General features: G+C 43.2%; 2 protein-coding genes, 2 non-coding genes and 1 pseudogene across 7 annotated transcripts in view; 3 read left to right on the top strand and 2 right to left on the bottom strand.

The window, feature by feature from the left end:
• LOC110521417 (DNA-directed RNA polymerase, mitochondrial) overlaps window positions 1-28906 on the top strand; it is a 40535-nt gene extending 11629 nt beyond the window's left edge. For 2 of the 3 annotated variants that reach the window (XM_021598949.3, XM_090231294.1), the window contains exons 5-21: window positions 1-41; window positions 9232-9381; window positions 10267-10434; window positions 11181-11351; window positions 11605-11844; window positions 13271-14065; window positions 14220-14342; window positions 14885-15007; window positions 16024-16203; window positions 17604-17690; window positions 18873-18986; window positions 20524-20576; window positions 22739-22837; window positions 23122-23194; window positions 24391-24482; window positions 27144-27217; window positions 28393-28906. The exon at window positions 1-41 is cut by the window's left edge and continues 146 nt beyond it. In XM_021598949.3, the coding sequence (XP_021454624.3) occupies window positions 1-41; window positions 9232-9381; window positions 10267-10434; window positions 11181-11351; window positions 11605-11844; window positions 13271-14065; window positions 14220-14342; window positions 14885-15007; window positions 16024-16203; window positions 17604-17690; window positions 18873-18986; window positions 20524-20576; window positions 22739-22837; window positions 23122-23194; window positions 24391-24482; window positions 27144-27217; window positions 28393-28442 (2633 nt within the window). In that variant the 3' untranslated portion in view covers window positions 28443-28906. Of the gene's footprint in view, window positions 42-9231; window positions 9382-10266; window positions 10435-11180; window positions 11352-11604; window positions 11845-13270; window positions 14066-14219; window positions 14343-14884; window positions 15008-16023; window positions 16204-17603; window positions 17691-18872; window positions 18987-20523; window positions 20577-21308; window positions 21395-22738; window positions 22838-23121; window positions 23195-24390; window positions 24483-27143; window positions 27218-28392 lie in introns of all 3 variants that reach the window. The other variant, XR_002473136.3, reaches the window with a different exon arrangement.
• trnat-ugu (transfer RNA threonine (anticodon UGU)) lies at window positions 18205-18277 on the top strand. The gene has a single exon. It is a non-coding gene; the product is annotated as a tRNA-Thr (tRNA).
• LOC118945900 (U7 small nuclear RNA) lies at window positions 25546-25598 on the bottom strand. The gene has a single exon (XR_005041055.1). It is a non-coding gene; the product is annotated as a U7 small nuclear RNA (small nuclear RNA).
• Window positions 28907-40508: 11602 nt separating the features above from the next.
• LOC110520945 (homeobox protein DBX2-like) lies at window positions 40509-48300 on the top strand. Of its 2 annotated transcripts, XM_036969335.2 has the most exons (5): window positions 40509-40713; window positions 40812-41161; window positions 44282-44371; window positions 46929-47113; window positions 47714-48300. In XM_036969335.2, the coding sequence occupies exons 2-5, from the start codon at window positions 40873-40875 to the stop codon at window positions 47996-47998; spliced, it is 849 nt and encodes a 282-aa protein (XP_036825230.2). In that variant the 5' UTR covers window positions 40509-40713; window positions 40812-40872; the 3' UTR covers window positions 47999-48300. The 2 variants fall into 2 exon arrangements, with proteins under 2 accessions (XP_036825230.2, XP_036825229.2); XM_036969334.2 differs by having other exon boundaries at window positions 40510-41161.
• A 2144-nt stretch (window positions 48301-50444) lies between these two features.
• Window positions 50445-52432, bottom strand: LOC110520944 (secreted frizzled-related protein 2 pseudogene; annotated as a pseudogene).
• Window positions 52433-72089: the final 19657 nt, after the last annotated feature.

Genomic DNA, 72089 nt, shown 5'->3' with positions numbered 1-72089 from the left:
ACACTTGCTCCTCACCGCTGGTCAAAGACTTCTACACAGAGGTAGGACACATGTCAACATATGAGTAGAGTAGACACGTCAACCAATCTGCAGAGGATGCAGAATTCAGAGACTTGGCTTTTATTGCTTGACCGGACCTGTCCTTTTTGTTCGTTTTTTTGCTTATGAAGCATTTTGAGAGATCTATTATGAAAAGTGCTATATACATCTAATAAATTATTTACTATGAATAGAGTAAAATATAATAATTATTGAATCTATAGTGACTGAACTAGAGTGAAATAGAATAGAACACGCTTTCCATTGTTGGAGACAGAAATGTGTCTCTCTGTCCCTCTCGCTGTCATGCAGCCATGCAGTCTGACACATAAACGTGCTTTTTCTAGGGGTGTATACGTCTTGCAACAGAAAACGTTTATCGTTTATGAACCAAACTGAGCAAATTGAACGAAACATGCAGGGACCTACCTGAATTTGAGCAATATAAACTTGTTTTTTGTCGCAAAACGTTTTCGTTTGGAGTAAACGGTTTCGCAGCAATCAGCGTAATAAATTCGCCCCAGGCCTTGGAGGGCTCTCTGAAAGCAGTGGTTGGACTGTGTCATGTGTTTGTCCTATAACAATATCTATGTAATCATGGTGCAGTATCCAGCAGCATACCACCCTGCATCCCACTCTTTCCTCTGGTCTAAAAAAAATAATTTCCCAATGCCCCATGACAGGGACTGGGGACATGACCCTGCGTAAGGTGACGTCTTTCGGATGGGACGTTAAACGGGTGTCCTGAATCTCTGTGGTCACTAAAGATCCCATGGCACTTATCGTAAGAGTAGAGGTGTTAACCCTGGTGTCCTGGCTAAAATCCCAATCTGGTCCTCATACCATCATGGCCACCTAATCATCCCCAGCTTCCAATTGGCTTATTCAACTCCTCTCCACTGTAACTATTCGCCAGGTTGTTGCTGTAAATGAGAATGTGTTCCCAGTCAACTTACCTAATAATAAGAGTTAAATAAATAAAATACATTTACAGAGCGACTTACAGGAGCAATTAAAACCAAATCAAATTTTATTTGTCACATGCGCCGAATACAACATGTGTAGACCTTACTGTGAAATGCTTCCTTACAAGCCCTTAACCAACAATGCAGTTTGAGAAAGTGTTAAAATATTTACCAAATAAAAGAAAGTAAAAAATAATAAAAAAGTAGCACAATAAAATAGCAATAACAAGGCTATATACAGGGGGTCAATGTTCTGGGTTACAGGTTAGTTGAGGTAATTTGTACGTGTAGGTAGGGGTAAAGTGACTTTGCATAGATAATAAACGGCAAGTAGCAGAAGTGTTAAAAACAAATGGGGGGGGGGGGGGGGGGTGACCATTTTGATTAATTGTTCAGCAGTCTTATGGCTAGTGGGTAGAAGCTCTTAAGGAGCCTTTTGGTCCTAGACTTGGCGCTCCAGTACCGCTTGGCGTGCGGTAGCAGAGAGAACAGTCTGACTTGGGTGACTGGAGTCTTTAACAATTTTTTGGGGCTTTCCTCTCACTGCCTACTATATAGGTCCTGGATGTTGTTGCCTACCCTTACCACCTGGGGGGTGGCCCATCAGGATCCAGTTGCAGAGGGAGGTGTTTAGTCCCAGAGTCCGTAGCTTAGTGTTGAGCTTTGTGGGCACTAGTCAGTGAACAGCATTGTCACATAGGCATTCCTTTTGTCCAGGTAGGAAAGGGCAGTGTGGAGTGCGATCGAGAGTTATCTGTGGATCTGTTGGGGCGGTATGTGAATTGGAGTGGGTCTAGGGTATCCGGGATGATGCTGTTGTGAGCCATGACCAGCCTTTCAAAGCACTTCATGGTTACTGATGTGATAACTACGGGCTGGTAATAATTTAGGCAGGTTACCTTCGCTTCCTTGTGCACAGGGACTATGGTGGTCTGCTTGAAACATGTAGGTTTTACAGACTCGGTCAGGGAGAGGTTGAAAATGTCAGTGAAGATACTTGCCAGTGTGTCATTGCATGCTTTGAGTACACGTCCTGGTAATCCATCTGGCCCTGCAGCTTTGTGAATGTTGATCTGTTTTAAGGTCTTGCTCACATTGGCTACCGAGAGCGTTATCACACCGTTGTCCTGAACAGCTGGTGCTCTCATGCGTGCTTCAGTGTTGCTTGCCTCGAATCAAGCATTTAAAAGGCATTTAGCTCGTCTGGTAGGCTTGTGTCACTGGGCAGCTCGCTGCTGGGTTTCCCTTTGTAGTCCGTAATAGTAGATTGAACCGGTGTAGGATTCAATCTTAATCCTGTATTGACGCTTTGCCTGTTGGATGGTTCATCTGAGGGCATAGTGGGATTTCTGTTAGGGTTATTAAGTGGTGCTGCTATGCTTTCTTACATGATTCACTTACAGCATGTTTGCCATACAGGATGTATTTTTAGCTGTGCTTGCACCATGGGTGGGGGGGAGAGAGGGAGAGTTGTTTCTTAACTCCGTGCCAAGTTTTCATAACACCGTCTCACGGGAAGTCGAAACTGCATATTAGAATACATTAGAAACTACACACACACACACACACACACACACACACACACACTTATTTATTTATATATTTATATATATATATATATATTAATACCCTACCTGGACAAAAGGTATACTAGGTACTATTTGCAAATTGGATGTGCAGAAATGCAGTTTGATCTAGTGTTTGGAGATGCTGTGTTCTCCTGTGAGGGGGATATTTCATTTCTATCATTATGAGCTAACTCGTTAATCTTGGTGCCCTACTGCACTTGATCTATGGTTTAGCTGACAGTTCTGCCTTTGCCAGGGGTCCTAGCTGGAAGAGAGAGCGAGAAGGAAAGGGAGGGAGGCTTGGTAGTTGTCCCATTCCGGTCCATGCTGGCTCTGCTCCGTCTCTGGACAATCTCTGCCCCTGGTCAGAAACAAGCGTCTGACACACGCAAACAACAATACACATGAGCATACTTATTATTCAGTCCTCTCTCATGGCCCAGCATGAACTGCCACAGATGCACTGAAACAGAATGTTATAACATAAGAGTGTCCGCTAAATGACTAAAATGTATGCGTCCAAATACATCAGTGTATATACTGTAGTTCCTCAGCAGCAAAGCTTGCTCTTTAAATAAGTAGTATTGTGCCATGCTTTAGTGCCTTCGAGCCAGTGACGAAGTTACTTATCTCCCGCGTAACCTTTAGCTTTGTTTTCGCTGCCGTTCAAGCGGACTCTCCTTTGCGGACATATTTAGTGTCTCTTCCTGTGTCTCCCGGGTTAATAAAGAGACACCGTACATCAACCCTTCAATGAGGTGTTACCTGATAATACCCAGATGTCCTTGCACAGCTCACGGACGCCCTCTTTCAATAATAAATCACAACATGTAAAAGTACACAGGCCCTCTCAGTATGTACCCTTCTCACTGGACCACTTAGCCAGCTGTGTGTTTTATATAATGAGATATATGTGCCGACACTTTCTAGGAGCTTTTTAATTGGGTGCCAGCCAGACCTTTGTTGAGGGTTAAGCCCAAAGCAGCAGCATGTAATTATGCAGTATAAGCATATTTATTTTTTAATTGGCCGCGGGAGGGTGATGGGATGGATGTTAATTTGCATGAGGGTCCGGGTTTGGTTTGTGTTAGTTTGGGCCCTCGTGTCCTCTTTATTTCTCTCTGTCAGGTGACTGCAGGCACAGGGGGAATTGTGGCGTGGGCCTGCCTTAGTCCATTTAGTGCCTTCACTCGAAGCACCAAACACACAGAGACCGACAGACACAACTACACTGACCTTAAATGTATTACCATCCAATGATAGATGTAAACATATGAATATTCATACTCCTTTGTAAATTATATCATTTGATTTTTAGTTGATCTCGGAAATTAAATGCCAAGCAGTCAAGGTACCAGTCCACAGTAATTGGAGCACACAGATGTGACTACACCTTATTACGTCGAGCACAATGAGCCATCTGTTTACTTTATAGTCTTGTGGCGCTGAATGTCTAGTGATTAAGCCTGGGTAATGTTCTGTGTGTTGGCAGCAGACTAAGCGTTTAGTGCAGGGTTCCCCAACTGGCCAAATTTGGCCTGCGGGTGATTTTATTTGGCACCCCAAGTTTTCTGAGCAACTGTTGGGGGGTGTAAATACACCAGCACATCAGCTCCAAGTGATTTTTAATTTTGGAAATCTGTTCGAAAGTTTTCCCACGCATAATAGAGAGGTATACACTCAGTGGCCAGTTTATTAGGCACACCGGGTCAGACCTGCCCTTTGCCTCCAGAACAACCTGAATTATTCGGGGCATGGACGTGTTCCACAATTGTTATCAAGGGACCTAACATGTGCCGGGAAAACATTCCCCTCACCATCCTGTACCGTTGACATCAGACAGGATGGGTCCATGCACTCTGCTTACTGCTTACACCAAATCCTGCTCTGCCATCAGCATGATGCAACAGGAATTGAGATTCGTCGGACAAGGCAATGTTTTTCCACTCCTCAATTGTCCAGTGTTGATCACGTGCTCACTGGAACCGCTTCTTTTAGTTAAAAAACAAATTTTTGTCATTTAGCAGACTCTCTTATCCAGAGTGACTTACATACATTGAGAGCATACATTTTCAGATATTTGTTCGTACTGGTCCCCCATGGGAATTGAACTCACAACCCTGGCGTTGCAAGTGCCATGTTCTACCAACTGAGTCACAGTACTGACTTACCGACTTAGCTGATAGGAGTGGAACCCGGTGTGGTCGTCTGTTGCAATAGCCCATCCGTGACAAGGACTGACGAGTTGTGTGTTCCGAGATGCCGTTCTGCACACCAATGTTGTACTGCGTCGTTATTTGCCTGTTTGTGGCCCGCCTGCTAGCTTGCACAATTCTTGCCATCCTCCTTCGACCTCTCTCATCAACAAGCTGTTTTCGCCTACAGGACTGCCGCTGACTTCCGGCGCCGACAGAGATGGCCGCCTCGCTTCGCGTTCCTAGGAAACTATGCAGTTTTTTGTTTTTTTACGTGTTATTTCTTACATTAGTACCCCAGGTCATCTTAGGTTTCATTACATACAGTCGAGAAGAACTACTGAATATAAGATCAGCGTCAACTCACCATCAGTACGACCAAGAATGTTTTTCGCGACGCAGATCCTGTGTTCTGCCTTACAAACAGGACAACGGAGTGGATCCCATGCAGCGACCGAAAAAAACGACTCCGAAAAAGAGGGAAACGAGGCGGTCTTCTGGTCAGACTCCGGAGACGGGCACACCGTGCACCATTCCCTAGCATTCTTCTTGCCAATGTCCAGTCTCTTGACAACAAGGTTGATGAAATCCGAGCAAGGGTAGCATTCCAGAGGGACATCAGAAACTGTAACGTTCTTTGCTTCACGGAAACGTGGCTTACTGGAGAGACGCTATCCGAAGCGGTGCAGCCAACAGGTTTCTCCACGCATCGCGCAGACAGAAACAAACATCTTTCTGGTAAGAAGAGGGGCGGGGGCGTATGCCTTATGACTAACGTGACATGGTGTGATGAAAGAAACATACAGGAACTCAAATCCTTCTGTTCACCTGATTTAGAATTCCTCACAATCAAATGTAGACCGCATTATCTACCAAGAGAATTCTCTTCGATTATAATCACAGCCGTATATATCCCCCCCCAAGCAGTCACATCGTTGGCTCTGAATGAACTTTATTTGACTCTTTGCAAACTGGAAACCATTTATCCGGAGGCTGCATTCATTGTAGCTGGGGATTTTAACAAGGCTAATCTGAAAACAAGACTCCCTAAATTTTATCAGCATATCGATTGCGCAACCAGGGGTGGAAAGACCTTGGATCATTGTTACTCTAACTTCCGCAACGCATATAAGGCCCTGCCCCACCCCCCTTTCGGAAAAGCTGACCACGACTCCATTTTGTTGATCCCTGCCTACAGACAGAAACTAAAACAAGAGGCTCCCCCGCTGAGGTCTGTCCAACGCTGGTCCGACCAAGCTGACTCCACACTCCAAGACTGCTTCCATCACGTGGACTGGGACATGTTTCGTATTGCGTCAGAAAACAACATTGACGAATACGCTGATTCGGTGTGTGAGTTCATTAGAACGTGCGTTGAAGATGTCGTTCCCATAGCAACGATTAAAACATTCCCTAACCAGAAACCGTGGATTGATGGCAGCATTCGCGTGAAACTGAAAGCGCGAACCACTGCTTTTAATCAGGGCAAGGTGTCTGGTAACATGACCGAATACAAACAGTGCAGCTATTCCCTCCGCAAGGCTATCAAACAAGCTAAGCGTCAGTACAGAGACGAAGTAGAATCTCAATTCAACCGCTCAGACACGAGGCATGTGGCAGGGTCTACAGTCAATCACGGACTACAGGAAGAAATCCAGCCCAGTCACGGACCAGGATGTCCTGCTCCCAGGCAGACTAAATAACTTTTTTGCCCGCTTTGAGGACAATACAGTGCCACTGACACGGCCTGCAACACAAACTTGCGGTCTCTCCTTCACTGCAGCCGAGGTGAGTAAGACATTTAAACGTGTTAACCCTCGCAAGGCTGCAGGCCCAGACGGCATCCCCAGCCGCACCCTCAGAGCATGCGCAGACCAGCTGGCCGGTGTGTTTACGGACATATTCAATCAATCCCTATACCAGTCTGCTGTTCCCACATGCTTCAAGAGGGCCACCATTGTTCCTGTTCCAAAGAAAGCTCAGGTAACTGAGCTAAACGACTACCGCCCCGTAGCACTCACTTCCGTCATCATGAAGTGCTTTGAGAGACTAGTCAAGGACCATATCACCTCCACCCTACCTGACACCCTAGACCCACTCCAATTTGCTTACCGCCCAAATAGGTCCACAGACGATGCAATCTCAACCACACTGCACACTGCCCTAACCCATCTGGACAAGAGGAATACCTATGTGAGAATGCTGTTCATTGACTACAGCTCGGCATTCAACACCATAGTACCCTCCAAGCTCGTCATCAAGCTCGAGACCCTGGGTCTCGACCCCGCCCTGTGCAACTGGGTACTGGACTTCCTGACGGGCCGCCCCCAGGTGGTGAGGGTAGGCAACAACATCTCCTCCCCGCTGATCCTCAACACTGGGGCCCCACAAGGGTGCGTTCTGAGCCCTCTCCTGTACTCCCTGTTCACCCACAACTGCGTGGCCACGCACGCCTCCAACTCAATCATCAAGTTTGCGGACGACACAACAGTGGTAGGCTTGATTACCAACAACGACGAGACGGCCTACAGGGAGGAGGTGAGGGCCCTCGGAGTGTGGTGTCAGGAAAATAACCTCACACTCAACGTCAACAAAACTAAGGAGATGATTGTGGACTTCAGGAAACAGCAGAGGGAACACCCCCCTATCCACATCGATGGAACAGTAGTGGAGAGGGTAGCAAGTTTTAAGTTCCTCGGCATACACATCACAGACAAACTGAATTGGTCCACTCACACAGACAGCATTGTGAAGAAGGCGCAGCAGCGCCTCTTCAACCTTAGGAGGCTGAAGAAATTTGGCTTGTCACCAAAAGCACTCACAAACTTCTACAGATGCACAATCGAGAGCATCCTGGCGGGCTGTATCACCGCCTGGTACGGCAACTGCTCCGCCCTCAACCGTAAGGCTCTCCAGAGGGTAGTGAGGTCTGCACAACGCATCACCGGGGGCAAACTACCTGCCCTCCAGGACACCTACACCACCCGATGTCACAGGAAGGCCATAAAGATCATCAAGGACATCAACCACCCGAGCCACTGCCTGTTCACCCCGCTATCATCCAGAAGGCGAGGTCAGTACAGGTGCATCAAAGCTGGGACCGAGAGACTGAAAAACAGCTTCTATCTCAAGGCCATCAGACTGTTAAACAGCCACCACTAACATTGAGTGGCTGTCGCCAACACACTGACACTGACTCAACTCCAGCCACTTTAATAATGGGAAATGATGTAAATATATCACTAGCCACTTTAAACAATGCTACCTTATATAATGTTACTTACCCTACATTATTAATCTCATATGCATACGTATATACTGTACTCTATATCATCGACTGTATCCTTATGTAATACATGTATCACTAGCCACTAACTATGCCACTTTGTTTACATACTCATCTCATATGTATATACTGTACTCGATACCATCTGCTGTATCTTGCCTATGCTGCTCTGTACCATCACTCATTCATATATCCTTATGTACATATTCTTTATCCCCTCACACTGTGTACAAGACAGTAGTTTTGGAATTGTTAGTTAGATTACTTGTTGGTTATTACTGCATTGTCGGAACTAGAAGCACAAGCATTTCGCTACACTCGCATTAACATCTGCTAACCATGTGTATGTGACAAATACAATTTGATTTGATTTGACAGGATTTGTAGTTTTTTTTTTGTTTCACAATTCTCCGTGAACCCTAGACACTGCGTGTGTGAAAAGCCCAGGACGATCATACCACGCTCAAAGTCGCTTAGGTCACTTGTTTTTCCCATTCTAACGTTAAATCAAACTGTTACCGGTTGCCTGTCTGCCTTCTTTTTATAGCAAGCCATGGGAACGTGACTCACGGTCTATAGGAGCAAACCATTTTTGTGAACAGGGTTGTGTACCTAATAAATTGACCACTGAGTGTATGCGATCGTATACAAATGTAAAAAAAGTTTGAGATTATGGTTTAGTCAAATATTATATATGTTTGGGCTTTTTGCGGTCAATTTGCAGTCTACAAATGATTTGTAATTGTGTTCCGGCCCCTTGACCATCCGCTCAAGAAAAAATCTCCCCTCGGCTGAATCTAGTTGATAATCCCTGGTCTAGTAAATAAGGCTGCGTAATGCTCTGTGTGTTGGCAGCTGACTGCACTGTCAAAACGCACTCAGCGACGCACCCTGACCTGACCGAGCCCTCCCCTTCACCACACACTCATATTATTCAGAATACACACACGCACCCTCTTTTTGGCTAGGACTGGACAAACACGCTCGAATGTGCACACACGCATTCCAAAATAGCTATGTGAGTAATCTAAATGTATCTAATATTGATTCTGATAATAGACATTAGGTCTAATGTATGCTCCCTTCCAGTGTCTCTCTCCTGTGATGTAATGGTCTCTCCCTGTAAAACCCTGTCTGTGTATGGCCTCTCTGAACCATCTGACCTGTGTGTGTTTCAGAGGGCAGATGCTAAGTACCCCAAGTTGGCCTTCAGCCTGGAGGAGCTGCGGGAGAGGTTCAGCCGTCAGCTGAGCATGGAACAGGCCAGCACCATCACCATTCACTCTGTGGAGGCCATGAAGCCTGTTACCCCACACATGGCCAAGATGGTAAACCAACTGCCCCACCCACCTAGACGTATAGTCTGGCCAAACACTGAAATATACTACTATAGTTGTATGGGATAATGACACACTGAAATATACTATACTTTATTTTGTTTTTAATGGCCCTGAAATGAGCAATTATTGGAGTTGTATAGGATCTCAAATCACTTTACATTGAAGGGGTGGAATTTGATTTAATCCATTGCCAATGACAAACTCATATTTTCATTATGTTGATTTTTATTTTATTTTGTCATGTTCAGTCAGTGTCAAGTTTGTCTCCAGACATCAGTCAAAACTTTAAATGTAATGCTTTGAGGCCTTTCCTGTTATCTCAGTGATCTGGGGCCAGGCATTTACAGTTTAAACTCTCCCTGCATCTACAGACAGTGTTTCAGACTGGGAGCAGGAGGACGAGGGTCCCTGGTGGTTCTGCAACATTTACAGCGGAATGATAATGTACAGCAGAATGATCATATATTTTGATGGGGCTCTCCTGAGGGGGCGAAGTCATCTAGAGGCCAGGGCAGCCTATCTGCTCTGTGTCAGCTGGGCTCTATCCTCCTGGCATGGACAGGCAATATGAAAGTCCCCTAGATGGAGGGTGGACCCAGTTCCACAACCTGGCTGGAGACCTGTTCTGTTCGATCACAATATCTGAATCGGAACACATGCTGAATACCACAGATGGTTATTGGCTAGCTAGTCGAGTCCAAATGAAAGTTATAAGATGTTTGTTGTTTAAATTGACGTCAACTTTGAACTCATATCCAAAGTGGGTCTAAGGCAGAACTTGCTTATGGAACATACTTCATGTTTTCGTCCACCAGAACCACACAGTACCATGCAGTATTATCGTGCTGATGGTGGTGCATGTGAATGTTTCAGAGGGCTCTGCTGGCGGAGCAGCGGATGGTGTGGCACAAAGCCCTGGTTGGGGCCCTGAGGGAGAGCAATATGATCCTGGCCAGCATCACCCCGAAGGCCGTCAGACTCAGCCTCTACCCCTACCTCTGTCTGATGGACCAAAAGGACTATGTAGACATCATGATCCAGGTATAAAGCTTTTATTATTATATAACCCACTTAATCCTCTCAACTGTCTCTGACCTTGGGTCATATACACTGAGTGTACAAAACATGACATAGACTGATCAGGTTAAAGCTATGATCCCTTATTGATGTCACTTGTTAAATCCACTTCAATAAGTGTAGATGAAGGGGAAGAGACAGGTTAAAGGATGATTTTTAAGCCTTGAGACATGGATTGTGTGTGTGTGCCATTCAGAGGGTGAATGGACAAGACAAAATATTTAAGTGCCTTTGAACGGGGTATGGTAGTAGGTGCCAGGTGCACCGGTTTGTGTCAAGAACTGCAACGCTGCTGTTTTTTTTAACGCTCAACCGTTTCCCGTGTGCATCAAGAATGGAAAGAACGCTTTCGACACCTTGTGTGCAACTCAATATTAGGGAGGTGTTTCTAATGTTTTGTACACTCAATGCATATACTGTATCTCTGTTGGTTCCATTCTTATTTTTCTGAGTGGTATCATTGTCTGAGCTGGTTGACAAATGATATGAACGTTGTAACGTTTAATTTGGCGTTCCACAATGTTCTGTGTTTGAACCCTTCAGGGAAAGCCCACTGCATCCCAGCAGTATGTTGGACCTTGACTTGTTTAGACCTCTGATGTATCTAGACTTCTAAGGTCAGGTTTATTTAGCATCTTTGTAGCTTGATAGCAAATGTAATGCCATGAAATACAGATGATCCTAATAATGTTGATATTTGTCATTGTCAGAGTCTGTCTAACTTGCCACCCAGTGGGGAGTCTCTCCACATCCTGGCCAAGGAGCTGGGAAACAGGGTCCACAACAAGTTCTGCATCCGCATGAAGAGCCACAACCAGATGGTGGACAAGCTCAGCCATATCTACAATGAATATGCTGAGCTACTAGCCAAAGACTCTAAGGTATGACACTCCACAGAAATAGAATGAGTAGAACAGGCGTCCCCATACACGTCAATGATGGCATAATGGGTGGACTGGTGGCGATTGCGAGAGTACCCACCCAGGATCAAAGCAGGATTCTATTTCTATGTGTCACTCTTCCATCCACATCTGGTCTTTATCTGTTTGTTGTTGTCTGCCTGCAATTACAAGACGTATTAAATCATTGACCTACTGTTTGACTTAAAGAAAACTTCCTTACTGTGTGGTGCAGGATTTTGACGTATTGCCTAGGGAACGATGGTGGAAGCTGGAGGCGGAGCATAACTCTGGTCCCTCCCTGCTGGGGGACAATACCCAATGGCCCCACACGGTGGTGGTGGAGCTGGGCACCTACCTGGTGGACCTCATGGTCAAGCACATGAAGGTGAACAGCGACATCCTCAACCCTGCCAATGACAGGAAGTTCATCCCTGTCCTCTACCACATGTACACCTTCCGCAGTAACAAACAGGTAAATCGTATACTACATTTTGAAGTGATTTATGCCAGTAATTTTTTTCACCAGATTTTCAAGGCTTCGGGTCATTTTCGTGACATCTCATTTTGGTGTCATGACTTAGTCTTCACATCGACATTTTATGAGCGAAATCAGTTAGTGCAGCAGTGAGAAGGTGCCATAACATAACAGGCTACCTTGGTTTTTGGAAAGGGCTATCTGTTATAGCTGCTATGTCTGTTTCTTCAGCTCTCCTCTCACAGCCCAGCTCCCTCATATTATGCTCTCTGCCTGCACGGTCCGGGCTCATAAGCATATGAATAATAAAACCGCTTTCCCTGCAAGAGTGGACGGCGGTGCAGTTGACTAAAAGCCAATTTATGCTTTGTCCGTAAATGTGGTCGGAGGCTCCGTATGGAGGGTGTGATGCAGTTGCTCCATACCACATCGATGTGTGCCTCCAACATCTGTTTATAATGCGGAGGGCTCCGTATTGCTCAGCATTGACTTGATTGGTTGACGGTAGGTGGGGGCGGGAGGTCCTGTATAAACACGAACTCACTTCCTTGACCATTTTCTTTACAACAGCTCTACTCAACAGCTCTGCGCTGCTCCGCAAAGCGTAATAATGATGAATTCCTTGACTTCTGTACAGGCCGTGTCACTGTATATGCTGCACAGCCAATGCAGAGCTGTTGACTGGCTGATTGACTGCCCTGGGATAACTGACAAGGAAATTAAGACACTTTCTATTTTGTCCTCTGAGCCTCGTTCCTGGTGTAAAAGAAGTGCCTGCCGGCATCTCAATCCGCTGTGGATTTCAAAGCTGGTCTCTGGCCACTCCTCCCTCTGCTGTGCTGGCTCAGGAGGGTAGAGGGTATGGCAGCAGGGGTGCAGCCTAATGATTTTTACAGCATGCAGAGTTGTTAGGCTGCACAATGCTTCTCTCATTTATTTTTCATGGAATATCTGCCTGGTTGATGGACTGGATTTGTTATATCTCTTGAAGGACTGAATCTGTTGTCTTTCTCTGTCTCTGTGTGTGATAGACTGCACTGTTGGTTTATACAGTATGTTTTCTACAATGCTGTGTCTCTCTGTGGGTTTGGTTGGTGAAACCTTTCAGGAAGTAGCTAATTAGTCTCCGGCTGTCACACGTGATTAAAACTTCTATGAACCAAATGCCTTAGCTGGTAACCACAGTATTTACATCATCACAATTACACTTAGTCAGGAAATAAATCAGCCGCATGCGCTCTCCACCAGAAGCCATGGTTAATGTGGTGGCGTTGTCACAGCAAATAAGGCTGCCTGTTTTACTGAAGCTCAATTAAAACGTTCAGCTCTGCTTTTGAGCAGACATTTGATTGGACTGGTATTGTACCTGTGTTTTTGTATTTCATGTATGTAATTGGATCTCTCGTGTTGTGATTGGCTGCAGGTCGGCTTCATCAAGCCGCACCCCATCCTGACACAGATGCAGCAGGATGCCATGGAGACCACGCTGACCTTTGACTCCTACGTGATGCCCATGCTGTGCCCGCCCGTGCCCTGGACCTCGGCCAAGTTCGGCGCCTACCTCCTCACCCCCACCAAGATGATGCGCACGGTGGTTGGCGCCAACCAGCATGAGATCCTGCTGGAGAAGTGCCAGGACGCTGACCTGCATGCCGTGCTCGACTCCCTCAACCAGCTGGGCAACGCGGCCTGGAGGATCAACCAGCCCCTGCTAGACATCATCATCTCCATCTTCAACGATAAGGGCAATGAGAAGCTGGACATCCCGCCGCCCAACTCCGAGGCCCCCAAGATCCTCCGCTACAGCCAGCAGGACTTGGCCACCTACTCCTCAGCCGAGAAGGCCCACCTGAAGAGGGAGCTGGTCAAGGCTAAGAAGAAGTGCAGTGAGATGCACAGCCTCAGGATGGACGCCCTCTATAAACTCTCCATCGCCAACCACATGAGGGACGAGGTCTTCTGGTTCCCCCACAACATGGACTTCCGCGGGCGCACCTACCCGTGCCCTCCCTACTTCAACCACCTGGGCAGCGATGTGACCAGGGCCGTCCTGGTGTTTGCGGAGGGGAAGCCCCTGGGGCCGGGTGGTCTGAAATGGCTGAAGATCCACCTGGTCAACCTGACGGGCTTGAAGAAACGCAGCTCGCTGGCCGGCAGGTTGGAGTACGCCAACACAATCATGGACGACATCCTGGACTCTGCAGACAACCCCCTCAACGTCAGTCTGCTAACAATGTGTCCTGTTTGTTATCATACTGTTACAGCTCATAGATTGTGGATGTAATATTCTACCCACTGGGAGATAATCTAACCATTTATCTGTGGTACCTGATACTGTATTGTCTGTGGTTGTATGTGCATTTCCACGGCAGGGTAAGAAGTGGTGGCAGAATGCAGATGAACCCTGGCAAGCCTTGGCCTGCTGTATGGAGATAGCCAACGCTGTCAGATCACCTGACCCCACACACTTCATCTCCCACTTTCCTGTGCATCAGGTAATGACACTGACCTCTAACCCCCGCCCCTTGACCGTCCATTTAGATCGGAAAGGATTAGATAGGTATATGCAATACGGTCATAGCTCCATATTACCCTCTGAAATAATAGGTGTAAGTTTTGCTATATTGCATACTCCTAGGGTCTAGGGGTCCATTTTGTTTAGTTCCCCTCAAGAGGTTGTACATTGGAGAACCTTTAAACACGCGGTGTCTCACTTACACGCTATACTGTTATTTTATAGGCCTCATGAAAAGTTAACAAGGCAACAGCTCCCCTGACACCATTTTGGGGAAATGGTTGTTATGTCAGTTGACTTTGTGCTCAGTCACTGCCCTGTCTGATCCATCCTAAACGGTGTGTTCAGACATCAGTTAACCTCTCTGTTGGTTGGGCTCTAGCTATGTAGAGTTGAGCAGCTCATTGACCTCATCTGTCTGTGCTTCTTCAGGACTCATCTATGACCTCGATTTAAGCTTTTATTTGCAACCCCAATAAGTGTCTTATATTTCTCTCTTCACTCCCTCCTTCCTCCCCTCAGGATGGTTCGTGTAATGGTCTCCAGCACTACGCAGCCCTGGGTCGGGATGTGATTGGTGCCACCTCTGTGAACCTAATTCCCTGTGAGGTGCCCCAGGATGTCTACAGCGGGGTGGCACAGCAGGTCAGTCAGCCTGGGCGCCAGTGGGCAGTGGCTGGGTGATTGTATTGCCCTGCCCCTTCCACCTATAATGTAGAATTAACACACAAGGTCGAAACAGTTGCTGAAATCCGTAGTTTATCAATTAATACATAATGTTGTACTTGAAGAGTGTCTCATTATCGAGCTTGCTCATTTATTTATCTGGGTGGTTGGATACCTAGGGAACAACGGTGTACTTTTTCCTTTGCACTGAGCACAGTCTACAATAACCGCACCTGCTCTCCTCAGACTAGTCAGAGCAGGCTTTACTTTACCTCTCACCCCAGGCCTCCCTGAGCCCCAGTCACTGCAGCGCAGAAGGCACATCCCAAGGATTTTGCGCTGACCAAGCTACATATTTTAGATGGTAGATCATTTGATTTAAGCACCGGTGAGAGCGGAGAACGTTTATGCTGTGATTAAAAAAAAGCCCAAAACATGAAGTCGCATTTAGCTGGAGCGTAGTACACTGATGAGTTCTCAATGAGCTGGGCTGCTTTCAGAATGCTGCTGTGGCAGCGCTTCCTGCTCCCTTCTCCTACCTCCATTGTCCAGCCACCCCTGAGGAGCGCTTATTAGAAAGCAGCTGATGAAATCAGCTCCGCTCTGAGTCTTGGAGGACAAACACCTCCAGTACATACAGGTCACCAATCATCAAGGCAACAATGTTTACAGGAAGGATACACCTGGTGTGTCTTTAAGGTGATTGCAGTTCATTGATTTAGACTGTTCACTTGTAGAACTACTACAGCAGGTTCTGTACAGGCTATACAGCAAACTGCTGCTAAAGCCACTGGCCTGTTGAGTCAGATCTGTGATAACTGTCATTCACTGGCAGTCTAAATCAATGTACTGTCTGCAGCACAATGTGGTTCTCTTATGCTCCCATGTTATACTATGGGACTGTCAGAGTTAATGTATGATACTTTTGAGTCCGTGCGTTTCCCTTTGGACAAGATGACAGTCAGACTGTGTTTGGTGCTCTGTGTGTTTTATAGGTGGAGGAGTTCCGTGCGCGGGACTCAGAGAAGGGTCTGAAGATCGCCCAGGTGCTGGAGGGCTTCATCAGCAGGAAGGTGGTGAAGCAGACGGTGATGACGGTGGTGTACGGGGTGACGCGCTACGGAGGACGCCTCCAGATAGAGAAGAGGCTCAAGGAGGTCGATGACTTCCCCAAGGTACGGCCTACCATTCATCTATGTAATTGTTGGGTTTTGATGTCACTCGCTGTGGCCTTTCTGGATGAATAGTATCACATAATCATCTCCTATAACATACGACTGTGTTACGAGAAATGTGCCATACTGACGGCTGTGAGACGTCTTAAACTGTATCTGTCTATATTAGCCATTGATTTTATTATTCTTTAGATACTTCACATGCACACAGACCTATTATAATTCGGTAGTAACCTAATCTGATTTCATCTTGTGTGTTTCCCGTCTAACAGCCAGGGAAATTGTCTCATTAGTTGAACAGGGAATCTGGGAACAATGTAGCGGGAAATTTTTATTACTGTGAAAACCGCCTTATCCCATTGAAATGCATTTGTTTGGCCGCCATATTGGAAATGGCCTAGGAACAGTGGGTTAACTGCCTTGTTCAGGGGCAGAACGACAGATTTTTACCTTGTCAGCTCAGGAATTCATTCTTGCAACCTTTCGGTTACTAGTCCAACGCTCTAACCACTAGGCCACCTGCCACCCCAATGCGACGTTCACAAAGCACTGTAATGTGACGTTCATACTTCTGATATCCATTTAGTTGAGCGCATCAATATCATCATGAATTTATACCTTTTCTTTTCAGTCGAATTTTACACAAATCGTTGATACCTATAAAAATGGTGATTGTCATAATCTACTGCAGCCATGCTCAATAGGCGGACCGCAGGCTGGATCCAGACCCAGAATGGGGTCAATGCGATTCGGGATTCGACTCGCGATATCATATGAACACACATGTAAAATTGCAGGCAATATGTAACTTTTTGAGGGACAACCAGTTCTTAACTGACGTACCTAGTTAAATAAATAAAATAAATACATTCTCATTGAATGCCAGTCTAAGAAGCGACAGATCTGTTCTATGAAGCTATTTCTATGCTTCCTATTAAGTTTCATTTTTGAGTCTTTTACTTTCAGTTTTGTACACCATCGTCAAACAGCTAAAAATACGATATATTGGGATATGTAAAATATATTTCACAGCGGTTTAGATGGTACAATGATTCTCTACACTATACTTAAGCGAACTATTAGAATTGTAGCAACCAGGAAATGGCGAAGCGATTTCTGCGTAGTGCATCTATAAAACTGCAAATGTTTTCTCTTTGCCAACAAGAGGGGTGTGAACAGTTCGGGTTTGCGAGGTGGAGGTTTGTTACAATGCAACCCTCCCTATTCAAATCAACCCAGGAATTATTTTATGGAACAGCGCATAATTTACCTTGTGGAGTTCCTCTGGATTCTGTGCTTGGTCTTTTACTCATTTTGATTATGTGCCTATAAATAAATATACATGTGTTGGATTTGGATATATGCATTGTCCTGCCATTGAGATTGTGTTGTGATTGCAGGAGTACGTATGGGACGCCTCTCACTATCTGGTCCAACAGGTGTTCAGCAGTCTGAAGGAGATGTTCACCGGCACCAGAGAGATCCAGGTACCCTGTGTTGACACACATTACTAATATATCCATCTACCTGCTGCATATACCAGCTCCACAGTTGACGCAGCACTTATTATTAACGACTATAGTTTGCTTTACTATTAGCACAGTAGCCATGCTCGTTCATCATATGCATGGGCTCATGCATTAAAACCATTTGAGAAAGAATGATCAGGGTAGCTTTACGGTGAGGGCACACAGCCCCAGCTCAAATGAAATATTCCCCCTTCATCTTGCTCCAGCTCCTGGTTCGTCTCTAAATTGGTCAGGTCCTGCTGGGTCTACACAGCAGTCTCAAGAAGAGCGCAGTGGTGGCTAGTTACAGTACATGATCAATCCCTCTCTCTTCCCCTCCTCCCTGTACCTGGCTGGGAGTTCCTGGAAGAAGGAGGGGGAGAGGAGAGGTAGGATGATTAGGGGAAAGAGGGCCAGAAAGCAGGGGAAAGAGGGCGAGAAAGCAGGCAGACAGTCTGATTAATGGGCCAGCTTTGGGCCTGCCTGCTAGCTGGGTCGTGTGGCTCAGTTGGTAGAGCATGGCACTTGTAATGCCAGGGTTGTGGATTCGATTGCCATGGGGACCAGTATAGAAATGTACACACTCACTACTTTAAGTCTCTCTGGATAAGAGCGTCTGATAAATTACTTAAAATGTGAAATGTAAATATTAGTCTCCTACACTGAGGCTGTGGATGAGGACTTCTAGAACCCTAATGCTCTCTCTTGAATGGAAGTGATATATGTCAGACTCAGCAACAGCCAGGCCAGCACTGTTGCTCTGTTATATCTATGCTAGTGTTATATTGTCTGCAAGCAACAACGTTCCACCTGTTTCTTTGAAAACTCTCCATTTGTTTGCACGGATAGATATAATCACGAAAGAAACTGCATCTAAATTTAAACTGATTATACTTCCAAGCTGCTGAGTGAATGTAATGTGTCTTTATTCTCACATTTTCCTCAATTTCACAAACATCTTAATTTGAGCACAAATGTACTCACCAGTGAACAGTGGGTGATGGAAGTGAATTGAATTGCTTAGTTCTGTGTATCTACAGTAGCTGGCAGCAGAGGAGTAGAATGCTGTGACCTGTGAGTGGTATTTTCAAGTGTCCTACTTTCACTCAGTAGCTACCTCTCCTTCCATTGGCTGACCCTTGGCGGTGCCCTCTGTTTCAGGACTGGCTGACGGAGAGCGCCAGGCTCATCGCTAAATCGGGCAACACGGTGGAGTGGGTGACGCCCCTGGGCCTGCCCATCATTCAACCCTACCACCGGACCAGGACGCAGATGGTAAGACTAAATGTCGCTTACTCTAGATGTTGCTTAGTTAGAGCTCAGAGAAGCATGAAAGTAACTCTCCAGTGTTTCCAAATATCTATGAAATATAACCTAAATTTAATGACAATATTAAAAAATATATATATTTAAGTATGTTCTAAAGCAGCTTTTCTGTGTTGGAATGGTGTGGGCGTACTCCAACAACAGCATGGTATGGGCGTATACTGGTCATAAAAAATATTCATGCGAGTAGGCCGCTGATTGGCCAGCTCATCCTCCTTGAGGAAATAGTAAAGCATTTTTGAAACAGTCTGTTTTAAATACAAGTTTGAGGTGTTTTTTTTTTTTAAGTGTTTTTTTGTTTTCTCCAATATATGCTTTGACCACATACGAGTATAGGATGAGACAACATTATTTGGCTATGAGTTAACAGAATATTAACTTTCAAAAGTCTTTCACTGAACAGTTGAACGTCTTACACCCAAGCAGCGAGCCTTCCTTTTTTGTCCCGCTACACTTGTCCACAGTAAAGTTACCCTGTACCGCTGCGCTGTTATACGAGCGCGTACATGTCAAACGTAGTCCTTTTCAAAGGGAAATATGAGAATATTTATACAATATATGCTCTATAGCTTAATCAATCTGGCTGTGGTCACCATTAATGCCAGTCACATGTCCACTGGAGAGATCATGAAAATAACAAGCAAACTTAGGTCCCTTTTCCCCCCTAATTGACCCACCTGGCAGACAGCTTATTATTTGGCTATTAGTGTGTCTTTAACTGGTAGAGGGGCCTGAAAGCAGTAACCAATTACAGGGCTCTCTTCACCTCATTTGACTTCTGCTGACCTCTGCTGACAGACAGGGGGAGGAAACCTCTGAAAGCTCCATCTCTCAAGTTATCCTCAGCACTTCAGGTCTCAGCTGTGTCCTGGCCTGTCTCTGTCCCGGCTCAGTGCACTGCCACCTTGAGCAGGGCACCTCTACTGCTCTGTGTGTGAGTGTGTTTCTGTATAAGCACTTTGTGACATCTGCTGATGTAAAAATGGCTTTAGAAATTTATTTGAAAGTGATGGGCTCCATTTTTCACCTCAGCCTGGTCAAATGCCTCTCTTCTGTGACAGCGCCTACAGTTGCTAGCGGTGTGTTTCTGCTCTGTCAATAGATGTTTTTGAGATATTGAGCACTAGTTAGAATCACTCCTAGGGAACAAACTCTTTGTTAACATGTCTTAGTAGGCTTGTATTTAGCATGCTAGCTCAAGTCAGGTTTTTACCAGTAATGAATGTCCTATTGTCATGTCTGTTACCTCTGAGCACTTGTAGGTCAATCAGAGGCATTCAATAAAAATGGACTCCACAATAATTTGATCTTCCATCAATTTGTTAGAAATAAGGACTGACGTAGGTGGTGGAAAGTCTACCCTGTTTGTGGACAGAATGTCTCATCCTAATCCAGTGTCCCCTCCACAATTTCATTGAGTGAAATGACATCATCAAACCTACTTGACTCACTCATGTCCTCCCTTTTCCCCTCATGTCTGCTGCAGCTGAAGGGTACCATCCAGGACCTAAGTCTCCAGATCACCCATGACTCTAAACAGTAAGTTCTTCTCCATCCCACTGTTTTCCACCAGCTGCCTTATCTGCTTGGTCTGTTTCACAAGCGTTCCCGGAAATCTCACAATGTTGCACCTCTGGGTTTAGAAACTCTGTGGCATGATGCTCCTTCATCGTCTCTGTGAGTGAATTTCTGGGTTCTACAGTGCGACCTTTTTACTCATGTGCCTAAAAATAGATGTGTGCGAACTGAAAAAGTAGCGTGAGCACATGTGCGAGTTGTGATACAGCATATAGCAAAAAAACATCCTGCCGTAGCTATTTTCAAACTATTTCTGCTGTATTGTTTTATAGCTGGTAGCTAATCACACACATCACATAAATAAGAATGATTTCTTATTTCTAAGGAAAGAACTACGTAGAGTCCCATATATCCCACATCGAACTAGTAACTGAAAGGTTGCAAGTTCGAATCCCCGAGCTGACAAGGTACAAATCTGTCGTTCTGCCCCTGAACAGGCAGTTAACCCACTGTTCCTAGGCCGTCATTGAAAATAAGAATTTGTTCTTAACTGACTTGCCTAATTAAATAAAGGTCAAATTAATAAATAAAAAATAATCGCACAGCAACAGTGCCTGGGTTACTGAGTGAAACACTGGAAGATACATTTTTAGAAGCGCACAGGAATAGAAGTTGATATAATTTACACTAAAGTCTACTAAAGTGTGAATTTATACTTGTGTTTCTTGGCTATTTACATCATTTGTTCTCTAGGTTGTTCAATGTTAGTTTGAGCTTGCTCAACTGCTACAAGCAAAGATGGACCTCTCAGACAGACATGCGAATCCCACGTTACCAAGGTAAAGGCCCGCCCCTTAAAGGGGAGATGAAGGTGACTCAAATGTACTTTCGTTGTACTCCTAAATGTGGTCCTTGTTAAAAATGTCAGCGTAGAGCCTTGAATTTGCACATCCCATGTCATGTAGCCTAAGCGTTAACGATGAGTCAAAATCCACTTAGCCTTACTATTTTTTTCTGGGATATTCATTGATTTTCTTTCGCATTACATATAGCAGCTCCCTTTCGAGCGTTAACCTGTTTAATAGTTTTATTCATATCTGCCACAGAAAGCGAGATCACACAGTGATCCGGAACAACAGGGGCTTTTTATTTTTCATTTTTTAAATATATTTTTTACCTTTATTTAACTAGGCAAGTCAGTTAAGAACAAATTCTTATTTTCAATGATGGCCTAGGAACAGTGGGTTAACTGCCTATTCAGGGACAGAACGACAGATTTGTACCTTGTCAGCGCGGGGATTTAAACTTGCAACCTTTCGGTTACTAGTCCAACACTCTAACCACTAGGCTACCCTGCCGCTTTCATGCAAGACTCAGTGTTATTTTCTTCGACACGAGTATAAAAGGCATTTAGCTCGTTTGGGAGTTCTGCGTCACTGTGCATTTCACGGCTGGGTTTCCCTTTGTAATCCGTTATCGTCTGCAAGTGTCGGAGCCGGTGTAATAGGATTCCACCTCGTTGGATGTCGTAGCTGGCTTTCTTGTATGTGTCTGTGTCCCGTTCCTTATAAGCGGCCCGTGACTGATGTGGTAACCTCCTCAATGGACATTTACATTTCTGCAGACTTTCAGTTGGAAGACAGTAGCCAAAACATCTGCAAAGACGGCAATATGTTTTCCTTTCTCGCCAACACCCAATTAGCTGTGGGCTTACACAGGACATGAAAAGGAAGTGGAAGTATAGAGTGCAGTTGTGTTGGCGAGCTGCCTTTATCAGTTGAACATCTGATTTTGTTTTCTTTGTTATTAATTCATACTGACCTACCTGTGCACTGATCCGTGGACTATGACACTGGCTTTTCAGGTGCTTGCGTCATCAGGGACTTAATTATTTATTTTTACATTTTTAATTTTACCTTTATTTAACTAGGCAAGTCAGTTAAGAACAAATTCTTATTTAGTGGATGAAGTTAGGAGGGAAGGCATTCTTCTGTTTCAAATCTCAGTATGTCTCACGGGCTGTGTAACCTCATATTACGGTGTCCAGTTTCCACCACGATTTCCTTCCACGGCGTCTAGCCCTATGTTTCATGTTTGTGTGTGGGTGCACGAGAGAGACCCACTGTATGTGTGTGACTGTGCGCTTTCTCTGTGAACAACTGTTTTTTGTTTATTGTCCACAGGAAGCCAGACACAGTGAAACAGAAGAATGCCTTCCCTCCTAACTTCATCCACTCTCTGGACTCCACACACATGATGCTGACTGCTCTCTACTGCTACAGGTACACTAAGTACTGACCTCTGACCCCCACCACACAGGACGGACCTCTGATCACATTCCCTACCACACTCTACCACCATTCAGCTGATGCACTGTCTGCTCTCAAGACCCATCTGAATAACAATTTCTGTTTGATCCCATAAACTGTTTTCATAGTATGTCACGTTGATTCAAATCTCAGTATGTCTCACAGGCTGTGTAACCTCATATTACAGTTTCCACCACGATTTCCTTCCACGGCGTCTAGCCCTATCTCTCATGTTTCTACTCTGTGTGCTCCTCTAGCGCCGGCCTGACGTTCGTCTCCGTCCACGACTGCTTCTGGACCCACGCCCTTACAGTCGACACGATGAACAAGGTACTTTAGTGCAGTACAATTCTCACCTTCATTACTGTAACTTTTACGGTCTTAGCACACAGCTCCCCTGTATCCTACCTTTTTATAGGCCTTCCCTGATGTCAATGACTTTATACCACTGTCTGCCTGGCCCTTAATACATGCCGTTACAGCTGTTGGCAGGCGGTGCCATATGTCCCGGTGTTGCGTCCTGTCCTTTACGGAGTGTATATATGGCTGTTTCCCTGCCCCTCAGGACATCGAGGTGTCAACAAGTCTAAATGGTTTCCACTAGATAACACAGCTACAAAATGTACTATATCGTCAAAAAAATCTGAAATCAAAGAGTTTATTTAAGCTTAGGGTTAGGCATAAGGTTAGCAATGTGGTTAAGGTTAGGTCTAAAATCAGATTTTAACAAAAATTGTATGAATAGGCAGGGTGTATGACTTTGTGGCTGTGTTAACTAGTGATGACCAGACTATATTGAGATGCTCCTGTTCTATAAAGATCCAAACTATCCGAATTACCATAATGGCATTTCTGTATGAATTATGTGAAGAGAAGAGCTTCCAACTGTTATTTCTTCATCCAATCTCCTGTGATTAGTATTGAAGAGGTTATTTCATAGTATTGTTTCTTGTCATGTTTAAATCTCAAAGTGCTCTTCCCTAATTTCATAGCCAATTGAACAAAAAGCAAGGGGAAGCGCTCAAAATAACTAGGTCAGCACCTCAACATATGACATGGGATTTTATTACCCCTTTAAGATGCACTCCAGAATCTGAAACAACAAAAGTTGTCACGAATTGGATTCGTAACATATCATATGAATTGAAGACAACAACAAAAAAAGGAAGAAATTCAGGACGTAACATATCACGCTAAATGGATGACGTACTGTAGTACACAATTTGATAACGTAGTACACACAAAACGGGGCCCACTTTTGGCTCATGACCACCACTTTCGGAACTACTGTCTGAAATATTACAAAAGTTTGAGTGCATCTTTAGGTCATTCTTCAGGAATGCATTAAATTGGTCCTGACCTGACAGCAGTAATGATTGGCACCAATCACTCTAGCTTGTCTTCTATCCCCTCCCTCCTTTTCCACCTCTGCTTCTCTCCCCCTGTCAGTGTTGAATAGAGCGGTTGGTTGAGTGTTGGGAGTATAGTAGAGTAGCTGAGCATGTTGTGCTCTCTTGGGTTGCCAGGTTTGCCGGGAGCAGTTTGTGGCACTGCACAGCCAGCCCATCCTTCAAGAGCTGTCCAACTTCCTACTGCAGAAATACTGCTCTGGGCTATCGTAAGTTTCTACAACACACACACAAACTGGACCACTGGCCCACCTCACTGGCAGAGCAGTTTGGTTTAATTTACACATAATTATTATGAAGATAAAAACCAGACAGGAAAAAGTTGTTGTTTTTTTAAACACATTTTATATAAATAAACATCACACTATTTTATCTCAGAATGTATGTCACTGTGCATATTTACTGAATACGTTGCTCACCAAAAAGTACATACAATGGCACCGCCAATCCCACTGCCTCAGCCATGTATGCATAAAACAGCGTTTCCCAAACTAAGAAGTCACGTCGTCTGATTTTAAAATAGGGTTGTGAGAGAAACTTATATATAAATATTTTATATATATTATATATATATATAATATATATATATATATTTAAAATCAAGCTTGGTTCTTAGAACCGGGGTTACGTCAGTAACCTACGGTAGCAGTTAAATCTGTTTGTAATGAACACAGCGGTTTCTTCCTTCAAATGTGCCCACATAAAAAAATACGAAATAGAGCAGCCTTCGTAAAGTGTGGGTCGCGACGTGTCAGAGTAAATGTATAATTCTTTAGTTAATTACTGGAATTGATTTGGCCAAGTGCATCTGTGCTTGAGAATGGTTGCTTGTCAAGGGCCATGAATTCCATTATCTTGACATTAATGGATTTCACCTTTTGAGCTGTCTCGCTGAATTTTTCTTACTCTTTCAAATGATTGCTCGACTTGAACTTGTTTAGTTGTTGGAAGTGTGCCCTTTGTATTTTTCTTCTCTTGTTCTGTGTAGCGCTGTATTTTTTACGTTATATAAGTATGCACGTCAGCTTTGACATCGGTTTTGCACATCAGCGTTAAACTAGACATCGTTGGCATTTAGCTAATATCGTCTGATTCTGATATGCTTACCTATTCATTTCTTTATTTTATCGTGCATCGCTATTATATACTGTAGTAATGAATGTAGTGGTGTTGCTGATCGTAGTATACTGTAGTATTTAGTGTAATATTTTTGCGGACATTACTGTAGTATTTACTATAGTGTTTTTGTTTTATTATCTTTGACATAGAAGTGGAGGCTTTCTGGTTCAGGAAACCTACTGGAGAAATACTAAAAGAGCACATTTTCCATAACCTGTAGGTAGGTAGGACTGGGGTCTAAACAGAGTTTTCTACAACCTGTAGGGAACACTGTACATGTACAGTATATGGTCTATACTTGACATGTAGGTTTTGACTTATGGGTGGCAAAAATTGGGATATCGGGAGGGGAATGGGCAGGGTATATGCACATTTAAACACTGTAGTATTTACTATAGTTAAACAAGTGTGTTTTTGCGGACATTACTGTAGTATTTACTACATTTGTTTTTCTGGTAATATTGTAGTATTTACTATAGTATTCTACTACAAAATTATATAGTAAGTGCTACACATGCTCGAGGGATTCTACAGTGCTTAGTATTTTATAATATGCTACAAAATACTATAGTAAGCACTTAACAATTGAGGGATACTACAGTGTATGGTATTGGACAGTATACTTCAGTTAACTACAGAATTCTATACTATACTTCTATACTATACTGGCTATACTATACCACTAGTGGGTGGCACTATCCTTTGAACACTTTAATAAGCTACAAAAAATGATGACCCCATAATAAGACTCTCAAGCACTTATGTGTTTTCTGTTTCCCTCTACAATGCCCACAAGCCAGAGTGGACTAGACCAGACACTAAATCCGACTGGGGGGGGGAAAGAACAATCACTGTATGTCCTTTTCTACACAGAAGACCATACAAAATGATTAACCTCCCAATTCCTTTGTTGCATTTGTCACTTCAAACCATACTTCCTTCAGATTTAAATACTGTCAAAAGTAGTCATACTGATTTGTAATAGATTGTAATAACTCCAATTTAAAAAAAGCAAACATTGACCGTTGATATCTTTTATTACTTTGATCACTTTTTTTACATGGTGGGGTCGCAACATTTTTTTTGTCAAACGACAAAACGAGTGTGGTAACCCCTGGCATAAACGGTAAAAACAGACATGTACAGTAACTATGGTAGATAAATGGTTCTAAAACACGTGGAGTTTCCTGCTGCGATCAGTTTCTCTCTCTCTGCTTGTACTTTTTAAGCCTGGAGTTGCCATAGCTGGACTTTAATGGTAAAGCATACACACACATCCTTAAAGTAGTAGTTTGAGCACTGTAGAAACTAAACTTACTAAACATTAGATGGGCTTTTAACTATGCCATCAAATACAGAAATGGCTTTAAAAGTGCACCGATTCCCAGACTATACCTTTAAAAGTGACTGTTTAGAAGCTTGACAGACCACTAGTGGTTACAGTAAAAATATTTTTTACGGTTAGGTTGCTTGTAAAAAGTTGTTTTTACAGTAATCACTTGGTGTTTGGTTAAGTGTACATAGTATCCACACTGCTCCTTCGGTGGGGTAATTGGGCATCCAGGCCAGCCCCTCATCATAGCCCCTAGGAGGAGAGGCTAGATGAGAAAGGCAGGAGCTTAAAGAGATGAGCCTGAGGAGACTGCACAACTGCCCTGCTCTCTTCAATAATAGGGACTCCTGATCAACCACTCACCACAACAACAACAACAACTTAATAAGCACTTAATCTGTCATCCTTTCTCCTCCAGGAGCGAGGTCAAAAACACTAAGTTTTTGGAGTACCGGAGGATGCTGCTACTACTGGCCAAAGTGCCTCAAACAGGTCAGTGTTTCTCTCTTTGTCTGCACCCTACAGGACCTGTGTATTCTGTTCATCAGATCCATGGGATAATCCCCACAGCACAGGGGTTGATTGATGAAAGTGTCAGCACCACACCCGTCTGCCCATCATCAGCTTTTGTGGTTGTTTAACCTCTGTCCATCTGAGGCTGGTTGGTACCAGCAGCTCCACCCGCAATGCAAAGTCTCCTTACACGACTCAGGCAGGTCTAGTGGTGTCTGAACCACACAGAGGCCATCACTACGGTAACCGCTGGCTGTCTCCTCTAACAGAATACAGTGGAGTACTAGCTGAATACTAGCTAGACGTTGTTATACAACAGGGGTACTCATGTACTATTTGAGAAGGTCTGGTCACGCAAAGGTCCGGATGGATATAGTCATTTATCGGCGTAGTAACAAAGCCCCACCTCACAACCCATGCGACCCCAAACTGTTCACACCCCTCTTGTTGGCGGAGAGGCCTTTTTTTTGTAAATATACATACTAGTCAAAAGTTTGGACACATCTACTCATTCAAGGCTTTTTCTTTATTTTTACTATTTTCTACATTGTAGAATAATATTGAAGACATCAAAACTATGAAATAACACGTATGGAATCATGAAGCAACCAATTTTTTTTTTTAAACAAATCAAATCAAAAAGCAGCCAACAAGTGCTCAGCATATGTGGGAACTCCTTCAAAACTGTTGGTCAAAGCATTCCAGCTGTCACCAAGGCAAAGGGTGGCTACTTTGAAGAATCTCAAATATAAAATATATTTTTTGCTTACTACATGATTCCCTATGTGTTATTTAATAATTTTGACTGCTTCCCTATTCTTCTACAATGTAAAAAATAAAGAAAAACCCTGGAATGAGCAGATGTCCAAACGTTTGACTGGTACTGTATTTATTATTATTTGTCACTTTGGGGTATTGTGTGTAGACTGGTGAGGGGTCTGAATACTTTTCGAATTCACTGTATATAATGGTAGTGAGAACATTGACTCCTTCCTATACAGTGTCCTATAGAAGTCAACAGCCATATGTCAGGGAAACTCAGAATTGGACCACTATTTGACCGATCAAAACGTAGACAATCATTACCCATTAATGTATCCTCCACTACGTCCTACCCCTTTTCCCTGACGTGAGGTTGTGTTCTTGTCTCCCAGGCGACTTTGATCTCCAGCAGGTGAAAGAATCCACTTACTTCTTCAGCTAAGAGGAACAGACTGACAATCAGAGCAACAGGATGCAAAAGCCAATGGATGAGATGAGTAGGATTGACAGACTGTGAGGCTGAACACTGAGAGGGCTTTGTGGGGACTGGGAGGGCTTGTCTCCCTCAGGCATCAGATGATTGATCCACTGCCCGATGGGTGAAGCCAAGGCTTTCTGCAACAGCTCCATCACACGTAATGACCCACCCAGACAGACCGCCATAGACCAGTGTGGGAGGAGAGGCCTCCTCTGTAGAGGAGACAAGGAAATGAGAGCAGCTTCCCCACTCTGGACTAGAGAGGATCTCAACAGTGCTCATTTAGGCTTTGATATTTCCCCTTTTACTGTTGTGTGTGAGAGAATGAATGATATCCCTTGTCTGAAAATGTGAACGTTGTTATACGTGTGTGTTCCGGCGACTGTCCTCCCATAACGAACACCTTCACTATAAAGAGACTTCTAAGAGTTTGAGTGACCAGTGTGTTTCCTCCCTATCTCTCTCCACAGTGTTCTGATCTGCCCGTTCCCTCCCTCCCTCTAACACCTGGCTGATTAAGCACATGATACTGCCTCTCATTGATTGAGGCACCCAGGAAGAGATGCCCGCTCTGACATTTAGAGCCACACCTCATTTACCTCGCAAGTTTCCACTGGAGACAGTTACTCTCACTCACATTGAGAGGGAAGAAAAATAGTCATAATGGGTGGGTGGATGGATGGAAAGGTAGCTGTGAGGGAGGACGTCATGAATTGTCCTTACAAAAAATGACCGTTTTCAAACAATATCTGCAGTTGTCATCTGGGGGGGGAGAAATGGTTCACTTCTGAGAGGTATTTTTTTGTTGTCAGTGAGCATTTCTCCTTTGCCAAAATAATCCATCCACTTGACAGGTGTGGCATATCAAGAAGCTGATTTAACAGCATGATCATTACACAGGTGCACTTTGTGCGTGGTACAATAAAAGGCCACTCTAAAATGTGCAGTTTTTTCACACAACACAATGGCGCTGATGTCTCAAGTTTTGAGGGAGCATGCAATTGACATACTGACTGCAGGAATGTCCACCAGAGCGGTTGCCAGATAATTGAATGTTAATTTCTCCAACGTCGTTTTAGAAAATTTGTCAGCACGTCCAACCAGCCCAGACCACATGTTTCCACGGCAGCCCAGGACCTCCACATCCGGCTTCTTCATGTAGCCTGGCGAAAGTAAACAGCACAGGACACAAACTAATTTGGGGTTTATTCTGTCGAAGCTTAAATAGGATCATGTAGAAGGGAAATCTCCACAAGATGAAGTCACCAAGTAAAGTTCAGTTTAAATTACAACCAAGTGAAATAAATCTGTTTTAATAAAGTGCATAAAACGAGTACAGTAAGTACCAAGTGAAATGCCTAGTGGCTCTGCTTTCTATAGAAAAACAAAATACAGAGACCACAATGTTCAGTTAGAATGGACTTTCAAATATCTGGGTACAATATGTCCTTATTTATTTGTCATAAAAAGATATGAATACTTACAAACACACTGTCCACATGATACCTTAACCCCATATGGAACAATAGCTCCTCATTTCACCCTTACTGCACTGGGGGAAATGTCATATCAACAGAGGTTACAATACAAAAATTAAACACAATACAACACCCTGAAGCTTTACATGAAATAGAATGTCATTCTGATAATTACTCACGCTTCAAATAATCTTAGAGTTTGCCAAAAGGCACCTAAAGACTCAGACTATGAGAAACAAGATTCTCTGTTCTGATGAAACCAAGATTGAACTCTTTGGCCTAAATGCCAAGCATCACGTCTGAAGGAAACCTTGCACCAACCCTACGGTGAAGCATTATGGTGACAACATCATGCTGTGGGGATGTTTTTCAGCGACAGGGAATGGGAGACTAGTCAGTATCGAGGGAAAGATGAACGGAGCAAAGTACAGAGACATCCTTGATGAAAACCTGCTCCAGAGCGTTCAGGACCTCAAGACTGGAGCAAAGGTTCCCCTTCCAACAGGACAACGACCCTAAGCTCACAGCCAAGACAACGCAGGAGTGGCTTCGGGATCAGTCTCTGAATGTCCTTGTGACCCAGCCAGAGCCCGGACATGAACCCGATTGAACATCTCTGGAGAAACCTGAAACTCGCTGTGCAGAAATGCTCCCCATCCAACATGACAGAGCTTGAGAGGCTGTGCAGAGAGAAATGGGAGAAACTTCCCAAATACAGGTGTGCCAAGCTTGTAGTGTCATACCCAAGAACACTCGAGGCTGTAATCGCTGCCAACGGTGCTTCAACAAAGTACTGAGTCAAGGATCTGAATACTTATTTAAATGTGATATACAGTAAGGGAAAACATATTTAATCCCCTACTGATTTTGTACGTTTGCCCACTGAAAGAAATGTTCAGTCTATAATTTTAATGGTAGGTTTATTTGAACAGTGAGAGACAGAATAACAAAAAACTCCAGAAAAACGCATGTCAAAAATGTTATAAAATGATTTGCATTTTAATGAGGGAAATAAGTATTTGACCCTCTCAATCAAAGATTTCTGGCTCCCAGGTGTCTTTTATACAGGCAACGAGAGGGGAGGGGAGGGGTCAAATAGTTATTTCCCTCATTAAAATGCAAATCATTTTATAACATTTTTGACATGCGTTTTTCAGGATTTCTTTTGTTGTTATTCTGTCTCTCACTGTTCAAATAAACCTACTATTAAAATTATAGACTGAACATTTCTTTGTCAGTGGGAAAACTTACAAAATCAGCAGTGGATCAAATATTTTTTTTTAATGTTCATAGATATGCAGAAGGAAAAAAATAACTGTTTTTGCTTTGTTGTTATGGTGTATTGTGTGTAGATTGATGAGGAAAGTGTTTTTTAATCAATATTAGATTAAGGCTGTAATAAGGCAAAATGTGGAAAAAAATCAAGGAGTCTGAATACTTTCCGAATACACTGTATTACTGAATCTCATCTGGGCCAAGGCACAGGAATTGTAATTACTTAGTATTGCCCACAAGTCATCATTTCCTAAAGTGCCATCAGGAAAATAAAGTCAAAGAAACGTGACCATGCAGCCAAGAATGAAAAGCAATTCAAATTCATGACAGTGACAGGGCGAACTCGTTCTCTGGGACTCTCCTAATAGACAGATGTAGGATGCATAGCCTAACATGCTCTTAGGAGCTCAACCACTCACTATTATCATACTGTACCAACGAGCAATACCAATATCAGAGCCTACAGCAGTCAATCTTTTTCATTTGTCCACTGTTGATACTGTCCCAAAAATGTTTTGGGATGCATTTTGCATCATCATTATGATGTGGTCAGTGACACTTTGCTTCTTGAAAGTCCAATATCTTGAAAACTTGACTGCTGACATGTAAAACATTTTAGGACTGCATCAACAGTGGACTAGTAATACAAAATAAAATGTTTTTGATTGGATTTCCCCTTTAAGCAGTGAGAGTCAGTGTTGGTTGCTACCTCAGGGTATTTGTATCTGAATTAAAACTAGCTGGGGGAAATGGCTATATTCTCTGTCCCCAGAGCATTTTTCAGCTCCTCTGGGCTATTATACTGTACAAGCCTCATAGTGACAGTTATCCTTGAATGTCACATGTCACTTCCAATAACATACTTGTTGTCATTATACGATCTTCATTTGTCCTGTGCAGGAGCTATGACAGTTTTACTTGTCTAGAAAGTATGTATTTGAATAATTGGGATAAGACCTATGATTTCAAGCATGAAGCATTCCCAGTCTGGCAAGATCCAAAATGGTGAGAGATCACATCAATACAGACAATCGTTATTTGGGGCGGCAGGTAGCCAGCCTAGTGGTTAGAGCGTTGGGCCAGTATCAGGTTGCTGGATCGAATCCCCGAGCTGACACGGTGACAATCTGTCGTTCTGCCCCTGAACAAGGCACTTAACCCACTGTTCCCCGGTATGTGTCATTGTAAATAAGAATTTGTTCTTATCTGACTTGCCTAGGTAAATAAAGGGTAAATAAAAAATCAAAGATACTATTGTTAAGATACTTAAGATAATTATTGTAGGTAACAAGCCTACGGGCTTGTTACCTACATGCTTCAGGTTTGCAATACAGCTCAACAGTAAGTACAAATCCTGCTTTTGGAATGGATATTAGTTTGATTTCTTTTTCTTGGTGCCATCTAGTGAGCATGGTTGGGAATTACAGAGATTTTACCAAAAGATTAGTAGCAGTACTGGATCAGAACAGGTGATGTCACTGTGGTTCCACTAAATGCAGTCTGGGGAGGCAGTTGACACTGCAATCAGCATAGGTATATTTCTACATTCATCAATATACATTTTATTATGTCTATTTTTTTCCCTTTGGAGAGAGTGTACATCTAATAATAAATATTCATACACCTTACTCAGGACAGTTCCTATGGGCAAAACATAATCAGAAACAATCACAACGAGCTCGAAATGCATCCAAGTTTGTAGTCACAAGCTTGATGTAGCCATTGCATGCTAGGAATATGGAACCAAATACTACACTTTTTATTACTTTAATACACTAGAAATGAATTTGTCAAAATACTGATGACTTCTTCAAATAGGGGGACTGGATACATCAAGTGCTTTTATTTCTAAACAGTAAAACAACTATGTATGAAAATACCTTAAAATAAAAGGTGACATTTAGTACTGCCCCCTCAAATGAAACATTTGATCACAAATCCAAAGTCTTGGAGTATGGGGCTACAACCCCTGACATCTGGACTGAGCTGAAGAACCTGAGAGACATGGTGGTGGGACAGAGAATAGAGCTGAGGCCAGACTGAAAGACAGCTGAGGCTGACCTTGAACGAGCGTCACTAAGAGTGTTACTAAGGCTGAACTGCTGTTCCAAAAGATCAAGGTGGAGGAGCTGAAGAGAGAATGCATCCCTGAAAGCCAGTGAGAGAGAAGTGGAGTAGCTGAAGAGAGAATGCATCCCTGAAAGCTAGTGAGAGAGAGGTGGAGGAGCTGAAGAGAATGCATCCCTGAAAGCCAGTGACAGCCAGTGAGAGAGAGGTGGAGGAGCTGAAGAGAGAATGCATCCCTGAAAGCCAGTGAGAGAGGTGGAGGAGCTGAAGAGAGAATGCATCCCTGAAAGCCAGTGAGAGAGAGGTGGAGGAGCTGAAGAGAGAATGCATCCCTGAAAGCCAGTGAGAGAGAGGTGGAGGAGCTGAAGACAGATAACACAGCCAGACCAAAGGTGGCCTTCTCTGCTAGTTTGGCTAATTTAGGACATGTTGGACGCTTCAATACTGACATTACATTGGACCACAATAGAGACTTCAACAAACATTGGCACAGCCTTCAACCCTACTTCAGATTCACTGACTATGATCCCTGCACTCCTGCATACATTAGTGTATTCCACAGGCGGCTGCTGAGGGGAGGATAGCTCAAAATAATGTCTGTAATGAAGTTAATGGAATGGTATCAAACACGTGACGACGGGCTATTACTATGAACCTGTCCTCCCCAATTAAGGGGCGACTAGCCGCCTGTGGTGTATTCATGTATCACAATACCCAGAAAGTTATGTTAAATGCCATATACGATTCTAATGGATAGGATGCACCTGCATCTAATGCATTGTCTTCAGAGCTAGAGAATGGGGATGTGGTCTACATGCTTCTCTCCCGAAAGGCTACAGGCTCTATTGTAATATTGATTCCCAAACCCCCTTCAGTGGCTTGTAATGTGCTTTCCTTATAACTAATTTCTGTGTTCTATTCATGTGTTCTAATAACCAATTTCTGTGTTCATGCAAGTGACTGATTTAACGAATCCACACTTATCAGTATCTGCAATTTGGCAGTACGCCCAGACCTTGTTTTGAGAACTACAAAAGATATCTCAGTTTCAAGGTCTCAGCTTACAGAGAAGAAGCCTCGTGAGATATTGGTCTGTCACGTTATGAACCAGTATTGGTCGGTCATATGAATTAAACAAAATGGTAATGATGCTAAATCATGCAAATATAACTTGTCTGTGTATAGCCGTTTATAGGACAACTGCTGGGGCTGCCAAAGGGGCGATTAATATGTGTACTATGCTGTATTGAGTTGGTTGGAGCCTCTCCAGCGCTCTGACAAATAAAGGAGTATTCATTTACGATTGACTTCGAGTGTCCCTGTGTAAGAATTTCCCCAACAGGCTTCCTGCTCTTTCCTATGTTAGGGGGGCACCAATCTCTAACGCTGTAATTAACAGCTATCTCGTGAGCAGTTGTGGGGTTTAGATGTACCTCTATAATGATAAATATGCTTTTAAAGAATACATTATTTTTATTTTTTTCCCCAGGGTGAATTACAGAGCATTTATTTATTTTCCATCATCTTTAATTGCAATTTCCCAATTCTCTCTGCAGCTGTTATGAAGATGTCCGATACTCATGGATAATAATCATGCAAGTCTGAGGAGACATCAGCCCAGTGTCACGGTCATGTGCTGGGGCAACAGCAAATACACACACACACACACACACACACACACACACACACACACACACACACACACACACACACACAGAGGCACACTATGATACTCCTGTATACTTCTGGCCCTTCTTTGGACACTGTTTTAACTAACCTCCAGACAAGCTTCAATGCCATACAACCCTCCTTCCGTGGCCTCCAACTGCTCTTAAATGCAAGTAAAACTAAATGCATGCTCTTCAACCGATCGCAGCCTGCACCTGCCCGCCCGTCCAGCATCACTACTCTGGACAGTTCTGACTTAGATTATGTGGACAACTACAAATACCTAGGTGTCTGGTTAGACTGTAAACTCTCCTTCCAGACTCACATTAAACATCTCCAATCCAAAATTAAATCTAGAATCGACTTCTATTCTGCAACAAAGCATCCTTCACTCATGCTGCCAAACATACCCTCGTAAAACTGACTATCCTACCGATCCTTGACTTTGGCGATGCCATTTACAAAATAGCCTCCAACACTCTACTCAGCAAATTGGACGCAGTCTATCACAGTGCCATCCGTTTTGTCACCAAAGCCCCATATACTACCCACCACTGCGACCTGTATGATCTCGTTGGCTGGCCCCCAGGTCATCTATAAATCTTTGCTAGGTAAAGCCCCACCTTATCTCTGCTCACTGGTCACCATTGCAGCACCCACCTGTAGCAAGTGCTCCAGCAGGTATATTTCACTGGCCAATTCCTCCTTCGGTCACCTTTCCTTCCAGTTCTTTGCTGCCAATGACTGGAACGAACTGCATAAATCACTAAAGCTGGAGACTCATATCTCCCTCACTAACTTTAAGCACCAGCTGTCAGAGCAGCTTACCGATCGTTGCAGCTGTACACAGCCCATCTGTAAATAGCCCACCCAACTACCTCATCCCCATACTGTATTTATTTATTTTGCTCCTTTGCACCCCAGTATATCTACTTGCGCATTCATCTTCTGCACATCTATCACTCCAGTGTTTAATTGCTATATTGTAATTATTTTGCCACTAGGGCCTATTTATTGCCTTACCTCCCTTATCCTACCTCATTTGCACACACTGTATATAGATGTTTTCTATTGTATTATTGACTGTTTGTTTATTCCATGTGTAACTCTGTTGTTGTTTGTGTTGCACTGCTTTGCTTTATCTTGGCCAGGTCGCAGTTCTAAATAAGAACTTGTTCTCAACTAGCCTACCTGGTTAAATTAAGGTGATTAAAAACAATTTTTAAATGATGGGTGGATGTACAGTATGTACTTAGATGACAGATTAAATTAATTCAGAACAATGACTGCAGCTTCAAAACCACACATTTCAGTATTTATTCAGCATGGGGTTCTATTTTATCTCTCTTATTCGTGGGTCTTGTAATGGCTTAGCTTTGCAGTGTTACTGCAGTGCAGTGCCTGCCTGCCTCCCCTCCTCTTGCTTCCATTGTGTGGGTATGCACAGCACTCGCTCCCTGGCCCTCACACTGAAAGGCCCCGACCATTCATCCTCCACACTGAAGCTCATTAGAACTCTATAGAAGCACAATTGTGAGCCTCACATTAGACACTTCCTCACTGCTGCCACAGACACCATACAAAGTGCCAGTTTGCTGCTAAGCTAAGCGCATTGTCTTCTGATTCATAGAGTCTGGACCTCCATTCATGATATTACGTTTGAGTGGTGGAATATCAATTGAGTGTGCAATGGCCCGGTATCTTTTTTAGAGACCAGGGACAGAAAGGAGCTCAGCTGGTCTGCAAAGTGCTGGATCTCAACAGGATCATTGTGGAGCTCTGAATGGGGGACCTCACTTTTTATCTCCAATAGAGAGCAGAATGGACATCAAATGAATTCACAGGAACTTGTTTTCAGGGTATTTTCAAGAGCCGCAATCCCGATGTCTCAATTATACCTACTTCCCTTGGAATGCTACCTTGGACTCTGTCCCATTAACAAGTTGTGAATCCTAACGATGCTTTTCATGCCAAATATCAAGTCTTACAAGATTGCAATCCATGTACAATCCATTTGTTGATAAGCACAGTCAATATCATCAAGGAAATAATCATTGTTGTTACTTAGCAGAGGCATAGCATTTTACCCCCTAGATTTATCCAATGCGTTAGACACAGTTGATCATGAAATATTATTTGCTAAATTACATTATTACGGTTTTCATGATCTTATATAATTATGTTTATGATAGAGAACAATTTGTATATGCAAATGGTTGTGCACCTACCAGGGCCAGGATATCCTGTGGCATTCCACAGGGTTCGATCCTTAGACCTGTGTTATTCCTCATCTATATCAATGACCCATTCTCTTTGCTGATGATACCAACTTGGTTTTATCACGCAAGAATTTCGATTCACTAATCAATGAAGCCAACTCGGGCATGACCAAGTTTTCTGAATGGTTCCATATAATCAAATTATCTTTAAATGTAAAAAAGAATCCAACTGCGTTGTATTCACTGGTAAGAATAAGAAAGAAAAAAATGTAAGAGTCAGAATCTCAATTGGTGAGAATGAAATGGACCAGGTTTAATTCACTAGATTCCTAGGTGTTGTAGTTGATGAAAAGTTATGCTGGAAAAAGCATATGCAGCAAATTTGTATCATCAGAAAGATTAGTGGATTGGTTCATCAGCCTTGCTTCCTAACACTATACTACAGCTTAAGTTACCCATATCTCATTTACTGCAATATTGTCTGGGCTATTACACATGCTTCCTACCTACACAAATGACTCATCGCATAGAATACATTTGCAGGACTCAATATATTGTCCATTAATATACTCCATGAACCTTCATATACAAATACCTCCCAGACAGCCTACCTAAACTTTCAATGGATTCTTCCATGTTCAATCCCAAATCCATGCATTCAACACGACACTGCAATAACCTTCACCCTTCCCTCTGCCGCGCCTCACATAGTCAATTCTCTAGCTAGCAGATACAGAGGTTCCATACTCTGGAATTCCTATCTTCACTTTGACAATAACTTCAAGTGAAGACTAGGGGTCAGACTGATGATCCAAACTACCCAGTAGTCTCCTCCATGTAGCCTAGCTCACACACACACACACACACACATTATCAAACATGTTTTTTCTGTATATTCAGTATACTATCACCATTTGTAATTAGTATTCTTTGTTTAACTGATTGAACAAACTTTTGTTGTACTAATATTTGTATATTGTTTTTTTGGTGTGGTTTTCATTTAAGCCCTTTTGGGTATCCAACCTCACCTGCACACCAGTTTTTTATCTGTACTGTTTTGTCTTTAACTTGTTTTCTTTGGTGCAAATAAATTAAACCTAAAACCCCCAAACCCAAAAAAGAACAAATTGTTTATCCCTTAAACTGAATAATCTCAAACACATTGCAGATAAAAACAACAGTGCACTCATCTTGCAGGCAGTATCATCAGAGATGCAGCTTATTATATGATTTTTTAATTTGCAAGGTTGACTTATTTAGAGATAAATAGTCCCACACTGCTGCCTGTAGTTCACTGTGTCATGAACAAGTGGTTCCTGTTGGCAACAGACAAAAGCCTAGGGCAGTATCACAAACAGCGGCCAATGTGGAGCATGTAAACAGGCATTAGGTACACACAGAGGTAGATAGCACAGCATGAGCCCACTAACACCCCTCAAACAAGACACCACAGTTGCTTTTTCCACCAGTCTGGAGAATATAAAACCTCAAATCTGATTACAAGCAACCTTTGGCTCCCTGGCGGCCAGACAATGGCTCTGGCTGTCTGGGACATTTTCCATGCCCAGCATGAGGTGTCCCCCGAACCGTGCACCCCCTCACCTCGCTTTGCCTGGACATGCTTGCTTACTGTTCCACAATTTAATTTCCTCCTCTCCCCCAGCTCCTCTATTATGAGGCTGAGTATCATTAGCCGGAGCAGTCAGCTCAGGGTCATATAGTTACACATAATGCCAGCCACCCATTGGCTAATATATACCACACACGCACTCACGCATACACCCCCCCCCCTCACACACACACATATAAAATGCTACACACATATCAACCCCACCTTTCCCAAATCCCCCCTTCCCCAACCCACGTGTAAATATTGCACTATGATTTGTTCCTTCCTGTATTATACTTATTCTAACATTTTTATTCTATTCTACTGAGCCATTTACTTTATGTTCATATTCTTATCTTTTATTATTTCTTGTTGTATTTGCATTGTCGAGAAGGAACCTGCAAGTAAACATTTAATTGGACAGTGTATACAGTACTATACCATGTATATCCTGTAAAGCTTCAACTGTGCCTCTGAAATTCAATAAATCTATAACAACAAACCCGGGTTCGAGTTCCAGTTCGGCTTCCCCTGAATCAGTGGAGGCTGCTGAGGGGAGGATGGCTCATAATAATGGCTGGAACAGAGTCAATGGAATGGCATCAAACACCTGGAAACTATGTTTTTTAATGTATTTGATACCATTCCACTCATTCCTCTCCAGCCAATAACAAGAGCCCGTCCTCCCCAATTAAGGTGCCAACAACCTCCTGTGCCCTGAATTTGTTGTAGTATTATATACAGCTGCTTCTCACATAACCAATAGTATTTCAACTACACAGTTCTATCAAAGTTGACCTCTTACATTGTCTCTCCCTTTCATCCACATCAGACCCCAACGTTAACTGCTGTAGATCCTTCACAGCTTTTTTGTGCATATTTCTGTCAAGCTGGACGGAAAGTATTTTTAAAACAGACGGAATCGATTCTCTATCTCAAGTAGGAACCAATAGACCTGTCAAGTCTGTGAGTGACAAACCATAGTAGGCCAACCAAGTCACTAAAAAGAGGAGGAAAGTGGTGGGAGAATACCACTTAGACCATTACAGAGGCAATCTGAAAGATGTATTAATTGGTGTGAATTCATAGAGTAAAACATGAAATATGAATGACCTGATGAATCGGTCATTCACAACATTCATATTCTGTATCTGGTGGTCAATTAAAGTTAAGTGTAATTGAGATCAAATATCATTCTTGACCAAAACATTTAATTTAAAAAATGTAGTAGATATTTCAATTCTACGTCAAATATGCACGGTATTACTCAATCAGAATAATTATAAAATGATTAAGTCTTGAAAAGTAAAGATATGAGAAGGCAATGTACATTCTTTGTGGGAATTTACTTTTTTTCTAGTTATGTTATTTTGCATCAAAATTCATACGTAAACAGTGACCTAGATCAAACCAAACCAAGTAATATTATTATGCATTGTGCGCACAAATGAGCTGCAAACTGTTTCATTTCCATGCCTTTCTATGGGACACAATGGCTGCTCTAAGGTAGCTGCAGAAAAGAGAAAACTATTTACTGCAGGACTGAGAAATATGCTTGGTGCACGTTAAACTTTGGCCAGCAGTCCATTTTATCTGGTGTCTATCATTTAATAGGCAAGTTGACATAATGAATGGAGACGGGCCCACCTTCTGCCACTCCAGAAAGCACCCAGTCTTATCTGAATTGAGAATCACATTAGAACCTCTTAGCCAATCACACGGTAGCCCTGGAGCAAAGTGCAGACCCTGGAGGAGAAGAGAAAGAGAGAAGAGAAGAAGAGAGAGAGAGCTTTTCTTTTCCTGGGACTTCACTTAAGTTGGCCCCGGTCTGGGGAGACTTGAAGGGATTATATCTCAAATTTGAGTCTCTTCTGTAACTTGGCTCTGTGGCTGCTGAGACTAATGGGCTGTACTGTGAGGTGAGTGAAAGGGAAAGGGGGATACCTAGTCAGTTGTACAACTGAATGCATTCAACTGAAATGTGTATTCCGCATTTAACCCAACCCCTCTGAATCAGAGAGGTGCGGGGGTTTCCTTAATCGGGTGAGGGAGCGTTCCTTAGGGTCACAGTGAACAGGATGATCGGTGGTCAGAAGGAGAATATGGCGGCAGGATCACCTACTCATCCAGGCTTTGGCATCTCTGGGAAGAGCTTCCTCATAAACAACCTGCTGCGCTCGGCAGGGCCATCCTTTTCCTCATCCTCTTCCTCGCCCACCTCAGGTGGACCAACAAGTGGGCTCTTCAAGGAGCCCTTGACCGGCCCCTACTGGAGCACCTGGGGCCCTCAGCATGTTGTCTATGAGGGCCAGAGTAAAAACTGTGAACGAGTCAAAGACAGAGGGCTTCCTCCTCATCCACACTCAGGTACAATGGTATATAATACACCACATTATGATATTATTATATTATATTGGTGATTGTGAGATCTAATGTGTAGGCCCTTGAAACTATACATGGGGGAAATGTGATTTGATTTTATATATATATTTATAAAAAATGTATGTGCCTTAGAATTGACAAAACCAGTTGTTTCGACTCTCCCTCGTGTCAAAATGCATGCAACATGATTTGAAACATTTAGAATCAGTCGAAGTAAAGCACATTTTCAGAAAATACTTATTGTTCAGAACAAATCCTATTTATATAGATTTCTCATTAAAAAGACACTGTAAGGAAGTGTAACCTCTTCATCCTATCAACTTATTCTTCCATGCCTTCAGTTAAAAATATCAGAAAATTATATCAGATACAAATTCCATTTGCTATACTGCCATTTAGGTAATTAGCAATATTTCAACTAACTATCTACTAACCCTAGCCCTAATCCTTATTCTAACCCTAAACTTAACCCTTACCCTAACCCTAACCCTTACCCTAACCATAACCCTAACCCTAAATTTAACCCTTACCTTAGCCCTAACGCTAACCTTAATCTTTGTTCTAAACCTAACCCTAACCATAAACTTAACCCTTACCTTAGCCCTAACCCTAACCTTAATCTTTGTTCTAAACCTAAACCTAACCATAAACTTAACCCTTACCTTAGCCCTAACCCTAACCTTAATCTTTGTTCTAAACCTAACCCTAACCATAAACGTAACCCTTACCCTAGCCCTAACCCTAACCTTAATCTTTGTTCTAAACCTAACCCTAACCATAAACTTAACCCTTACCTTAGCCCTAACCCTAACCATAAACTTAGCCAGCAGTTGTTGATCAACAGATCATTTTGTTGATAGTATGACCGTCTGTAGAGCATCTGCAGATGGACTATCCAGAAAATAAAGTGTGACTGACATTTTCTTTATGTGTTTTACTTTCAATAATAAAGTAAATACAATTCTAAAACATTAGAAACTTCGTCTTCACCTGCAGGTTATAATGGATATTTACTACAAATAAGACCCATTCTAAAAGATAACACGTAGTAGTTATTATACACATGACAATAATGAAAGTCAGAGTCATTTTTTAAAACTTTTTAGTTGCTCCTCTAATGTTAACCATTTGACTACCCAAAACATGCAATAGAGAGAAATGTACATGCTTACATACCACATGTCGTAAATGTATCTCATACCAGCTTCCATCTCAAATCAAATCAAATTGTATTGGTCGCATACACATATTTAGCAGATGTTATCGCGGGTGCCTGCGAAATGCTTGTGTTCCTGCAGCAGTGCATTAATACCTGACAATACAAAACAATACACACAAATCCAAGAAAGAAAAATGTAATAAATATGATGGTGTGTATGGACATAATGGCCAGTATATGAATAGAAACGGTGTGTACAGCAGAGGTTTTATAGGATAGGCCTTGACTAGAATACAGTATATACACTGAGTGTACAAAACATTAGGAACACTTTCCTAATATTGAGTTGCAGCCCTTTTGCCCTCAGAACAGCCTCAATTCGTTGGGGCACAGACTTTATGAGGTTGAATACAATGCTTCCCACTATCGTGTCAAGTTGTCTGGATGTCCTTTGAGTGGTGTACCGTTCTTGATACACACGGGAAACTGCTGCGTGAAAAACCCAGCAGCGTTGCAGTTCTTGTCTCGCTCAAACCAGTGCGTGCACCTGGCACCTACTACCATACCCTGTTCAAAGGCACTTAAATCTTTTGTCTTGCCCATTCACGCTCTGAATGGCACACATACACAATCCATGTCTCAGTTGTCTCAAGGCTTAAAAATACTTATTTGACCTGTCTCCTCCCCTTCATCTACTCTGACTAAAGTGGATTTAAGGGATCATGGCTTTCACCTGGATTTACTTGGTTAGACTACGTCATGGAAAGAGCAGGTGTTCCTAATGTTTTGTACACTCAGTTTACATATAAAGTGGGTAACATCCACCAGTAGTTATAAAGTGAGAGAGGCACTCGTAACTGCACCATTAAGTATCTCTCCTATTCCCTTTCAGCTACTGTAAAGAATAATGGAACACTACCAGGAAACTCCAGTATATAAAATCCAGTATAATTAAGTGTGCGGGGCTGGGGGTGTAATAAAACCCACTAAAAGAGATTCTGTGTTTCCTCTGAAATTACACCTTATATGTCTCTCTGCTCATGCTATTTTTTACTTTAACTTACCCCCTCTCTCCATATTCTCTCTCCCTTTACCCCTTCTTTCTCTCTCCCCCTCTCTCTATTCCTCCTTCCCCTTCTCCCTCTCTCTATTCCTCCTTCCCCTTCTCCCTCTCTCTATTCCTCCTTCCCCTTCTCCCTCTCTCTATTCCTCCTTCCCCTTCTCCCTCTCTCTATTCCTCCTTCCCCTTCTCCCTCTCTCTATTCCTCCTTCCCCTTCTCCCTCTCTCTATTCCTCCTTCCCCTTCTCCCTCTCTCTCTTCCTCCTTCCCCTTCTCCCTCTCTCTATTCCTCCTTCCCCTTCTCCCTCTCTCTATTCCTCCTTCCCCTTCTCCCTCTCTCTATTCCTCCTTCCCCTTCTCCCTCTCTCTATTCCTCCTTCCCCTTCTCCCTCTCTCTATTCCTCCTTCCCCTTCTCCCTCTCTCTATTCCTCCTTCCCCTTCTCCCTCTCTCTATTCCTCCTTCCCCTTCTCCCTCTCTCTATTCCTCCTTCCCCTTCTCCCTCTCTCTATTCCTCCTTCCCCTTCTCCCTCTCTCTATTCCTCCTTCCCCTTCTCCCTCTCTCTATTCCTCCTTCCCCTTCTCCCTCTCTCTATTCCTCCTTCCCCTTCTCCCTCTCTCTATTCCTCCTTCCCCTTCTCCCTCTCTCTCTTCCTCCTTCCCCTTCTCCCTCTCTCTATTCATCCTTCCCCTTCTCCCTCTCTCTATTCCTCCTTCCCCTTCTCCCTCTCTCTATTCCTCCTTCCCCTTCTCCCTCTCTCTATTCCTCCTTCCCCTTCTCCCTCTCTCTATTCCTCCTTCCCCTTCTCCCTCTCTCTCTTCCTCCTTCCCCTTCTCCCTCTCTCTATTCCTCCTTCCCCTTCTCCCTCTCTCTCTTCTCTCTGCAGGCCTGTTGAGCAGTGTGTTTCTACGGCGCTCTCAGTATGTGCTGGCAGCAGTGTGCTGTGGTGGGTCCAGCCCTCCACTTGTCTTCTCCGGTGAGTGTTTAATACTTCATCAGCGATGCCTCAGCTCCTCTCTAAGCATTAACAGCAGGGTCTCCCATATTCTCTACAGCTAATTACTGATGCAATGCAATTCTCCACTCAACTCTCTGCACTGCTATTCATGACCATTCATGGCTATTTAGATCATGTAGGGGTGGGTGGGAGGTTGTGGAGCGGGGTGGGGGGGGGGGGGGGGGGTGCTTTTATGGCCATTAAGGCCCCCATTTGGAGTCATATAGATACGCACACAGGCCCACTCAAGTGTGCAGAGCGCCTTGTCTCTGTCAGATTAGGACTGTATTAATAAGAGGTATGCCATGTAACTGTTATTGGTCTCTGCGTGACAGTCGTATTGCATCTCTGTGAGCTGAGTCTCAGCACATAGGACAGTTTGGCTGATAGTTGGTCCAACTGTGATAATTGAATCAGTGTGACCAAACTGCTAATGTTCCGACTTGCCAAAGGAGGGGATTTATTTATATAATGAGGCTCCTAAAATGATTTAGTGTAGGTTTCATGGAAAATATTTCCATGGAACCATAATCTATATGGATTTGAATTGTGTTATGTAATTGGATTTATTTTGAAGTCTGTATTAACCTTTCATAGTGAAAGTCTCATGACGAGGGCAGCATTGATTTCTACTAACTTCTGTCAGGGTTGTGATGCTAGTTGCTAGGTCCTTTGACTCCTGACAAGTGAGGCAGCAAATATAATCCCTTAGTAGACCCCCTGGTCCCCCCCCCCCCCCCGAGCCTTCTTAGTGGGCTGACACTTTCCCACAGTGCCCAGCAACAGGACAATGCCGTGACCAATCAGCACTTTCACTCCCCCATCCACAAGCGAACCCGCTGCAATTTTTCACTGCAGTAATAAACTCTGCAAAGCACAAAAACACAGAAAACAGCTATTCCTCTGCAGAAAGGGGGCTGCCCACTACCTCTTTGTGTGGCCACAGAAACCAGCTCCTCAACTCCCTCCTTTCTCCTGTCAACTCACTCTCATTCCTGTCCATTTAAAGTCCCCTGACCTGAACATAAAACACTCAATGAAAGTGTATAGACTTATTCGAGCTCATCTTCCCATAGAACCGGGCCCATACCTGCAAGATAAAATATTTATTGAGGAAGTAGTGTCCTTTCAATGAACAGCCTTTGTGGCAGGACCCTCAGGGTTGTGCGCTCAGACCATGAAGCCCTTGGGAGTGACCTGTTAAAACTCCATTTAAGTGGTAGCCATTGAGGCCTGAGGAGCGCATCTAACCGGTTACTCGCACCCCAGAGGTGGTCTGTGTGCAGATTTGTCATACAGATTAAAAAGGCATTGCTGAATGGGATTTGGTCAAATGTTCCACTTGACTCTTGTTGTGCGTGAGTCAGGCAGTGTGGGATTGCTCTTCACCCAATCTCTTTCTCCTCTGTGAAAATGGGTCTCCATTCTCTCTTTAGTCACCCCCATTTTGTTAAATTAGACAGATTGATGCAAACTAAATAGTGGAGAGTAAGTGTGTATAAGATTGACGGAAAATGGACACAATCCATGTAGATAGTGAGTGACGAAGTGAGCCAGTTAGTAGATGCGTGAGTCTGCCTTTTACACTGACCAAAATGTGTTGGTCCCATGTTGTTTGAGCGAGTGTGCAATTGACATGCTGACTGCAGCAATGTCCACAGAGCTGTTGCCAGAAGATTGAATGTTCATTTCTCTACCATAAGCTGTCTACAATGTCATTTTTGAGAATTTGGCCTGTACGTCCATCACAACCGCAGACCACGTGTATGGAGTCGGGTGGGCGAGCAGTTTGCTGACGTCATTGTTGTGAACAGAGTGCCCCATGGGGGCGGTGGGGTTATGGTATGGGCAGGTATAAGCTACTGACAACAAACACAATTGCATTTTATTGATGGCAATTTGAATGCACAAAAATATTGTGACGACATTCTGAGGCTCATTGTGAGGCCCATTTTTTTTAAGGTAACTGTTATCAACAAATGAATATCTGTATTCCCAGTCATGTGAAAGCCATAGATTAAGGCCAAATATTTTTTTTTAAATGAACTGATTAACTGATATGAACTGTAACTCAGTAAAGTCTTAGAAAAATGTTGCATATTGCATTTATATTTTTGTTAAGTATATAATCAGTATAAGTATGTATTCAGTGCTTTGGACTGGACTGGATATGATAGCCAGAGCAATAATGCATTTGAATACCAACATTTCCATTCATTAATAAGGATGATTTTCTATTTGAGTCCACTTGATGTGGGAATATACAGTAATACATTTATCTTGTGTATTAAAATGATTTCTTGTTATTGACTTCGTTCACATTACATCCATTTCCATATTAAAATATTGGTACTTGTATCTAGTAGGCCAATGTTCCATTGCATTCATGCAACAGAGAACATATGTCAATGAAAATAAATGTACTCATCCATAATAACCCAATGCAAAAAATGACATTTGCCTTTCCTCAAGTCAGGTTATTTTTTAGCTGGAATACAAACATTAATATGAATGATTCTGACCTCTGACCTTCCAGAGGGAGCCTATATTCCGATGTGGTCCCCGGATACGAGCCCCAAATCCCGGCGAGGAATCCTGAGGAGGGCGGTGTTCTCGGATGAGCAGAGGAAGGAGCTGGAGAAAATGTTCAAAAGACAGAAATACATCAGCAAGACAGACAGAAACAAACTGGCAGCAGATCTCAGCCTGAAGGAATCCCAGGTAGGATACCATATACTGTAGGTCTAGGTCGGAGGTCACCATTACAACCCCATTTTATATCCTATGCTACATCGTGCTTTTTTCTCATATCATCTCTTCATTGAATGCAAATACATCTTACTGGGTATGAGTGCTCCAGCCTAGATTTAGTAAATATCTAGAGTCACTTCTATTGTAAGTGTCCCTCATCTTAAAATGTTATTACAATACTGCTATCACTACTGTGATAATTGTAAGAAGTAGACCAAGATGTCATACCCTCTAAGCTTTTGTCTAAAGTAGGGGGAAAGTGGTCAACATTTCAGTTGTAGTTGAGGTGGCTACTAAAACAGCGGTAATGTTTGATTGGAAGAAGATATTTCTGTTCTTATTTTAGATTTGAAAAGCAGAGAAGTAGACTAAAATTGCATATACTCTAAGTGATTGTCTAATTAGGAAAGTATAATTGTGACACTACTTAGAAAAGTATAATTGTGGCACTTCAAACAGACTGAATAAATAGAGATAATGCTCCCTGCTGTATCATAGACTTAGATTTGACTAAACAAAACAACTGGCACCCCAAAATGAACCTCTCACTGACCTGTGTGTCTACTGTAGGTGAAGATCTGGTTTCAGAACCGGAGAATGAAGTGGAGGAACTGCAAGGAGAAGGAGGGCCACAGCTACCGCTCCCCCATGGAGGAGCTCATGTCCCGGGGCTGCAACCAGGAAGAGGAACGCAAGAGGGCACCAGAGAGCACATGCACGCCATCAGACAGTTCACCGTCACAGCAGCAGGACTCGGACACAGGTGTTATCACAGAGAAAGAGTCATGCAAGGAACCTGCGACTTTGAAACAGCCACTGAGTCCGCACAGATACACTATGACCTCTGACCCCTGAGAGGATTAAAGACTGAAAGATGGGCGTTGAGCATTGGATAAAACGACTAACACTTCATAACAAGAAGATCTTGTCATTTTAATATTGTGTGGATTGCTATTGTGTAGTTACATTTTCTAGACTGACTGCAAGTGTTTTGGAAACTTTATTATATCATACACTGTATATAAACACAAACTGAAGGTTAGTCAGCTACACACAACCATGTACAAATGCTTTAACATGTAAGACTGTATTCAGAATATTTATTTTACTCTTTTAACTGAAACAATTTCTGTAAATAAAATGATTCATTAAATGCTGATTTCTTCATTCCGTGTTAATATTCAAGATGTTGAGCAAGCAATAGTAATACAAGACAACAGTAATAAGTTACAGTATTTAAAGGCCCAATGCAGGCATTTTTATCTCAACATAAAATTATTTCTGTGTAACAATTATGTACCTTACTGTTATTAATTAAAATTGTTAAAAATAAATAAAAATAGCTTCTAAGCAAAGAACAACTTCTCAAGCTAGAATATTACTAGGACTGTCTGGGAGTGGTCTGAGGGGTCTAATTGGATGAGCCTAATGGGAGGGATATGTAACCTGAAAACTAGCTGTTATTGGCAGAGAGGTTTGAAACTCTTTTTGTTATTGGTCTATTAACTTATGATGATGTCACCAGGCAGGCCAAAACTCCATCCAACCAAAGAGGTCTTTTCAACCAGCTCTTACACTTAAATGACATTATCATTTCCACAGTATTATTCGAACCTCAGTGTGGAAATATATATAAAACACACGTTTTGGGAAGCACTGGGCCTTTAATATTCACACAAAAATACAGTACATCAATAAAGATAGTGCTTGCTACCAAGGACCTCAGAGACAATATCAAATAAATGACAGATATTACAAATATGAAATGCCAATTAAATGTAACATTGTACAACCATGGTGAATGCCAGATGTTATGCTGGAACTGTGTTGTTAGTAAGACAATTTTATTTTTGGACTTTGTCTTTTCCTCATCCATTCACTATCTGGACATCCTGCACTCCTGCACCATTCTTCATTCACCTACTTGGGGCGGCAGGGTAGCCTAGTGGTTAGAGCGTTGGACTAGTAGTAACTGGAAGGTTGCAAGTTCAGACCCCCGAGCTGACAAGGTACAAAAATCTGTCGTTCTGCCCCTGAACAAGGCAGTTAACCCACTGTTCCTAGGCCGTCATTGAAAATAAGAATTTGTTCTTAACTGACTTGCCTAGTTAAATAAAGGTCAAATAAAAAACTTGGCTGTAAGGTTCTGGCTATCTTACATGCTGTATGAATCATATAGAATAACCAACACTAATTCAATAGAAATAGATTACATATTTACATTTTATTATCGTGTTATTTTCACTCACTTAACAGAAAAATCCAACATACAAAACACATAAATACGGCATTATCTAAATAGAAAATAATACTCTTTAGAAATAATTTACATTTAGCTATTACTATGTATAGTTTTTAGAGTGCATTCTATTACTGTGTGCTGTAGCTGAGCTACTGTGAAGGAGCAGAGGGCAACAGAGGGCCAATGAGAGAGTCCAGCTCTAACACCTCTGACATCAAGTCAGTAACTTCAGAAAACATCAAATACTCAACCGACCTTCCACTCAGGACGCCATTCTAAGCAACACAGATTTAACAGAGATCATATTTTTCATTATATCACTCCTATCATCCAGTCACTCAACACCTGTGGTGTTTCCACTTGCGCGCAGCCACTGTGATGCTGTTGTTCTTCCTGTGCCAGGGGAAGAGGCGGGTGAGGGCCAGGGTGCCATCGGACTGCACAGCGCCAGTCAGCAAGTAGAGCTGGACACGGCCGGGCCGGACCAGTATGTTGGCACAGGGCAGGTTGATGAGCAGCCACTGCTGGAGGAGGTGCTGGGTGTCGTAGGGAAGCAGGGGGCCCTGGCGGATAAACTCTACCCGGCCCTCCACCTCAAACTCTGGCTCCCCTGAGGGCAGGCGCCGGCGAGACAGCTTGGCTGTTACAGCTGAGGGAGGAGAGAGTGGACAGAAGGTGAGTATGCTAGCTGAGACAGAACTACACACATATGTATGGTACAAATATACACACTAATAAACTTGCATAACATACTAATCAGTGCAAACATACACATATACAGTACATTATTGCACATTCTTACCAAAGTCATCTTGGCACAGAGCATCCAGAACTGTCTTCAGTGAAGGGTGCTCCTCCACGGAAGGACATGCTTGGCATGCCGGCTTAGGCAATGCTTTGGCGAGGTGGCTGTTGCTGTGTTTGGGGTGGGGGGTCAGGCACATGTCTTCCTGGGTAGGGAAGCGGTCACAGTCTAGCGCCTCTGGCCAGACTTGGCCCTGACAGGCCAGTACTGGGGCACAGCTGTCCCTGACGGCCACACACAGGCTACGGCACGGCTGGATAAAACTGGAGATGGAGAGACAGACACGGGGTCATGTTCCATTGTAAACACACTGAGGGTGAAATATAAGTGATGGAGGAGTGGATAGTTCCCTCTTGAGAAGGAGTTGGCAGTGGGATGTTCTCAAGGGGAAGGTAATAGGGAAATAGACAAGAGAGAACAGCCAAGTTGACAGAGAAGGAAGAGAGCAGCCTAGTATGGAGAGAGAAAGACACACACACACACACAGGAAGGACATAGAAAGATAGAAGAGGACATGTATAGGTAAAAGGCAAACAAAAGCTACAGACTTACGCGTCAAGGCAGACGGGCGCGATGAGGGAGCAGAGGAAGGCCTGGGCCTGGGGATGGCAACCGGTCTGCAGCAGGGGTCTCCAGTCCTCCGAGCGGGGAACCACCTCGCCCTCTAGGCTGCTGTGCCCCAGCAAGTTAGGCAGCCTCATCTCCGAGTAGCCCACGTCCTGGCACACACTCATCTGGTGGGGGATGGGCACACAGCGGGTCGACTGACCCAGGTCAAAGCCCCAGGCTGGGGCCAGGAGAACCAGGAGAGTCAGGGTGAAGGAGAAGAGATCCATCGTGAAGAGAAACAAAGTCCTGACTGAAAATCCAATTAAGGAGAAGACAGGTGCTGCTGTTGCTTGCTGTAGAAAAGGTAATGTCTCTCTGTGCCAGTTGCCTCCCTCTATATATACAACCAGCCCAGCCCCATCAGACTGTTATCAACTACCTATCAAAGAGGCTGGGACGAGGTGTGAGAGGAGACAACAGCTAGTTTTGTGATGACTGCAGACATAGGGGGTAATAGTGAATGGAGGCGGGGGGCATTATGAGAGCAATCACAGCCAAGGCATTACAATGCAAAACTATCAGTCTCCGGGGCTTATTTTCGCCATTAAATCTATTGACTTTTACATTAGAAATACCTCCTGCTGATTGGTTCACATAAGACACTTTGCTGAGCAGTTATGTATTCATGTATATATCATTTTTGTCTTGTGAGCCATTGTTTTGAGAACACTGCTGTAAAGACAGAAGTACATGAAACACACATTTATATTTGAGACAAAGTTCTGAATCATTGACTGGCATTTAAATATGACATGTGAAATCAAGAATGTTTATAATTCATATTTTACTCAGGAGAAACAGTGTAGGCTCATTTCTTCTGTGTAGACAGACAGGCAGTCTCCTCAATATTGAGTCTCTTTCATGTCTCCTCCTTTGCTAATTTGAGGGTTTCCTGAGAAGAAGGGTCCTGATCCCAGAGCCCAGCTCTGATCACACTCCCTTTAGCGGAGTCGTGTTTCTGTCTGGCTCACTGGGCTTTGATGTGACCCTAGATTACAGTCTGATGCACATGCTAAATGCTACAACAACAGCAAGCTACAGCTCTGTCTACCTACTGTAGCAATCAGATCAAACTTGACTGCAGCAGACAGACACATACTTTTTAATCAGGCAAATCAGTTAAGAACAAATTCTTATTTACAATGACGGCTTACCCCTAACCCAGACGACACTGGGACAATTGTGTGCCACCCTATTGGATTCCCAATCATGGCTGGTTGTGATACAGCCTGGAATCAAACCAGGGTATGTAGTGACGCCTCTTACACTGAGATGCAGTGCCTTAGACCGCTGCACCATTCGGGAACCCCCAGACAATCATATGATGACATACACTCCCCTCCATATTTATTTGGACAGTGAAGCTAAAATGTGTAAATGTTGCTCTGTAATCGTACATAGAAGTGATGATTAATGATCTTTGTTCCTCTGTAACTTTCTCACTCATCATTATTCAGGATTCATTAATTGTCAGATACTATTGCACTGTTGGTGCTAAGAACACAAGCATTTCGCTACACCTGCATTAACATCTGCTAAATATGTGTATGTGACCAATAAAATGTGATTTGATTTGATTCATGTAGAAGTGTTCAGAAACATCTGCTGTTCTTATTTTACAAGAGAAGTGACAAAAAAATTACACCAGAGGTTTACATTAATGTCATTCAGTTCCTATTGGACAAAACATAATCTGAAAAACAACCAAAACAAACTACAAATGCATCCAACAAGTTTGTAGAGTCACAAGTTTGATGTAGTCATTGCTTGCTAGGAATATAGGACCAAATAATACACTTTTGACTACTTTAATACAGTATAAGTGAATTTATCCAAATACTTACGGAAAACAAAATACACATAAAAAAATACTAGATACATGAAGGGATTTAATTTCTAAAAGGTAAATTATATATATATATATATGAAAGTATACCGTAAAATAAAAGGTGACATTCTGTACTGTTGCCTCATATGAAACATTTCAGATCTCAAAATCTCTAATTCAAAATGCTGTATGTTGTCAAATTTTAGCTTCACATTCCAAATAAATATGGAGGGGAGTGTAAATCTTGTACCTTATGTTGCAATGACATTCAAAACATACCATTTCTCTTGCCAATTATTGACACTTTCAAATCATAGAGCCAACTTCACTATTTTACTTTTAAAAAGCTTGTGCAAAAAGTAACTACGCAATTTCTTACCTTTTCTGCTTTATATCTCACGTTAGGGCAGTAATTCTCAACTCCTGTCCTCATATACCCCCAACAGTACACATTTGTATTGTAGTCCCTGACAAGCACATCTGATTCAACTTGTGAGTTAATCATCAGGCCCTCACCTAGTTGATTCAGCTATGTTTGTCCGGGGCTACAAAAAAAATGTGTTTTGTTGGGGTTACTTGAGGACCGGAGTTGGGAACCACAACATTAGGGTATAAAAAGTATTCAAGGAAATCCTGGAGAAGGATGATTATTACAGAAAAATTATTTCATTACAGTTTGGGAGGAACACTGTGTCATATGGGTGGCAGACAGCCACAGGATGCTCCTACCCTCTCATCCTCCCTTCTCATCAGACAACTAGAAGAGATCTCCCACTGCGATGCAGACTGGTGGTCCAGGCTCTGCTTCTAATGACATGCCGCTTCTCTCACTCCCTCCGTCTCGCACAAACTTCTAATGGCAGCACAAAATTAAAGCACAGTTGATAAGTAACTCAATTCAAACCACGTTCAGATGTGTATCTCTGATGGGTTTGCGCCCAGAGGGCTTGAGTCAGTAATAGGGCTTGGTCTGAGTGCTGCCACATGCACAAGGAACAGTACCAAGGCTCAGACTGTAGAAGTGCCAGGCAAATCAATCTAAGCCCCAGGGCCTATATTCATAAAGCGTCTCAGAGTAGGAGTGCTGATCTAGGATCGCATTCCTTACGATATTAAATGCAAAACTGATCCTAGGGCAGTACCCCTTCTCTAAGACTCTTTCTATTCTATTCTACTGTATCTTAGTTTGTGCCGCTCTGACATTGCTTGTCCATATATTTATATATTCTTAATTCAATTCCTTTACTTAGATTTGTGTGTCTTGTGTGTATTGTTGTGAAATTGTTAGATATTACTTATTATATAATACTGCACTGTTGGAGCCAGAAACACAAGAATTTCGCTACACCCACAATAACATCTGCTAAACACGTGTATGTGACCAATACAAATTGATTTGATTTGATTTATGAACATAGGCTCAGTCTGGCTGGCCCCTATCTCTCCCACAGCCTTCATTCTCCAGTCAGAGCGCCATCGGCCTCAGCCAAGCGGCCATCCCGTAATGCTTTGGTGCCTGCCCAGCCCCAGTCTGATCTGAGCCGGGGCCCTGGGTTCAGACGATGAGACTTACTGAGGGGCCTAACTGGGCAATTAGAGTCACAGACCAATTTTTCAGAACAATAGTGTCATACGTTTAACAAGCTGCCTCTGCCATTATCCCTGCAGGGGACTGTTTTTCTTTCTAACGGCCCCCCTGCTTGTCTGTAGACGGTGTGTTTGTGTTGGTAATGGGGACTACGGTTCCTTTGGGCACCTGTCTATCAAAGACCAGTAAGGAGTGACAGAGGCACACTCCCACACAGACAAATATGTTCACTGATGATCACATTGGTTAACATAGTAGTCTTTATGTTAATGGTCATCTTATTCGGTATGGTTTTATTGTACAAAAGGCGTTCAGACAAACTGGTCATTGATTCCGGACTGCACTAGCGGAATGAGCTCTGTACACTTCCAACCACTTCTCTACTGTTAAACCTATATGTCCATGTCAGCAAGTCATTTATGAATATGGCAACACCTCTCACCTGGCAAGCAAAAACAATGACAAACCAAAAACTCTTTATATTGAAATGTCAAACAATAGTACTTGGAGCTGTGGATCATTTGTAGGTACGTTAGCTTGGCTATCCTGAGAGTAGTCAGTCAGCATGTTGCCCCTTCCATACAGAATGCCTAAAACATGGGAGAAACTGCATGTAGTCAACACAACTTCTTAGCAAGGTTAATATAGTAAACTAAAACTAATACAAAAATAATAATGAAAAAACTATTCAACCGAAATAAAATAATTAACAAACCAGTTTGAAAAAATCAAACTACACAAAAACTATTATCGCTGAAACCAAAAATAAAATAGAAGTTTGACTTTTTCCCCCTAAACTTTGGTCAGAAATGGGGGTTTCAAGCTTTTGTGAAGTTTTCAAGTTATTGAAGCTGGCAGGTAAATGTTGTTAGGAGATGGTGGTTTCAAATAGCCTTAGAAATCAGTAGCTAACGTGATAATTCTTACAAGTTAAAAACCATTGGATTGGTGTAAACCCCTACGCCTCATTGGTGTAAACCCCTACTCCTCATTGGTGTAAACCCCTACTCCTCATTAGTGTAAACCCCTACCCCATATTGGTGTAAACCCCTACTCCTCATTGGTGTAAACCCCTACTCCTCATTGGTGTAAATCCCTACTCCTCATTGGTGTAAACCCCTACTCCTCATTGGTGTAAACCCCTACTCCTCATTGGTGTAAACCCCTACTCCTCATTAGTGTAAACCCCTACTCCTCATTGGTGTAAACCCCTACTCCTCATTGATGTAAACCCCTACTCCTCATTAGTGTAAACTCCTACTCCTCATTGGTGTAAACCCCTACTCCTCATTGGTGTAAACCCCTACTCCTCATTGGTGTAAACCCCTACTCCTCATTAGTGTAAACCCCTACTCCTCATTGGTGTAAACCCCTACTCCTCATTGGTGTAAACCCCTACTCCTCATTAGTGTAAACCCCTACTCCTCATTAGTGTAAACCCCTACTCCTCATTGGTGTAAACCCCTACTCCTCATTAGGGAAAACCCCTACTGACCATTAGTGTACACCCCTACTCCTCATTAGTGTAAACCCCTACTCTTCATTGGTGTAAACCCCTACTCCTCATTGGTGTAAACCCCTACTCCTCATTGGTGTAAACCCCTACTCCTCATTAGTGTAAACCCCTACTCCTCATTGGTGTAAACCCCTACTCCTCATGAGTGTAAACCCCTACTCCTCATTGATGTAAACCCCTACTCCTCATTAGTGTAAACCCATACTCCTCATTGGTGTAAACCCCTACTCCTCATTGGTGTAAACCCCTACTCCTCATTAGTGTAAACCCCTACTCCTCATTAGTGTAAAACCCTACTCCTCATTGGTGTAAACCCCTACTCCTCATTAGTGTAAACCCCTACTCCTCATTGGTGTAAACCCCTACTCCTCATTGGTGTAAACCCTACTCCTCATTGGTGTAAACCCCTACTCCTCATTGGTGTAAACCCCTACTCCCCATTAGTGTAAACCCCTACTCCTCATTAGTGTAAACCCCTACTCCTCATTGGTGTAAACCCCTACTCCTCATTAGTGTAAACCCCTACTCCTCATTAGTGTAAACCCCTTCTCCACATTGGTGTAAACCCTACTCCCCATTAGTGTAAACCCCTACTCCTCTTTGGTGTAAACTCCTACTCCTCATTAGTGTAAACCCCTACTCCTCATTGGTGTAAACCCCTACTCCTCATTAGTGTAAACCCCTACTTCTCATTAGTGTAAACCCCTACTCCTCATTAGTGTAAACCCCTACTCCTCATTAGTGTAAACCCCTACTCCTCATTAGTGTAAACCCCTACTCCTCATTAGTGTAAACATGGGAGAGAGAGAGTTACCATTTTTTTTTGCACCAGTCTCGGCACTATTCCTTTTAAATCCAAGTCACAGATACTTTATCATATAAACCTAACCTTTGATCTGACTCATTACTTTATCCATTACTTCACCCCCAGTTGTAAGAAGTGACATCCCCAAAAAACACCATACAACACAAATGTCTTCTAGCCTCCCAGGCATGCTTTCTGTTCCAAACACTAAAACTATATTGGAAACAAAAGTAAAAACTAGCAAATCAGGTACTATAACAAAAACACATACTATAACCCTGCCTCTTAGGCCCCTGGTTGTTATTTAGCCTGCTGGCAGTGAAGGGGGACCATTCTATTGAGTGACTATTATTTTTAAGTGTCTCAGACACTGTTGAGCAATGCGAGTAACAGCATATGCTAGGCTGCAGGAGACAGTGTGTCTAAACACCTCGGTGGGGCAGGCAGGCAGCGTCTGTCTGTGTCTGCCTATAGGTCCACCCGGAGACTGGATGTGACAACTGAGTGCTACTGACAGGCTGACTCTCCTGTGGCAGTCAGCCCTGGTGGAGCCCAGCGAGAAAGTAGAGGAGAGGGGGTGGTTCTAGGACTGAATCACAATAGGACTCTAATGAGTAGGGAGGAGACAGCTTTTATTTGAATGTGCCACACTGTCAGGGAGCTTCAGACCCCGTTTACCTGAGGAGCTCTTTGATGTGGGACTCAGGTACCATGGTACGGTCCCAGTACCTCTCTTACTCATGATAGGTTTCTCACAGGTAGTCACTGGCACCAGTCCTCTTCTATTATAGCAGGATGTTTCTAAAGCACACCTTTGGAAGTGTTGCTAGATATAGACTCATTGTCAATACAACACTGACCTAGCTAGCACAATATGAAATAGACACTGGTGTCAAAGTCCAATAACCCAATAAGAAGAAAAATCAACACCAAAGGTTTGTATCATCATATGCACTACTGCCAACCAGTGGACTGCATGACAACTGCATCTAAAGTTTGCTCTTACAGCAGTTTGGAATTGGAGTGCATTCTCCAAAGGCATCTCCATACATATTTCATTGATTAACACATACGCAGCTTACTGTGTAGATTAACAAATGTAGAGGGCCAAGTCATGATAATGTGATAAATGAATGAAGAAAACTATATTTGAACATAATAGGACAGATAGTGCTGGAGTGATGGACAGCTGAGCAGTAGTGAGCACAGCAAACTCTCTCACTCCTCTTTCTCACTGGCAGCTCTGAGGAGAAAGTAAGAGATTTGTGTGTTTTATTACTGACTAATTAAAGTTTCTTGCTTTGACTCATGTTTTATTAAATTGTGTGTGTGTGTGTGTGTGGTGCATAATACACTCTAAACACACCTGTGTGCAGCCCTGATAGAGGTTGGCGGTCACTCAAAAGAGTACTGGAGGAGAGGGTTGAAGCATGGGTACTTGACTATGGAGGTGCGGGTTCCCCATGATGATGAGCAGGGCTTTGGGCCGAACGACTGCCATGCTGAAGCGCTTGGGGTTGGACAGCAATCACAGGATGCTTTGCAGGTCGTCACACTGCACTGACTCATTCTCCCTCACCTGGAACAAGAGGTCATTTATTTAGATGTATTAAGATAGGTGTCAATTGCATCTACAATTCAGTCAATTCAGCAAGTGAAGTGATATACAACTCGTACAAAATGTCACAACTTCCGCCGAAGTTGGCCCCCCTGCCTGTTCGGGCGGTGCTCGGCGGTCGTCGTCACCGTCCTAATAGCCGCTACCGATCCCTTTTTCGTTTGTCTGTTGGTTTTGTCTTATTAGGTTCACCTGTGTATATTTTAGTTTAATTAGCTTCTCTATATGTAGTAGTTTGTCCCGCCCTTGTTTTGTGCGGGATTGTTTTTTGTTACTCTGTTGGATGTGGTTTTCATGTGTGTATTCTCCGGACTGTTTGGTCCTGTGTTTGGGCTGGTCTGTTCTATGCCAAATGTATGTTAGCGTCGGAGAATAAATCATGATATGCTGAACCCTGCTCTCTGCGCCTGATTCCAACCCACCACTCCTAGTATCCCGTGACACAAAAGTGACACATTGTTTTTTTATATTTCAGAATGTATTCCCTGAATTGAAAACGAATGGACCTGAGACCCTGTAAAGGGAGAAATTAGTCAAGTTCAATAATGAAGGAGGGGAATGTTACCGTGGACAAGATGATGACCAGGAACTCCTACACAGAGCCCAGCTTGATGTCAGACAGGCCCACCCTGTGGAGCAGCACACGGATCTTCTCTGGCTGAGGAGCAGAGGTTCAGGTGGTCAGACCGGTCAGTCCGGTGTTCAGGGTTAAGGGAGATGGACCACTGTACTAGTTGTGACAGAATAATGAACTTGTTATGGTTTTTTTAGGATTTTTACAGCAATACTAGGCGAGTAACAAGTAAACTGTAACAGAATGGTACCCACTGTTGACAGTCTAAATGGTCATGCCATACTGACCTGTTTCCTGTAGGGAGCAATAATGCCAATGTCAGTGGCAGCTACAGGATTGTAGAGCTTCTTGGCCAGCTGGCAGCAGTACAGCATCATCTGTACCGCCTCTCCAGGGTTGAACCACAAAGGGTTGTTGCCCTCCCTCATCTCTGTGCCATGAGAGAAGGAAAGCTGACTGGCATTATTGGTGTTCAACGTCTAGGCTCGATGCCGACAAGATAGGAAAACCTGTATTTGTCAAAATGTTCTCAACATGTCAGTGGGAGACGAGGAGAGGAAACGCAGACATTGAGAAATGGGAGGACAGAGGACATGACGAAGACACAATCAATCAATCAATCAAATGTATTTATAAAGCCCTTTTTACAAAGCAAGCAATGCAGATGTAGAAGCACGGTGGCTAGGAAAAACTCCCTAGAGAGGCGGGAACCTAGGAAGAAACCCAGAGAGGAACCAGGCTCTGAGGGGTGGCCAGTCCTCTTCTGGCTGTGCTGGGTGGAGATTATAACAGTTCATGGCCAAGATGTTCAAAAGTTCATAGATAACCAGCAGGGTCAAATAATAATAATCACAGTGGTTGTAGAGGGTGCAAGAGGTCAGCACCTCAGGAGTAAATGTCAGTTGGCTTTTCGTTGCCGATCATTCAGAGTTAGAGACAGTAGGTGCGGTTGAGAGAGTGAGTTGAAAACAGCAGGTCCGGGACAAGGTAGAACGTCCGGTGAACAGGTCAGGGTTCCATAGCCGCAGGCAAAACAGTTGAAACTGGAGCAGCAGCACAACCAGGTGGACTGGGGACAGCAAGGAGTCAACAGGCCAGGTAGTCCTGAGGCATGGTCCTAGGGCTCAGGTCCCGCGAGAGAAGAGAAAGAGAAAGAAAGAGAAAGAGAGAGAAAGAGAGAGAGAGAATTAGAGGGAGCATACTTAAATTCACACAGGACACTGGATAAGACAGGATAAATACTCCAGATATAACAGACTGACCCTAGCCCTCCGACACATAAACTATTGCAGCATTATTACTGGAGGCTGAGACAGGAGGGGTCGGGAGACACTGTGGCCCTGTCCAACGATACCCCCGGACAGGGCCAACCAGGCAGGATATAAGCCCACCCACTTTGCCAAAGCACAGTCCCCACACTACTAGAGGGATATCTTCAACCACCAACTTCTAACCTGGGACAAGGCCGAGTATAGCCCACGGAAATCTCCCACATGGCACGAACCCGAGGGGGGCGCCAACCCGGACAGGGAGATCACGTCAGAGACTCAACCCACTCAAGTGACGCACCCCTCCTAGGGACAGCATGGAAGAGCACCAGTAAACCAGTGAGTCAGCCCCCGTAATAGTGTTAGAGGCAGAGAATCCCAGTGGAATCCCACAAGGATTCAAGGAAAGACTATTGAGAAAGATCCCATTGTCTTGAGTCTATTTTGGACAGAAAAGACAGAAAGAAACATAACGAGAGAGCGAGAGAAACAGATAGAGGCCTCATCCTGACTCCATGGAATCCCTTGATGGGCAGATGGACCCCTGGGCCCTGACACACAGCTTCCCACTGTAAAACAGTCTAAAGGGCAGGGTCAGGAAGGCCTCCTGGGAACGGTAGTTATACACCAGCTTTGTCACCTGGAGGGAGAAGAGAGGACACAATGAGAATGCAATAAACTTTGGAGCCACCTATTTACAATGTGATCCTGTGTGGCTTAGTCGGTAGAACATGGTGCTTGCAACGCCTAGGGTTGAGGGCTCGATATCCGCTGGGGCCACCCATAAGTTGTTTTGAATAAAAGTGTCTGTTAAACATTATATTACAATGCAAGACAAAACATTATGTATAAGAAGATGTATCATCTGGATTCAGTTGGTGACTCACTATGCATGATTTAGATGACAATGGCACTGACAGGGAATGTGTGTGTGTGTGTGTGTGTGTGTGTGTGTGTGTGTGTGTGTGTGTGTGTGTGTGTGTGTGTGTGTATGTGTGTGTGTGTGTGTGTGTGTGTGTGTGTGTGTGTGTGTGTGTGTCTGTATTCACCAGCTTTGGGTTGTATCCCCCACTCTCTCTTATGTACAGGGGCTTGGTCATCAGTCTCTCCAGCATGGACACCCCATGGCCCAATGCCTGCGCCAGCTTGGTCTTCACAATTGGACCCACCTGCCTGGGGTCTCCAGACAGAACTATGTGAAAGGTGGGGGTAGCAACAGAACATATGATTCACTTTTTGATCAAGAGGCCACAAAATACAGTTATGACTTCTGTCAGTTGTGCAATGTTTTTCAACGGTTGCACCACTTTAGTAAGGGTGTTCCAGTTTTTTTGTGGTTGTAGTGTACTCTGTTTAGTCTAACCTGTCTGTCTCTCTCTGACAGAAGCCCTAGGGGGATCAATGCCACACTGAGGAATAAACAACAACTTTCATTATTTTAATACATGTAGTATTGTGATCCTCTCTAGAGTAGTACTTCTGTTGATGAAGGAGGTTAACAATGGACCTTAAAGGCCCAGTGCAATCCGAAATGTGATTTTCCTGTGTTATATATTTCCACACTATGAGGTTGGAATAATACTGTGAAATTGTGAAAATTATGATACTGCACTTCTACTGTAAGAACTGTTTGAAAAGACGGCCTGAAAATCCAGCCTGTTTTGATGGGAAGGAGTTTTGTTAATAGACCAATAGATCAAACCTTTTCCAATAACAGCTAGTTTTCCATTTCCTCCACACTCAGACTCCTCCCCGACAGTCCTAGCAACAAAAAATAACAATCACAGTAAGGTACTTTCATTTTTTACCCAGAAATGATTTGATATTGCGATAGAAATGGCTGCATTGGACCTTTAACATAAGGGAGCCTTGTTATCTTCTTGTCCCTTACCGCAGCCCAATCTGGTAGAGAAGGCCAGCGGTGGTACAGGTACTGACCACGAACCTGTCCAAGGAAGCATGTCGGATGTCCTTCCCAGCCCGAGAGTACTGCCTTATAACCTCAGGGATTGCCTACAGGAGATACAGACAGAGGCATAAACTGGTAGAGAAAATGGGATCGAGGCGGTGGGTGCAGTACCTCTTCCTATCGACAGGAGGTGTTGACGCGGGCCAGGCTCGTAGCGTGCAGGAACCCACTAACATGGAGCTGGATACAGATGAGGTCAGCAGCACTGTTGAAGAGAGTGCACACCAGAACATAATTACTGGGCAGGTGGTAACACACCTACAGAATGGAAACAAGAGGAGACATTTCACTGTTTATCCAGAGAACTAGAATGAGGGCAACTTTTGTAAATAACCAAATACAACCAATTACAAGAAACTTGACTGAGCTTGCCAGGTGCAATGGAATCAATGGAACATGGTTACCGTGCAACTCCTGCACATCTGGCACTCCAGGCAGGGCAGGCTGAACCAAACAGTCCAGTATTTCAATGAAAACAAATACTATTTGAACGCGGGTCTGGTTGTCAAACCTCTTCTCTGTCCTTGCACCCCATTGGTGGAACGAGCTTCCCCCGATGCTAGGACAGCAGAGTCCCTGCCCATCTTCCAAAAACCTCTGAAACCCTACCTCTTCAAAGAAGATCTTAAATAAGACATTACAGTCTTATCACTCCACCCCCCCACACACACTATAAAATATCAAAACCTTGCATGTGTCTTTTCCTACTGGCACTGATTTGGCTTATAACTGAAAATTGTACTGACTACGACTTTGATTTGTGGTTGTCACACCTAGCTATCTTAAAATGAACACACAAAGTCGCTCTGGATAAGAGTGTCTGCTCAAATGTAAATGTAAAAGGTTGTGATATCCATTGGGTTGAGAAGTGTACAGTACAGAACCTGCAGCATGGCCTCCATGAGGGTGATCATCTTTTCTGTCCCTGGGGATCCAAAAAGGATGTACTGGGTGGGCCGGCACTCCCCTGCCAGGATATGCTTCACTGCCTTCCTCTGAGACAGGTTCAGCTGCTGGTTGAAGAGCTGCCCTGAAATTGGGATGGGCTTAGATGGCATCCTGGAATCTGAGAAGATAAAATAGGCTCAATTCTCATTCCCTTCATTGATCAGTCTCAAAGGTACTAAACTGTCCTAGTTGGGACAAGTTTTGATGCTATTTGTGTTTATGACACTTCAGTAGCTGTAGTGTACAGAGAATCTGTGCTGTCAGAATGAAGGAGCCCAAATGCTTCGATCTCCTGTTTTGGTTTGTGTGGCCTTTGAGACCATGTCAACAGGGATGCTTGATAGGGTCATCTCTTTTATCTCCTTGTCTGACTCCTCTGGCCACCACTCACACGTCCATAAAGGGGCCTGGAGCATCACGGCTGTGGAGAAGAACACTGGGAAGAGGAGAGAATGCACCATAAGGCATGGACCAGATCAGACAGCAGAGGAGGCTGGTGGGAGGAGCCATAGGAGGACAGGCTCATTGTAATGGCTGGAATGGAATCAATAGAACAGTATCAAACACATCAATCATAGGGAAACCACATGTTTGACTCCATTCCGTATATTCCATTCCAGCCATTACAATGATTATGTTCCTCCTATAGCTCCTCCCGACAGCCTCCTATGCCAGACAGGGAATAAAGTTATCTGGGATGAGAAGAAGAAATAGTGAGACAAAATACTAAATATACTGGAAATGGGGATTGGGAAGAAAATGCAACTCAAAGGTACCACTCCCCCCTTAGTATGCTTGGTATGGGTCAACCTGTCAACACAAATATTATCATAGATAATCCATATACTGTCAAAACTTCACTTTCTCTATGCTAGAGGAACAGAGCTCAACACTTCCAGGAACAACCTTTTTTCTTAACGTTTAAACTGCACTTTTTTATTGTTTAAACAAAATCATAAAATGACATGAATTCACAATTCAGATATGGTTCTGCCAGGGGGCAATACAGTTCAATCTACCTCCGTCCTGGTTAACTACCTACCGGTTGTCACTAGTTCCCACAGTCACAAATTTATAGAAGACGCCTATTTCTACGATTTCGCTTCTTAAAATCTGATTTTAAACCTATTCCTAAACTTAACCACACTACTGACCTCCTTATGCCTAACCTTAAATTACGACCAAAAATAAAATAAAACATTTCATGACTTTTTACAATATAGTCTATTTGACTTTGTGGCAACTAAGGGAAACTATACCAGACGGCTCTCCCCTTACTCCTGTTCCCCCACCCACTCAGCAGCAATGTTATTAATGCAGTTTTAGGTTCTCTGTTGTGTGCCTCTCCTCCATGATCTCAGTTGAAGTCCCACTTCTCATCAATATTATGGCTCGTTGCAGTGATGTATGATAGCATGTTCATAGACATCCAACAATCTGTTGTTAATGCCACATATGGTGTTTGAGAGCTTGTGCTTTGTGCTTGCTGAGCAACCATTGTACAATTTTTCCATCAGGGTCGTCACAGTTTTTCGACATGGCATCTTGTAGTCTGGTTCTAGATATGCCATTAGGGTATTGAAGCTGACATCGTCTACCATTGACAAAAGCTTAATATCAACTGCAATCACTTCTGTAATCAGCAATGATTTTCTCCCTTATCGCACTGCTGCCAACAACGGGTTGGGTCTCACAGTGTCTCCCTAACAGCATTGCACCTGTACTGTCACTATAGCTCAATTCAACTTCACAAAGTTTGCATTTCATCACCATAATTTGCAAATAAATTCATAAAAAATCCTACAATGTGATTTTCTGGATTTTTTTTCTCATTTTGTCTGTCATAGTTGAAGTGTACCTATGATGAAAATTACAGGCCTCTCTCATCTTTTTAGTGGGATAACTTGCACAATTGGTGGCTGACTAAATACTTTTTTGCCCCACTGTACGTGGCAAATAATTTAAAAGATGCATATCTTATCCTACTAACGTTACAGCATTTTTGCATGAGGTATTTGTTGAATTTTTATTTTACCTTTATGATGATGATCGGGATCTGTTAGGGGTCATATTGTGATAACTGAAATTTGGAGAAAAATAAATCCTACGTTTTTTGGTTAGGGATTTTTTCTAAACGTTAACAATCCCAATGTCGTTTAAACAATCACACCCCTACCCAGAACCTGTTGAAGGTGAACGTCTAGAGGCTTTCCCATGTAGCCATGCTGAAACTCATGTTCACCCTCAGACTCACTTCCTCATTTTTGATCTGTGAAATACAACACAAGAAGTCATAGGCTAGGGACTTCATCTAGCTACACAGGAGAGAGGTGTAATTCAACAATGTGGACCAAACTGTCAATAATTCAACATGTCCGTCACGGGTACAGTAACTAGGTTAGGAAAAAAAGCATTTCTGATTATACAGAATGTTAGTGGACAGCTTAATCAAGGTTATCTGTATTATTCCATAGAGAAATGTGGATTGTAGGCTGAACATACTGTACTTCATTACATAATACAGAACAGAGACAGTGAGGTGGATGTGAAGCCATCACAGTGACCATCTGGGCAGCTTGAGGAGGGGGTAGTGGGGCTGCCGAGCAGTAGGGAAGCGAAGTGCTGGAGAAGACTCTCCTCTTTACTGCCAACTGTGACCTAAAGGCACCTCCCAATGGTGAAAGAGGGAAGTGCAGCAGCAGCTCTGCACAACACCCCAAGTTCCTAGAATAGGACTTTTTTTGTTACCTTTATTTAACTAGGCAAGTCAGTTTAAGAACAAATTCTTATTTACAATGATGACTAAACGCGGACAACGCTGGACCAATTGTGCACCGCCCTATGGGACTCCCAATCACGGCCGGATGTGATACAGCCTGGAATTGAACAAGGGACTGTAGTGATGCCTCTTGCACTGAGATGTAGTGCCTTAGACCGCTGCGCTACTCAGGAGGATGGAGGGACACGAATCATTATTCAAAAAACGGAATCTCCATATGCAATGGATTCAGTCAGATAATAGATAAAAGACAGCATTTACATGTGATGCTACCAGAAATTGATGACCATGAATTGACGACCATGACCAGGAAGCCTGGACCGCGGGTAGAGAACAGGGCCCACTATGGGGGAGCGCTTTCCGGATAGGCCCTGAATACCTCCATATTGGATCTGTGTTAGAGCATGGTGCTGTAGGACTCCATTTCTTTGTACCGGTGGGTCTGTCACAGTACCTAGGGTGAACTGCTCCTCTGAGTCTCAGCCAGCAAACTCACAGCACTTCAGTCTATGGGTCTCTAAGCCTTGGTTACTGTCAAGAGAAAAATAATGATACAACTCATAATGAAATGACATTCAGCAAGTCTTGGTAGGACAATGATGCTACAAATAGTGCATACATGTTATTAAAATCAACACATCAGAGTATTTACCGATTGACAGGGTGGTTTTATGTCATTTAATACAGGTAGAAACTCAGTTACTGACCCCACTGTATCAAGACCACTAGCTCCCGGCTCTCTACTAGCAGCAGTGTCCCGAAGTGTGTCTTGTCGCTGACCACCAGGTCCCCCTTGTCGTCCAGGAGACTATTGATTTCCCCCTCTGGGATTGACCTAGTATTGGCAGCATTCATACTGTCAGAGTAAAAAGACCAGAGTAACGGTGGAGGTTAGTGGCCGAGTCGTTAAAGCGTCAATCTGCAGTTCAAATAAAACACAAAAAAATGTAATGTACACAGTTTACAGCAGGTATAAAAGGTGCAGTGAAATGCTTGCGTGTTAGCTCCCTCAACATTGCAGAACAATATCAATAATAATAAAAAATCTATCAAAAATAACAAATAATTAGGGGAGGTAATGTATAAGTAATACATCTGATATGTACACAATATGATATACAGTATAAATGATAAATGTGCCATGTATGACTGGGTTGCAGAAGTTCAAACAGTAACAAAGCCCCACCCCGCCACTGTTTTGGTAAAAAGCTGAGGGATGACGCTGGAGAAATGTAACCACTTAAATTTATAGACATCAAAATTAGTCTGAACCATGTTGAGGCTATACAGTGTTTGTTCACATTTAGATTTTTTCACAAAAAATTGAGTAAAATAAGCTTATATTTTGGGTTCTGATGGGGTACAACAGATGACCTAAGCTCAGGAGGCATTTCTAAGTTATATTCTTCAAGAATCAATGGGTATACAGTGGGGAGAACAAGTATTTGATACACTGCCGATTTTGCAGGTTTTCCTACTGACAAAGCATGTAGAGGTCTGTAATTTTTATCATAGGTACACTTCAACTGTGAGAGACGGAATCTAAAACAAAAATCCAGAAAATCACATTGTATGATTTTTAAGTAATTCATTTGCATTTTATTGAACTACAGGAAACGTATGATCCAATTTATTCATTACTATATTTAGCTAACATTAGATAGTTCATTCTGAGATTCTTACCTTTGCCTCTATTTGACAGGCTCGTCCTGATCACCATGGTATTTGTAGTTCTTTATGATAGCTACATTAGCAGCTAATTGGCATTTTAAAAAATGCAGGTAAATACAAAATATTTTGTAAAAACTCACATTGTCCTAGAGAGATTTTCACAGCTATCAAAACGTCATGCCAGGGTAAGCCTACATGAAACACACCCCTTATTTTTAGTGTTTCTAAAATTCCCTATGGGAAACATGAAGGGTGTAAAAAAACATTGGAACCATTTCCCTGTGGGGTCTTGCCGCATTTAAATCAACTGGGAACTCTGAAAAATACATGGTCAAATCATGACGTCAGTGATCTCCAGGTTGGCAAGTCGGAACTCTAGAAAGAGGCCAGAGTTCCCGAGTTGGAATTCCCAGTTGGATGACCGTTCAAATCGATTTTCCCCAGTCGGAGTTCCCAGTTGGATGACCGTTCAAATCGATTTTCCCCAGTCGGAGTTCCCAGTTGGATGACCGTTCAAATCGATTTTCCCCAGTCGGAGTTCCCAGTTGGATGACCGTTCAAATCGATTTTCCCCAGTCGGATTTCCCAGTTGGATGACCGTTCAAATCGATTTTCCCCAGTCGGAGTTCCCAGTTGGATGACCGTTCAAATCGATTTTCCCCAGTCGGAGTTCCCAGTTGGATGACCGTTCAAAACGATTTTCCCCAGTCGGAGTTCCCAGTTGGATGACCGTTCAAATCGATTTTCCTCAGTCGGAGTTCCCAGTTGCTTTGAATGCACCGAAGTCGGGAGCCCGAGATTTCCGACTTCCCAGTTGTCTTGATCTATTGACACATTAGTGTTGCTGGGAATTGTGTCGCAAAAAAACGGAAGAGTCTGCAGGAAGTTAAATAAAATGACTCTGCTGGTGGTCTAGACGGTTGGTCTTATTCTGAGGGAAATTTGACAAAATATCCACAGGAAAGTATTATTAAACCAACTTCAAAAAGTGGGTATCTGTGTGTGGCTATCACAATTAGTTTTCTCATCACCTAAGGTACATGCACAAGACCGAATATATACACATGATGCATGCATACTAACCGAAGTCTTGCATGTGTTTACATGGTTTCGTGCATGTGCCAGATGATAGAAATCAACAGCAGTACCGACACTCTAAAAAGTTGGGTAAATAATAATTTCCTGTGGATATTTTGTCTCACATTTCCACCAACAGAAAGACCATCCGCACAGACAACCAGTTGAGTAAGTTCAGATGTGTAATTTTATTTAATATTTAACATTCTGGCTTGTAAGGAAACGTCAAAGTTTTAGCATTGCTTTATTTTAGAATGTACCAGAAAACTGGTATCACAGTCTCATTTATTAGGCAACCCGGCCTGATGACTCCCTGATGTGCCTGGCTTGAACCCACCTGGTCCTGCTCCACCTGTGACCTGTAGTATAATCATTAGTCCAAACAGTTTTGTTTTGCAACAAAAACAAGAGTTTCTATTGGACAAATTAATGTAGGTCCCTCCCTTTTATGTTCCATTTGCTTCCGTTTAAGAAATGTTTCGCAACAGAATCGGCATAATGAACATGCCCCTGCATCCTGTCACGTTCTGACCTTAGTTCTTTTGTTATGTCTTTGTTTTAGCACGGTCAGGGCATGAGTTGGGTGGGTTGTCTATGTTCTTTTTTCTATGATTTGGGATTTCAGTGTTTGGCATGGTATGGTTCTTAATCAGAGGCAGCTGTCAATCGTTGTGCCTGATTGAGAACCATGCTTAGGTAGCCTGTTTTCACCCTTGAGTTGTGGGTGATTATTTTTCCGTTTCAGTGTTTGCACCATTCGGGACTGTTTCGGTTTTCATTTTGATTCTCTTGTTATCTTGTATTCATTTTCCATTAAATCACATTATGGATACATACCACACTGCATTTTGGTCCTCTGATCCTTCCTACTAGTCCTCCTCCTCAGAGGAAGAAGAAACCCGTTACAGAATCACCCACCACCAAAGGACCAAACAGCGTGGTAAAGGGCAGCAGCAGCGATCTCCAGACTCCTGGACATGGGGGGAGATTCTGGACGGCAAAGGACCCTGGGCACAGGCTGGGGAATATCGCCGCCCCAAGGCAGAGCTGTAGAGACACCTTTTGCAGCAATTACAACTGCAAGTCTCTTGGGGTATGTCTCTATAAGCTTGGCACATCTAGCCACTGGGATTTTGCCCATTCTTCAAGGCAAAACTGCTCTAGCTCCTTCAAGTTTGCTGTACACCAGCGGAACCCATCCATCTTTAAAAGTCATACTACAGATTCTCAATTGGATTGAGGTCTAGGCTTTGACTAGGTCATTCCAAAAAATGTAAATGTTTCCCCTTAAACCACTTGAGTGTTGCTTTAGCAGTATGCTTAGGGTCATTGTCCTGCTGGAAGGTGAACCTCCGTCCCATTCTTAAATCTCTTCAAGACTGAAACAGGTTTCCCTCAAGAATTTCCCTGTATTTAGCGCCATCCATCATTCCTTCAATTCTGACCAGTTTCCCAGTCCCTGCGGATGAAAAACATCCCCACAGCATGATGCTGCCACCGCCATGGTGGTGGTGTTCTCGAGGTGATGAGAGGTGTTGGGTTTGCACCATACATAGCGTTTTCCTTGATGGCCAAAAAGCTACATTTTAGTCTCATCTGACCAGAGTACCTTCTTCCATATGTTTGGGGAGTCCCACATGCCTTTTGGCGAACACTAAACGTGTGGCTTTTTTCTGGCCACTCTTCCGTAAAGCCCAGCTCTATGGAGTGTACAGTTTAAAGTGGTCCTGTGGACAGATACTCCCATCTCCGCTGTGGAACATTGCAGCTCCTTCAGGGTTATCTTTGGTCTCTTTGTTGCCTCTCTGATTAATGCCTTCCTTGCCTGGTCCTTGAGATTTGGTGGGCAGCCCTCTCTTGGCTGGTTTGTTGTGGTGCCTTATTTTTTCCATTTTTAATAATGGATTTAATGGTGCTCTGTGGGATGTTCAAAGTTTCTGATATAATATTTTTTATCCCAAGCCAGACCTGTACTTCTCCATAACCTCGTCCCTAACCTGTTTGGAGAACTCCTTGGTCTTCATGGACCGCTTGCTTGGTGGTGCCCCTTGCTTGGTGGTGTTGCAGACTCTGGGGTCTTTTAGACAGGTGTATGTATATATGCTGAGATCATGTGACAGATCATGTGACACTTACAGTAAATTGCACACATTTGGAATTTAACTAATTATGTGACTTCTGAAGGTAATTGGTTGCACCAGATATTGTTTAGGGGCTTCATAGTAAAGGGAGTGATTACATATGCATGCACCATTATTCCATTTGATTTTTTTTTTATAATTTTTTGAAACAAGTATTTTTTATTTCACCTCACCAATTTGGACTATTTTGTATATGTTCATTACATGAAATCCAAATAAAAAACGCCAAGGGGGATGAATACTTTTGCAAGGCACTGTATCTGTCAGATAGCAATATGACGTGGCTATTATTACTATCTACCAGCAGCTGTTTGTATGGAAATGTTTTGTAGCCTTTGTTTTGTCCCATTTCAACAAAAGTAAATGAACTTGGCTAGCTTTCCCCAGTTGATGTGCCATTATAGCAGAGAGCGAGAGAGAGAGAGAGCTGGCCAAACGTTGGCTATTATTTTTGCCTCGATCACACTGGACCTGAATCAAACGATGAAACCATCAGCCAAATTATTTGAATATTGATATTCTGATGTTTATGCAGTGCAATGTGAATTTTTATTAGTCAGTATGGCAATGTAATGTTATTGATCTGTCAGTTCTCCTAGTTTATTCCCTGCTTTTCATGGTGACACGGCTTGGTGTCACAGCAGAAGTCTGCACAGGACCGATTTCTTCATCCGCTCCTGTCTGCACCCGCTGGCTTTCTGTCTTTCTGTCTGACTCCCACCTTCTACCGCAAGAACTGGTCCCAAACCCAAAATAATTGTAAAATTGTAAAATAATAGTGAAGATATCAAACTATGAAGTAACACATACGGAATAATTTAGTAACCAAAAAAGTGTTAAACAAATCAAAATGTATTTTATATTTGAGATTCTTCAAAGTAGCCACCCTTTGCCTTGATGACAGCTTTGCACACTCTTGGCATTCTCTCAACCAGCTTCACCTAGAATCCTTTTCCAACAGTCTTTAAGGAGTTCCCACATATGCTGAGCACTTGTGGGCTGCTTTTCCTTCACTCTGCGCTCCAACTCATCTCAAACCATCTCAATTGGGTTGAGTTTGGGTGATTGGGGAGGCCAGATCATCTGATGCAGCACTCCATCACTCTCCTTCTTGGTCAAATAGCCCTTACACAGCCTGTAGGTGTGTTGGGTCATTGTCCTGTTGAAAAACAAATGATAGTCCCACTAAGCTTAAAGCAGATGGGATGGCGTATCGCTGCAGAATGCTGTGGTAGCCATGCTGGTTGAGTGTGCCTTGAATTCTAAATATATCAGACAGTGTCACCATCAAAGCACCCCCACACTTCACACCTCCTCCATGCTTCATGCTGGGAACCACACATCTGTTCACCTACTCTGCATCTCACAAAAAAATCTCAAATGTTTGGTTCAAATTTGGACTCATCAGACCAAAGGACGGATTTCCACTGGTCTAATGTCCATTGCTCGTGTTTCTTGGCCCAAGCACGTCTCTTCTTATTATTGGTGTCCTTTAATAGTGGTTTCTT

Source organism: Oncorhynchus mykiss, chromosome 4, assembly GCF_057628025.1.
Source record: "Oncorhynchus mykiss isolate SJ-2025 chromosome 4, ASM5762802v1, whole genome shotgun sequence".
NCBI classification, from domain to species: Eukaryota; Metazoa; Chordata; class Actinopteri; order Salmoniformes; family Salmonidae; genus Oncorhynchus; species Oncorhynchus mykiss.
This window is presented reverse-complemented; position numbering and strand designations above follow the sequence as displayed.

Bases quoted from the DNA above. Each gene is read 5' to 3' on its own strand.
- LOC110520945 (XM_036969335.2), top strand. From the start codon at position 40,873: ATGATCGGTGGTCAGAAGGAGAATATGGCGGCAGGATCACCTACTCAT. The intron at 41,162-44,281 runs GTACAATGGTAT...TTCTCTCTGCAG, and splicing joins TCCTCCTCATCCACACTCAG to GCCTGTTGAGCAGTGTGTTT. The intron at 47,114-47,713 runs GTAGGATACCAT...TGTCTACTGTAG, and splicing joins TCAGCCTGAAGGAATCCCAG to GTGAAGATCTGGTTTCAGAA.